This window comes from Hevea brasiliensis, chromosome 17 (assembly GCF_030052815.1).
Source record: "Hevea brasiliensis isolate MT/VB/25A 57/8 chromosome 17, ASM3005281v1, whole genome shotgun sequence".
Classification (NCBI taxonomy): domain Eukaryota; kingdom Viridiplantae; phylum Streptophyta; class Magnoliopsida; order Malpighiales; family Euphorbiaceae; genus Hevea; species Hevea brasiliensis.
In genome coordinates, this window is record NC_079509.1 from 47,004,003 (window position 1) to 47,076,091 (window position 72,089).

General features: G+C 32.1%; 3 protein-coding genes and 1 pseudogene across 3 annotated transcripts; 1 reads left to right on the forward strand and 3 right to left on the reverse strand.

Moving 5' to 3' along the window:
- Positions 1 to 8,842: 8,842 nt before the first annotated feature.
- LOC110634753 (EG45-like domain containing protein) lies at positions 8,843 to 10,202 on the reverse strand. The gene is made up of 3 exons (XM_021783896.2): positions 10,023 to 10,202; positions 9,657 to 9,933; positions 8,843 to 9,098 (listed from the first exon to the last, which is right to left on the reverse strand). The coding sequence occupies exons 1-3, from the start codon at positions 10,129 to 10,131 to the stop codon at positions 9,092 to 9,094; spliced, it is 393 nt and encodes a 130-aa protein (XP_021639588.2). The 5' UTR covers positions 10,132 to 10,202; the 3' UTR covers positions 8,843 to 9,091.
- A 23,071-nt stretch (positions 10,203 to 33,273) lies between these two features.
- On the reverse strand, positions 33,274 to 34,770 carry LOC110634854 (EG45-like domain containing protein; annotated as a pseudogene).
- Positions 34,771 to 61,958: 27,188 nt separating this feature from the next.
- Positions 61,959 to 63,668, reverse strand: LOC131175522 (EG45-like domain containing protein). Its single transcript, XM_058140035.1, has 3 exons — positions 63,521 to 63,668; positions 62,338 to 62,614; positions 61,959 to 62,008 (listed from the first exon to the last, which is right to left on the reverse strand). Exons 1-3 carry the CDS (start codon positions 63,636 to 63,638, stop codon positions 62,002 to 62,004), a joined length of 402 nt encoding a protein of 133 aa, XP_057996018.1. The 5' UTR covers positions 63,639 to 63,668; the 3' UTR covers positions 61,959 to 62,001.
- A 3,591-nt stretch (positions 63,669 to 67,259) lies between these two features.
- Positions 67,260 to 67,694, forward strand: LOC110647496 (uncharacterized). The gene has a single exon (XM_021801361.2). The coding sequence runs from the start codon at positions 67,260 to 67,262 to the stop codon at positions 67,692 to 67,694; it is 435 nt and encodes a 144-aa protein (XP_021657053.2).
- The last annotated feature ends 4,395 nt before the right edge of the window (positions 67,695 to 72,089 follow it).

Sequence of the window (72,089 nt, forward strand, 5' to 3'; positions counted from 1 at the left end):
CAAGAAGAGCCGCCACCACCTCCTCCAGTTGCTTCAAGTGCGGAAGGGAGTCCTTCTTAACCACTTGTGAGGACCCTTTCCCGTGGCGCCCAAATCTTGATCCACTCGCTGGAGAAGAATCGCATGGTTCGAGAGAACCCGGGTTTTACTAAGGTCTTGGGGTCCTCCATCTGCCTTCGGGAGGATCGAGATAGGCTAACCCTGAACAGCCTCGATGATATCCTGACGCAAACTATGAGCCTGAGCGTGGAGAGTCTGGTGAATCAACATATTATCCGGGAGAAGGCTCATCGCTTGAGGCAGGATGTCGAGAAGGTGGGTCAGGAAGCTGCTTCCCTCCGATCTCAACTTTCGTCCGCCCAAAACTACATATCTGAAATTGAGGGGCGGATGAAATTTTACGAGGATAAGCTGGCCGAGCAGGCTTATGTTCTTGAAGAGGTTTGGGCGCTCCGAGCTGCTGAAGTCGCTCGCCTCACTGAGGAGCTTAAAGCAAAAGAAGAAGAGGCAGTGACGAGGGAGGCTGGTGCTTATGTGAACACTCATGGGGATCTCTTGGCCGAGCTCAGGAAGCAATATCCCGAGGAGGACTTCTCTTGGATGGTGGATCTGGCTCCCCAGGACGAAGGTGAGGATAGTGAGGAGAAGGCTGAAGGTGAGAGAGGAAGCGAACAAAATGTAGAACATGCTGGGGGTGATCCTCCAGCCGAATGACTTATATAAATTTTAATTTGAAATGAAATGAAATCCCCTTTTTGTTCAATGAATGGATGGGATCGGAAAGTATCTGAATTGCATAAGCACTTGATTGTCTGAATATATCACAACAACTAAAAGTGATTATTAATCTAAGTGTAAGAGATCTGAAAACACTATAAGCATGAAATCGGCTGAGAACAAACGCTAAATGGGACTTGATTAAAATTGGAAATTTGATTTGAACACTTAAGATCGGAATCATCATTAAACCGGATCGGAACCTTAACTTTATCAGACGATTATCCCCAAACTTTTAAAAGGGAGATCAGCAATAAGACTAGTGGCACGAAGGCCTAATGTTGGTTCAATCTCGTTTGACAAGAGAGATCGGAAATAAAATTGACTGGTCAGGGGACTTGACAATTGGTTTGAGAGATCAGTGAGGCTTTAAATGATATGGGGACCTAGTATTGATTCGATTCCTTTTGAAGAGAGATCAGAAATGTGATTGGCTGGCAAAGGGAGACTCAGTGCAGGGGTTCGGCTTCAAAGTTTATTGATTTCGGGGGATCGGCCAAAATATGGTGTCGACATCCATTATCATCAATAAATATAATCATCAATTACAAGCTCAACCTATACCACCCATTAACCCAATTGCACCCAAGAAATCACTCACTACAAACTACTCATAGCAAATACATTTGTTAGTGCTCTCAGTCTCCTTTAGACATAACTTAATATATTTACTATTATAACTGCTACAGCACAAAGGGTGTATTCAACTACAATGGACAATAATCTCATTCTCTTGGATTATGTCATTTCTCCACCTTAGGCTGAAAACTCTTTCCTTCCATGAGACTGCAATGGTTAAGGGCCTATTCATTAACAGGCAAAGCCAAATCCTCAGTGATTGTCAAAGCTCCTCTCTACAATGGACGACAGCCCCACTCCATAGGCTGAATGCCTCTCTCCATGGGTTAAGCCAAATAACCTTTCTACCATTATCTTGTTTATAGTGTTAATTCCCTCAATCCTAGTCTAATTATGAGTCCTACTCAATTTAAGCATAATACTAAAATAAGAGTTCTACTCTATATAAAAAATATTCATCCATCTTATTGAGGAATATTTCTCCCACTCAAATTAGGAAAATTTGTCTCCAAATCTCTCAAGGATTTACCATAATAATCTATCTTTTTCTACATAATCTATGTAACGCCCTCACCATAGGTAGTCCGTACATTTTGCTATTCCAACAACTAATGTCTGTTTGGACAGTTAGAATGTCTGGAACTACACTTAAACTATAGTGAGGAGGTATAAATTGATGGAATAAATGTTAAGAAAATATAGGAAAAATTTAGAGAAAATAAAATAAAAATTTAGAGAATTTATTAATTGGTATAACATAATAAAAATAACCCAATATGCACTATGAAGGGCATTTTGGTCATTTCACCCCTAGAGGTAAATTTTAACCTAAATGTTAAATTTAAAATTTTAGAGAATCAAAATAATTAATATGAATTAAAAATTATGAATTGAATTAGAAAGAAAGAAAAGAAGAAGAAAATAAAAGAAAAGGAAAAAGAAAAATAAGCTTATGACATTTAAAAATTTAAAGTACAAAAATAAAAATATAAATAGACACTAGAGGACAAACTCCCACCCACTTCCATCTTCTTCCTTCACTTCTTCTCTCTCTTTCCCCTTAGAGCCGGCACACCTGCTCCCTCTTTCCTCCATTGTTGTCAAGTTTAAAGTTTGATTTCCCAAGCTTCTTCCACACAAAACCCATAGCTCACTTCATTGAAAATTTAGCCCACTCTATAAGGAAGCTATTGATAGTAGTAAGAAGCAAGAAAGTTGAAGTTTAGGAAGATCAAGTAAGGTTAGTGCACTAATCCATCTCTTTCTCTTCATTAAACATGAAAAGCATATTTAGCCAATTATAAATTTCATGAAATTAAAAAGAAAACTTGAGAGAAAGAGACACTTGAATTTTCAGCAGCCATGGAACCTTGAGATTTGTTGCTTTCAAGTGATGAAAAATGGTTCTATGAGATTGTTTGATAAGTTGATATGTTTGAGAGTTTGAATGTGTAGTGTTTGTGCAAATTTCAAACTTGAAACTAGGGTTTGTGTACATGATTGAGGACTTTATGTAAATGCTTGAAATTGACCTATTGAGTTGAGATTGTTGCTTATAGAAGTGTTATGCATCCAAATTGAAGTAAGGAAGTTGGACGAGATTGATTTTTGAGAGTGTCATTTTTCTGCAGGTTGGGACTTAATGAGTCCAGTGTGTTTGTGAAACCATAACTAAAAATGTGTGACTCCAATTGGTATGAGGCCAATTGAAGGTGAAATTACACTCAAAATAGCCCATTTTTCATGCAGACACCATGCTTAAATTTTGTCAAAAACTTGACCTAAACACTGCCCAAATTCGGATGGCCCTGCACAAAGCCCAGAAAATGACCAAATAAACAGTACATATTCATTTAGTCATAACTCTCTCTATACTGGTCCAAATGACTTGAATTTGATACCATTGGAAAGCTTAGATATAGGGCTACAATTTTCATGGAGACCACTGAACTCAGAAATGCCAAAAACCAAACCAAATTGCTGGCCCAAGTTGGGTCACAAAACTGCCTAGAATTAGGTTGCCCAGAAACTGCTAGACATAAACTCACGCGACTAGTTTGGCAAAATGGCCATAACTTGGTCTACAAGAACTCAAATGTAATGAAACTAGTGGCAAAATGTCCACAAGACACAGACCTACAAAATTGGTATTTTGACCAAAACCCAGAAATCAAGAGACTAGGTTAAATAGTTAGAACAAGTCATTGTATCAAAACCTACAATCTGACCAAACTTCACTTGATCCTAGAATAGTCTTTTAGTCATAACCCCAGAACAGGGCTACATCTTTGTTTTAGAAACCTTCCTCAAATTATGCCTGTAAGAACCTCAAAAAGTGACCTACAGTCACTGTCCTGAACTAAGCTCCTATTAGCACAGGGTATATGAGCCCATGTCAGTTAATTGGCCATAAATAACTCCACAAAAGTTGAAAAATTATAATTAAAAATTTTAAGTGACCACAAGACATAGGGCAACATTTTCTGTGAAGACCACCATGCCTATAAGTGACTACAACATGTTCCATTAATTAGGTAAATTATAAGTCCAAAAGCTGCCTAGTTGAGAAACTAGAATCTGGAAATGAGTCAGTTATGGTTATCCGACCATAACTTGAGTTCTAAAAATCAAATTGACATGACTCAAAAAGAAAAATAAAGATAAGACATAGGGGAACAACTTCCATGAAGGAAGTGTGGCCAAACAGTGGCTGCAAACTGATCAAGTGGATAGGTAAAAGTGAGACACAAAAACTGAAACTAAAGAAAGGTCCATGAGATAACTTATCTTATAGTAGGGAATTTAACCCTAACAAGCTATTAAACACTAAACCACATGAAAGAGGTATGTGGGACCTATTTTCCACTATAAAGTGATATGAACATTCAAATAAATATGTAATAGTGTGTAATTGCCCATAGTATACCTAGACTTATTTATTTAGTTTGGATCTATTAATATACCGATTAGGAACTACAGATAGCAGTATTGCCTACCAAGAAAATTATGAACTAATAATATATGTCTAGTATGATTGTTCTACAGGCTATATGCCTACTTACTGACCATTATGCCTACTTTATTTCTGGCTTTACAAGCCTGACAGCATGCCTCGTGCCTAACAGCGAGTCTCATGCCTGACAGATATATACAGGATAGACATATGGTTGTCTAACCCGTATACTCCCGTGTATCCAGCTTTTATAGTCTGTTATAGGTTTCTTGGGCACTGATAATAATTAATTAACATTGAATATACAATAAGTGAATAGAAAAGATCTCGATAACTTAAATTATTTCCAAAGTGAAATGAAAATGTAAAATACCTAGACATTATAAAATTTGCCATATATAGAATTATTATTTAAATTGTTTAGTTATTGTTATTATAAATTATGCACCACTAAGCGTTATGCTTAGCGTGTTGGTTTTCCATCGCGTAGGTACTGGAGATCAGCAGTCGCCACAACAGCAGCCACCATAGTAGTGTTCAGATAGAGCTCCGACCAGGTCTGCCACCTTCCAGAGTCACCTCACCAGTCTTTTGTATTTTTAACATTGCAAGAAATTAAAAAAATAGCTACGAAAATTATCGACCAAATATGCTTATATTTCGTTGGTAATCAGTAATTACCAATGAATTATCGATGAAATTTTTTTGTCCACAAATACTAGCGTAGGTAATTTTTACCGGCAAAAAAAATATTGCCGCTAGATTTACCAATGAACTCTTTCGTAGGTAAATTAGAATTTTTTTTGTAGGTAATTTCGTGGGAGATTTTACTTTTATAAATTATTGACTATTTACCTACAACATTTTTCGTTGATAATTACTGACGACAACAAATTTTTGTAGCTAATTTTTATTTCATATTTTTTATTTAATTTTCTATTTTTTAATTTAATTTTTAATTTAAATTAACTTTTAAATTTTTAAATTTAATTTTAATTTAATTTTAAATTTAATTTTATTTAAAATTTTCAATTTAATTTATTTCTAATTTTTAAAATTTTAATTATTTTTAAATTAAATATTAATAATTAATTATTTTAATTTAAATGCAAAATTAATTTTTAATTTTTTTAGACTTAATTGACTTCAAAAAAAATTACTGGTGGACGCCAAAGTAGGCCTCACATAGTAGCAATGCCACAATTGCCTATATTGGGGAGTGGTTTTCCTTTTATAGACAAACTCGCTCTCCTCTTATCTATTCACAAACAATATGAGAATTTCATTTTTTGTGATTTATTGACGAATTACTAACTAAATATGGTTCATTGGTAATTACTGAAGAAAATTTTTCCTAGCTATTTATTTTAAAATTTTTTTTTTATTTTCTCCTTAATATTACATACGAAAAGCAATTTCGTTTGTAATTACCGACGAAAACTTTTCGTAGGTAAAATTTTTTGAGCTTTTTAAAATTTTTCTTTTCTATTTTATTATAGACTAAATATGGTTCGTTGGTAATTACCAACGAAAAATTATCGTAACTATTTTTTTAAAATTTTATTTTTTTTATTTTTCCCTTAATATTACCTACGAAAATCGATTTTGTTGGTAATTACTGATGAAAACTTTTCGTAGGTAAAATTTTTTTAGCTTTTAAAAATTTTTCTTTTCTATTTCCATCTCAGTATTACTGACTAAATAAGGTTCGTTGGTAATTACTGACGAAAAATTTTCGTAGGTTTTTTTTTTAAATTTTATATTTCATTTTCTCCTTAATATTACATACAAAAATCGATTTCGTTGATAATTATCGACGAAAACTTTTCTTAGGTAAAATTTTTTGAGCTTTTTAAAATTTTTCTTTTCTATTTTCTTCTTAATATTACCTTCTAAATATAATTCGTTAGTAATTACCGACAAAAATTTTCATAGGTATTTATTTTAAAATTTTACTTTTTATTTTCTCCTTAATATTACCTACAAAAAGTGATTTTGTTGATAATTACCGATGAAAACTTTTCATAGGTAAAATTTTTTGAGCTTTTTAAAATTTTTCTTTTCTATTTTTTTCTTAGTATTACTGACTAAATACAACTTATTGGTAATTACCAATGAAAAATTTTCTTTGCTATTTTTTTAAATTATATCTTTTATTTTCTCCTTAATATTACCTACGAAAAGCGATTTCATTGGTAATTACCGACGAAAGCTTTTCGTAGGTAATATTTTTGAGCTTTTAAAATTTTTCTTTTCCATTTTTTTCTTAGTATTACCAACTAAATATGGTTTGTTGGTAATTACTGACAAAAAATTGTTGTAGGTATTTATTTTCAAATTTTATTTTTTATTTTCTCCGTAATATTACCTATAAAAAGCGATTTGTTGGTAATTACAGACAAAAACTTTTCGTAAGTAAAATTTTTAAGCTTTTTAGATTTTTTCTTTTCTATTTCTTCTTAGCATTACCGACTAAATACATTAGTTAGTTTTCTCAGTCTCTTCTAGATATAACCTAATATATTTACTATAACAACTACTACACCACAAAGGGTATTTTCAGCTATAATGGATAATAATCTCATTCTCTTGGATTATATCCTTTTCCCACCTTAGGCCAAAGTCTCTTTCCTTCCATGAGACTGCAATGGGTAGGAGCCCCTTCATTAATTGGTAGAGCTACATCCTCTACAATTAGCAAAGCTCTTCACTACAATGGATGACAGCCCCACTCTATAGGCTAAAAGCTACTCTCCATGGGCTAAGCCAAAAAACCATTCCATCATTATCCTATTTATAGTGTTAATTCTCTCAATTCTAATCTAATTAAGAGTCTCACTCAATTTAAAATAACACTAAAATAAAAGTTTTACTCTATATAGTAAATATTCCTCCATAATATTTCTCCCACTCAAATTAGGAAAAGGTTTATTTAAATCCCACTAAGATTTTGAGTCATAATTCTAACAATCTCCACCTTGACTCAAAATCCATCAATCATTGCATACCTCGAATTCTTAGGTATCATCAAATCATCAAATCTCTATGCTTGAGCTTAAACCCTTCAAATCTTCAACTCTTTAATCTTCATCTTGGGTGTAACTTGCTTCTTTCTTCAAAAAATCTTCACATTATCAACTTTATTGATTTTGCATTAAAAGCTCCACCTTAATTTCAACTCTCCAGCATCGCCATTGTTGCTTGTGCGACTTTCTACATGTCGCAGCAACTCCACCTTTAACCAAACCCACCAAGATGATCCCCATACTTTGATACTAGTTGTTATGAATCACATAAGTGTGTAAACTATAAAGAAATAAAGCAAACACGCAAAACAATAATATTTACATGGTTCACCCTTTTCACATAAGGCTACCTCCATGGCCATGCCATCTTCCATTATCGTCAATAAATATAATCATCAATTACAAGCTCAACCTATACCACCCATTAACCCAATTGCACCTAAGAAATCAATCACTATAAACTGCTCATAGCAAATACATTTGTTAGTGTTCTCAGTCTCCTTTAGGCATAACTTAATATATTTACTATTATAACTGTTACACCACAAAGGGTGTATTCAACTATAATGGACAATAATCTCATTCTCTTGGATTATGTCATTTCTTCACCTTAGGGCGAAAGCTCTTTCCTTCCATGAGACTGCATGGTTAAGAGCCCATTCAATAATAGGCAAAGGTAAATCCTCAGTAATTGGCAAAGCTCTTCTCTATAATGGACGACAGCCTAACTCCATAGGATGAAAACCACTCTCCATGGGTTAAGCCAAATAACCTTTCCACCATTCTCTTATTTATGGTGTTAATTCTCTCAATCCTAGTCTAGTTAAAAGTCCCACTTAATTTAAGAATAACACTAAAATAAAAGTTCTACTCTATATAGAAAATATTCCTCTATCCTATTGAGGAATATTTCTCCCACTCAAATTAGAAAAATGTCTCTCCAAATCTATCTAAGATTTACAATAATAATCTATCTTTTTCCACATAATCTACTATGGATCATTGTGCTTATTGGTAAAATAGTCATACATATTCTCTCATATAGTATGGAAAAAGGAAAAAAAAATGAAGATATTTTTAAAAAAATGCTTATTGATCACATTGCAAATTTTTTTGGATCGAATCTAGTTCATACTCACAAAAAATATATTTAATTAAAATTCAAGCCTCATCATAATAATAACATTAAAGACGTTCCAATTTTTTTTACTTTAAATTTTAAAAGGAGCATCTAATCATTGTGGAAAAGAAAATAATACTTACTACTCCATTTCTTTAAGCATTTTGGTGCATGCTTGTTTTGATAATGTTTAAACTTTAATGATGAAAAACCGATACGAAATCCTTATTATTCATTAATCTTACAAGTAGATCTGGCTAGTGATATAATCAATTTAAGTTCACTATTTTTTGTCCAGATTATAAAAATAATAATAGATGCTCCCCACCATCCCAACACATAGCTGTATAGCAAGAAAATTAAAACAATTATTAAAATAAATTCCAGTTTTATGAATTAAATTACTATTATATAGCAAGACCAACACATAATGGTAGTCGCAAGAGCTAGTCATTGCTTATCCATGAGTACTTGATTGAAAAACCAAAAGATATATGATAAGAGTCCCATTAATTTAATACTTTAAAATTATTATTCTCATATATATGATTTTCACACTAGACAAGCTTCATCATCATCTGTTTCTTATTCTATGCTACTTAAGCAGTTTGCCTTCGAAAAATTCTATTCCAAGCTTCAAGCCCTGCACATCAGGGGAAAAACAGGGTTAGCAAAATGTTTTGAAAAAGAAAGAATTCATAATTAAGCTACCTAAATCATTTTATTCTTAATTTTCATATATTATATTAAATTCATTTCTTAGGTTTATCTGACTCAGCATAATAAATAATAAATTTTTAGTGGAGGTGGCAAATTTTGATATCAACCCCCATGATTTAAAGTGATTGGTAATCCTTTTTAACTCATACAAAACTGTAAATAAATTGAATTAATCTGAATGACTTGTATGACTCAACTCAAAGTTGACATGTTTAGAATAATTCAACCAATTTGAATTTTAACTAAAAAAATATATTTTAATATGAAATGATTATAACTATAAATTGATTTAAAAAATCTTTTTATATAACAATTTGATGAATAATTAATTCGAATCAACTGGAACCAAATTTGCAGATTTGTTTCACTTTCATTCCATACCCAACCCGCTTATTTGTCTTTTTTTTTTTTGGAAAAAAAATATAGAGAAAACTATATAGCATAGTTAAAGAGTTAGAAGCAAAGAAGGAGTTGGGCTTACTGGTCATATTGAACTTTAACAATGCCGGCATCAACATCAGCAATTTGAGCGAAGGCATCTCTAGAGAGATTAATATCTCCAGTGCAGCCTCTTTGACAATAATCGACAATTTTAACTACAACGCTGGTACCTTGTTTGCAAGGGTGAGGTGCAAGGTTTGCCCCTCCTATGCATCTCACTCTATACATTTTTCCACATGCTGCTCCATTATTCCACAGTTTATCACTTACACCAGCAACCATTGCTCCATTATTTTGATTCCCATAGCACTTTGATGCTTCCACAAAAGCCAAACATCAACTTAATAATAATAATTTCTGTTGATAATATATGTAATATCAAAACGGATATGAGATGTATACTTACGCGTATAAGGAGGTTTGTACCAAACGGCAGTCCCTTGTGCGGCATGTGCAATGGAGACAAGGCATAAAACCATGCCTACCATTAGAAAAACTCTCATCTCAATGCCCATTTCTCTTGGTCAAGTTTGTTGCGCCAAATTAACCCCTAGTCTCTCCTCATTTATACATAATTTGTATATGGTAGGAAGACCCAAGCAATTGAGTTATCCAGTCTTCATGGCTGTCTTAGTAAAGAAGCAAACCCCTTTTCTTATTATGGACTAATAGCGTTGACTGACGAGTCTTCCAAGCCTTTTCCAAGCAGCTTCATGGAAACGGAAAATAAAAATATATTCCTGCTTAGAATGCGTAGTATGGAAAATGGAAAGTGGAAACAGAGTTCATATTGAACTGGCTCCATCAATGATTACATTTCTGTTGCTTTGTGATATAAAAATAAATGGTTTGCCTTTTGTTTGAATGAAAGAATTTGAAATTTGGGACTTGAATTTGATAAAAAGTATATGTTTTGTTCGATTAATTAGAATTTTCTTAGTGTGAATTGAAAATAATTTATAAAATAGTGTTATTTTAAATTCACTACAAAAAGTTTTAGTTAACAAGAAAAATGATGTTATTTAAAATTCATAATTTACTAATAATTTATACCATAATTAAATTCAAATCCCATATTTCAAATGTTGGCATGCAAACATAGTATTAGTGGATATGGGAATTCTAAGGGTGAACAATAGTTGGTTATAAATAATTAATCAAAATGAATCATTTAACTTTGGTTTTTTTATTGATTTTTTTTTTTTTGAGAATTTAGTTCAATTTCAATTAGTAAATATTAAAAAAAAATCGACTTTTTTTGATTTAGTTAATTTAATAAAATATTTAAATTAACAAAATCGAACTGATTTATCCTCTACATAATACATTATCATTTTAATCCTAGGTATGAAAGCAAACTTTTTTCCTTCTCACCTCATTTTCCCTTTCCCTTTTCCCTTTCTCTATCTCACAATGCAGCCCTCCATACTTCGCTTTTGATTTTCTTCTTATCCCTTCTTTGTTTCTTTATCTTGTTCACCCACTGCTCTCCTATTCCTCTAAGAATTATGGATCCAAGAGGATAAATATCAAACTGGCAGGTTACATGCTGAATTAGATTTAAAATTGGGCTCTTCATTAACTTGATTTACCAATATGCTTTTTAATTTTCTTGTAAACTACTGACGCGGGACTTATTCCAACAACCGTCGTTATTCCTCCTTGATTTGTATCCTTTTCTCTCATTTAAAGCTTTATACCATTCCAAATACACTTACACATGTATAATATATGTATATACACACAAATAAATTTAGTATAAAATATTTTTAATTTTCTTCTATTAATTTCATTTATATTGCATTTATTTTTTTTTATTTTTAAGTTAAAAATAGCATAAAATTTCTCTATTTATTTTTTTTATAAAATTTTAATTTGTTAATATTTATTTTTATTGATATGAATAAATTATTAGTGTGACATTTTAATCTAAATATTTTATTATAAAATATTATTATTTAAACTTTACATTATTTAGAAAATATTTATATAGTATAATTTAACTAAAATTATTTTATTTAATATTTATATATTCTATCAAACTAAGTTATAATCTAAATTGTTATAATTTTTAAAGAAATTATTAATTTATAATATAATTAATATTTATTTAATATTATACAAGTTAACTAAACCTTTAATCCTCTGCTTTGATCTGTTCTTTGATTAGGTTGAGTCTAATAAACCTTACTAGTATGAAAACAATTATTACTGACATATGGATTTCACTAGTTACAAATAAACTTTTTACATGGCTTTTAAGTAAATTTCAATTTTTAGATAAAAAAATACTTAATTAAAATGCAATTGCAAGTAAACATTTTAATTTTTTTTTTATGTAGACCTTATAAATATTTTGAAAAGGAGTAGCTAGGGTGAAATTTAGTCTATTATTGAAATGTGAATTAATCACTTAAATAATATCACTTTTATATATATATATATATATATATATATATATATATATATATAATATTAATCACCTAAATTTAGTCTACTATTATGTAATCCCATCATGCTTTTTTCAAATTTTGAATTGTAAGTTACTCTGATAGCATCTGAAATTCTCTGAGTTGGCACATATCAAAAACTATTGGTAAGATCCATATATTAAGTTTGAGGATACTTTTATGGTTTAAGCCAATTTGTCCCGACTCCCTTTCTATATATATTTTTTTTAATTTTTTATTTTGAAAAAAAAAATTAATTAGACATAATTTATCATATATCTAACAAATAAATAAATTAATTTCATTTATTTTATATATATATGAATCTCATTATATATATTATGTCTTAAATAACAATGGACTGATTTTAGATAAAAATTTCCATATATATAGAGTAGGACGATCCAAGCAATTTAATCAGGATTTAGTCTTTATGGCTGCCAATTTTTGTCAAAAAGCAACCCATTTTTCTCATCCTGGATTAATTATTTCCAAAGCACTAAAATTTCTAGCCCAATAGCGTTGACTGAAGAGTCTTCCAAGCAACTTCATGGAATGAAGAAATAAAGAATAGATACATGTTCAGAATGAGTGATGCGGAAAATGGAAGACAGAGTCTATCAATGATGACACCTTTGTTCCATGGAGTATAAAAATAGATCGTTTGGTGAGTGTGGGACCTTTACACGTAATTACATTTTAATTTAATATTTTAAATTTTTATAATTTACAATTAATTTCCCGAATAATTTTATTTAAAATTTATGTCAAATATTTTATTTACTATAAACTCCTGTAACATGTTATGCTAATACGTCGCGTGAGTCTTATTAGTAACAAATAAAAATATTATTGATATGATCATACATTTGTTTTAAATTAATGTTATTTTTTTCAGGTAAAATTACGCTTAATTTGAATAATTCAATCTAAACTATTATTGAAAGCATTAAATTAAAATAAAATTACAAGTAAACATTCGAATTATTGTATAAATTATTCTATTATTGAAATGTGAATTAATTACTTAATTACGTCGCGCGCGCACACACACACACATATATATATATATATATATGAATCCCATTATATATATTATGTTTAAATAATGATAGACTAATTTTAGATAAAAATTTCCATATATATAAAGTAGGACGATCCAAGCAACTAGGGCGGAGCAGAATTCGATTCAAATCGAAAAATCAAATCGAATTGAGTCAATTCGGTTCAATTGGTTCGGTTTCAAAATTAAATCGGTTCGGTTCAGTTTTACATTATAAAAATTTTGGTTATTTCGATTTGGTTCGGTTTGGTTTTGAAGAGAAAAAAATGGTTAAACCGAATCGAACCGAATAGTAATTTATATAGTCAAATCAAACTAAATCGAACCGAATCAATTTTTGAATTGATTTATTTTTATGGAAAATTTATGAATTATATTTAATTTTATATATATTAATTGTTTAATTTCATTGATTAATGGTTATTAAGTTCAAACCAAAGTTAAAATTAGACCAAATAATTTGAAAATCAAGTCTAAATTAAAAAATCAATAAAAAATTAAATCGATCGGTTTAAACAGAACCGAACCGAAATAGAGTGGTTCAGTTCGATTCGGTTTTTTACCCATTTCGGTTCGGTTCGGTTTCTAAAATTTAAGATTTGATTTTTATAATTTAATTCAATTTGGTTCATTTCAATTTGATTTGAACCGAATGCTCACCCCTACAAATAACTGAGTTAAGATTTAGTCTTTATGGCTGCTAATTTTTGTCAAAAAGCAACCCATTTTTCTCATCCTGGATTAATTATTTCCAACGCACTAAAATTTCAAGCCCAAGAACGTTGACCGAAGAGTCTTCCAAGCAACTTCATGGAATGAGCAAATTCATGGTGCGGAAAATGGAAGACAGAATTCACATTGAACTGCGTCTATCAATGATGACACCTTTGTTCCATGGAGCGTAAAAATAGATCGTTTGGTGCGTGTGGGACCTTTACAAGTTATTACATTTTAATTTAATATTTTAAATTTTTATAATTTATAATTAATTTCCCAAATAATTTTATTTAAAATTTAAAATTAATTTAAAAATATTGTTTCTAACATGTTATTTCACGTGGAATATTTTATTTATTATAAACTCACATAACATGTTATGCTAATATGTCGCGTAAGTCTTATTAGTAACAAATAAAAATATTATTGATATGATCATATATTTCTTTTAAATTAATTTTGTTTTTTTTAGGTAAAATTACGCTTAATTTGAATAATTCAATCTAAACTATTATTGAAAGAATCAAATTAAAATACAATTGCAAGCAAGCATTTGAATTTTCGTATAAATTATTTTATTATTGAAATGTGAATTAATTACTTAATTATGTCACACACACACATATACATATATATATATATATATATATATATATTTTTTGTGTATTGAAAACTTTTTATTGGTGGTATTATATAAATGATAATTTCATATTATAAGTGCTGGGAGTACATTTATGCAAAACAAATTATTTTCTTACTTGTGAAACGATGAGTTTAGTCTTTTACAAGGCAAAAGCCCCATTCACTTAATGGATATGAAAAATTAACATCATTATATTGTGTATTTTTCTATTAAATTTTAATCAAATTTCAATTTAAAATTTTATAATCTTAAAATAATTTAAATATTAATCAATTAAAACTTATCGATAATTTTTATAACACCTAATAAAATTTCTTCCATATAAGTGTTTAGCTTACTTCCAGGAAACGTTAGGTAATAATGGTTATTATTTGTCAAAGTCATCCACTCACGACTAAGGAGTGCGTTAGGTAATATGCCTACCCACTTAATTAAGACTATTAATTCATTATTCCTTTGGCGATTTAATTTGTCTAATATTTTTCGACAATAGGTCCAAAACCATTTCCACACCAAATCTTCAAGTTCAAGTCCTTGCAAAGTTCTTCTAATTTCTGGACTAATTACATTATTTTGACAAATTTGAAGAGAAATGCAATATCCATGGATATGTTTTCTTTCATCTTTATTTCCTCTTGAATAATTGGACAATAACTAACTGTTGTGAAATGTGAATTATGGCTTAATTTTAAATTTAAATGTTAAGGATGTAAATTCAAGTAAAGAGAATATGAGCCTATTATACAACAAAACTAGGAGGAAACATAGAGAGGACACGGCCACTTGGCCCTCAATATCTCTTCGACGACGATGGCTTGAAAATCTTCGACGAGAGATGTTGGTGGATAATCAAGGCCGAGAATTACTATGCAATCTGTTACGCAGTCTATCAAGCAATTTTTCTTTTTTTAACAAAAATGAAAGAAAAACACAGAATAGAATCTGATTGGGATAAGTATATAAAAACCATCAATCACATCCTATTGTATTTATCGATAAATCACAAATGGTGATGCTTGCGACAGACTAAGTTCCAATGCAAAAAAACAAATCTCTGTTTTAAAGAAAATATTAAAAATATATATTATTTACTTTCTGAACATTAATGAAATTAATTATTTAGTTTTTATATTTTAAAAAACATAATATTTAATACTTTTATTTTTCATTTGTTAAATTATTTTGTCCCTCAATCAATTTTTCTGTTAGTCAGTGTTAGTCAAATTACTATTTAGTCTCTATTTTAGTAAAACTAGTTAATTGGTGATATATTTTAAATAATATATAAACCAGTCCCTATAATTTGATTTCATTAACTTTTTAGTCTATCCTCTTGTACTCAAAACGCTCCGACTCTTTCTCCCTTATTTCTTTCTTATCCTCCCTTATTTCTCTCTATTTGAAGGAAACAAGGAAGGAAGAGCACAAGGGGGAGCTTGGCTATGAACATGGCTATAGTAGCGGTTATAGTGATAATGATTATATCTCTTTATATTTCCATTATCTAGGTGTAATAAAGTGAACAAACAACTATTTTATTCCATGATTTTAGCTATCTAAAGATAAAATTATATTTTCTTGTTTATGTATGTAAGGCAATGTCATGAATATTTGATTAAATGAAGCTCTAAGTATGTAAGGCAATGTCATGAATATTTGACTAAATGAAGCTCTAATTCTATCTTAATCTTCATTCCCTTCTCTAATTCTTCTCTATGAACGTTATTCTTGCAACAAGTGAGATCAAAGTCATTGATCCTCGATAATGGCAGAAGGAACATGGTATTAACATTGGAAGAAAGAGATAGCCAAAATTATTCATGACTTAAAACAGTGGTAGAAGTTAATGCTTTGTGAGTCTGAGATTTGCAGCAGCCAAACTGTTAGAAGAAAGAATACAAGTAATGAAGGAAAGGATTGTGTATTTGTCTGTATCCCATTTACAGAGATATTACATCTATTTATACATGAGAATATGAACTAATTTGGACAAGAATAATAATTGCTATAATTATGCTACACAAATCTCCTATAATCATGCTAATTGCTGTAATTATGTTATACAAATCTCCTATAATTATGCTGATTGCTGTAATTATGCTAACACCCCCCCTCAAACTCAAGGTGGTAGCACAGGTGCCAACTTGAGTTTGCTTAAGAGATCCTGAAAGCGAGCGGGAGGATGCGTTTTGGTGAATATATCAGCGGTTTGGCTGACAGAGGAGATAGGAATCAAACATATGGTGCCATGAGCAACATGATGACGTACAAAATGACAATCAATTTCGATGTGTTTGGTACGCTCATGAAATACATCATTATGAGAAATCTGTATGGCACTTCTATTATCGCAATGAAGTATTGTGGCAGAAGAATGAGTGACACCCAAATCAGTTAATAACCACCGTAACCAAAGTAATTCAGATGTAGCATCAGCAAGAGCACGATATTCAGATTCTGTGCTAGAACGTGCAACAACAGTTTGCTTTTTGCTACGCCAAGAGATAAGAGAATTACCCAAGAAGAAACAATAACCAGTTGTAGAGCGACGATCCGCCGATCACCCAATCGACATCGAGTAGCGGATAATACTAGGGAGGAGGTAGCGGAAAAGTGCAAACCATGAAAAAGAGTGACTTTGATATAACGAAGGATTAATCTGAGAGAAATGAGTTGAGCGAGGAGGACATAAACTGGTGACGGATGAACGAAGATATGAAATATCGGTCGAGTAATCGTGAGATAAACAAGACTCGACAAGTCATCGATATAAAGTAGGATCATCAAGAGGAGTGCCATCAAGAGGTGTAAGTTTGCAATTGAGCTCCAATGGGGTTGATACTGTTTTGCTATCAGTGATGCCTGCTCGAGAAAGTAAGTCGGATGCATACTTGGCTTGAGATAGATAATAGCCATCAGAATTTTGAGAAACTTCAAGGCCCAAAAAATAGCTGAGAGAACCCAGGTCTTTCATTTCAAAATGTTGATTGAGATAATGTTGTAACTCTAAAATACCAGATGAATCATCTCCTGTTATTATCATATCATCAACATAAAGCAGCAGAAGAACAATACCACTGTCAGTTCGACGAGTGAATAATGCAGAATCATGTGGACTAGAGAGAAAACCAAGTTGAGCAAGAGTAGAACTAAATTTGGCAAACCAGGCCCTGGGAGCTTGTTTTAATCCATATAAGGCTCGACGAAGTTTGCAAACCTTATGAGGAGAATGATAACCAGGAGGAGGATGCATATAAACCTCTTCTGTTAAATCACCATGAAGAAAAGCATTTTTAACATCCATCTGGAAAAGTTTCCATTTACGAACTGCAGCAATAGCTAAGAGACTGCGAATAGATGTTAATCGGGCCACTGGAGCAAAAGTTTCCTCATAGTCGATACCATACTCTTGAGTGTACCCTTTGGCTACTAAGCGAGCTTTGTAGCGTTCAATAGTTCCATCAGAACGGGTCTTGATTTTGTAAATCCATTTGCAACCAATAGGAGTCTTGTTTGGTGGAAGATCAACTAAATCCCAAGTATGAGTTTTCTCTAAAGCCTGAAGTTAAATCGGTCATAGCTTGCTGCCAAAGAGGGTCAGTACTTGCCTCACGATAAGAATGAGGCTCATGAAGGGTTACAATAGTAGAGTAACAATGAAAATCAGAAAGATAATGAGGAGTTTCTCTTACACGGGTAGAACGACGAAGAGTAGTGCTAGGAGGAGATGCAGGCGCAGTAATCTGGATCAACAAGCTGGTCCGATTCAACGAGGCGGTGTAGTTGGGCTAATATTGAGCACATCACAATCACCTGGATCAGGACTTGGAAACAGCTCTTTGGAGGAGTCAGTGAAAAATAGAGAGTCAGTATTGACAGAGTGATGAAATTTGGAAAGAGAAGAGAACATAGTATTTTCCCAAAAGGTAACATGACGAGAGATTCGTAACTTATTAGAAACAGGATCCCAACAACGATACCCTTTGTGTTCAATGCCATAACCAAGAAAACAACATAGACGAGCACGGGGTTCTAATTTGGTATGTTCATGAGGTTGTAAAAGAACAAAAGAAACACATCCAAAAGGTTTAAGGATGGAATAGTCAGGAGGTTGTCCAAACAACTTTTCAAAAGGAGATAAATTATGAAGAACCAAGGTAGGAAGACGATTAATAACATAAACATGAAAAGTCGCTTCTCCCCAAAATTTTTCGGACATGAGGCGAGAAAGAAGAAGAATGCGTCTGAGAATCAAGAATATGGCGATGCTTGCGTCGCTCGCCCAGTCTGTTGAGCGGTGTGAGTACAAGATCTTTGCACTCAGGTGGCTTGTTGACTATGAAACTGAAGTAAAGAAGAATCCGATATTCCATGGCATTGTCTGCATTGGAGAATTTTAATGTCACAAGAGAACTGAGTTTTAATCATTTTTGCAAATGTGATGTAAATTTGTGATAACTCAGATCGATGTTTCAAAAAATATATCCAAGTAAACCGAGAATAATCATCAATAAATATTACAAAATAACGAAAACCATTTATTGAAGAAATAGGAGAAGGACCCCAAATGTCAGAATGAATTAAACCAAAAGGAGTGTCTGAAGTAGTATTATTATGAGAAAAAGATAATGCAGGTTGTTTTGCAAGCTGACAATTTAAACAATTAAATGACTCAAACTTAGTAGATCCTAATAATCCACGAGAAATTAAAGGTTGAATTTTACTGGCAGAAGCATGACCAAGACGAAGATGCCATTGGTGAATGGAGGAATTAGGGATTGTAGCTGCAGACACAAATCTCTGAGGAAGATGTAAAGATGTAAGCTCAAATAATCGACCCACTCTGCGACCCTCCCCAAGAATCTGTCCCGTTTGTGGATCCTGTACCTGGACACCATGGTGAGAAAAAATAACATTTAGTCCTTTTTCACATAACTGACCAACAGAAATAAGATTGAGTGCCAAATTAGGGATATAATAGGTGTCAGGGAGATGAAGATTTGAGGTAGACACATGACCAGTATGTGTGATGTTCATTTTAGTACCATTTGCAGTATGGATTGGTGGTAAGGAAGATACAGGTTTTGCAGAAGACAAGAATTTAAGATTAGTGGTCATATGATTACAACATGCAGAGTCAAAAAGCCAATAAGAATTACCCGGAGTGGCAGACATGGCAGCAGGAGAATTAGAAGAGATAACCTGTTTGAATAGTGCCTCAAGATCACTCATGGTGATGGCAGTAGAGCCCTCGATGAGCGACAAAGATGTGAGAGGAAGATCCAGGCTTTGAGACATTCTTGAATTTAGAATGCCCTCCTTTTGATCTTGGAGGCGTGTGGGACAATGTTCAAGAATATGACCGTAACCATGACAATATCTGCATTTTATGGTAGGACAATATGCAAAAGCATGACCAATTTGATTACAATTCTTACGAGTTGATTGCCGATTTACGATGTGAGGATCGAGTAGTTGCAAGAGCACTTCAAATTGAGGAGTTTTATCCAAACCGAGACGAGTCTCTTCAAAATAATCTCTTGAATAGCTTTCCAATGATGGGAGTGGATTTCGATGTAGCAGGGACGCTCGAGCGGCCTCATATTACGATCGAAGAGCCATTAGAACTTGAATGAGATGAAGATGATCTTCACCGATTTTGGCACGAGATATTTGATTCCAAATAGGTTGGACACGGGCAAGAAAATCATTCCGCATTGACTGCTTCTTGTTTCAGATTATAAAGAGTAGTCCACAATCGATAATAGTGGGCAAGTCGGTGGTGCGATATCGATTAGCCAAAAATCCCAGATTTCTTTTGCAGAGTCATAATTAGCAAACTGGATGTGGATGGACGAGACAGAGGTATTGCGAAACCAGGTGATGATCTGATGATTTTTACTATCCCAATCCTCAAGACGGTCAGCAAATTTTGCATCAGTTTCATCGTTCTCTCTTGTCGGCGTAGTGATATCTCCGGTAACAATACGCCAAAGCTTGCGACCTATCAAAAAACTTTTCATTCCTTGAACCCAAAGATTATAGTTGGAACCAGTCAGAACTGTTGCAATAGGTTTTGAAATATCAGATTTCTCCATTGATAACAAGATGAGGAGAAAAAAAAAATGGTATAATAATAGGTATGAAAGAATGAACCAGAACAGGTTGTAGAGAGAGCAGAGAGACCCCAAAAAACTAGAAATAAAAGCTTTATGGCTCTGATACCATGTTAGAAGAAAGAATACAAGTAATGAAGGAAAGGATTGTGTATTTGTCTGTATCCCATTTACAGAGATATTACATCTATTTATACATGAGAATATGAACTAATTTGGACAAGAATAATAATTGCTATAATTATGCTACACAAATCTCCTATAATCATGCTAATTGCTGTAATTATGTTATACAAATCTCCTATAATTATGCTGATTGCTGTAATTATGCTAACACAAACCATGCTCGAAATTAAAATCTCTCTTAAGTGGATTGAGTTTACAAACTATGGAACAACCAGAAGAATTGTAAGCCAACAAATCATATAGGTGGAAAGATGACCTTAACCATGCAGCCATATCGTATGGCTCATCTACTGAGCTAGAATTTCCACATTTTAATAGAGAAGGGAATGATTTCATCAACAAATTAAGTATTTCTTTAAGGTTCGCAAAATCACACTTCAGAACCATGTTAAGGTGGTAGCTTTGCATCTAGAAAGGAAGGCCATCCAATGGCACCAGGAGTTTGTCAAGGCTAAATTAGCAAGTGTTTAATATCAGTGGGAGGAGTATGTTTTTGTGTTAGGAGCTCATTTTGGTAGCCATGCTTATGATGATCTTATAGGCAACCTCCATAATCTTAAACAAATAGGATACAAGCAAGACTATGAGGACACATTTGATGAAATATATCCAAAGGTAAAGGTACGTGAAGACTAAGCCTTGAATTTCTCTCTTTTTGGCCAAATCAATGAGTCTTTTTTTTTTTTTTTTTTTTTTTTGTATAAGCAAGTAATTTATTAATAGAGAAATGGAACATCAAGATATGAAGCATCAAGAAGAATGTAACACCAAGAATAAAACAACAAGCCTAATGAACACAAAAGGAGCTCCACAACATCTAATGAGCAAGACTAATGAAACTTCAAAGAAAAAAAAATCGAAGTAGGGGAATGCAGTAGTATTTGTCCACTCCCCATGTGAGGTGAATTCAATAGCTAACGCCTTTGCAAAGTAGGGTTGATAAATTTTTGGATTTTATTACATTTTTAAAAGTTTATTCTTATTAGAATGGAGTATAGAAGGTATGTATTGTTGGGCAAATTATCTTAATGATTTTGTCAGTTTGTGTCGGTTGTTGTTTCTTCATATTTGTATTATGAATTACTGTTTTTTTTTTTTTTTTGGGCAAGCTGATTAAAGAAGTGTCCAATTTTTCATTTTGTTTTGTATTTGCTCTTGGTTTTTTCACTTAGCATCGGTTGGATGTAGTGGGGCAGTCTGTCGACCAAGGTTAACTGGAATTGTGATTGCTAAGTTTTTCCTGGATTTTATTAATAAAAATTTTGCTTATAAAAAAATGGATAGAGAAGCAGTAGACCTGAAACCAATAACAGAAAGCCTTTAGAAAAGAAATAAACCCGACAGTAGACCATGATCAAGCAAAAAAATAGAACCAAGCCCTAAATGCCTCAAAAAAGACTTGAGAAATGATAGAAGAAGAACCATAGGCATTTGCATATGACAAAATGACAGGTTTTGCTCCTCGACTAAGATTACTACAAGGCAACACTCAAGACCCAAGGAAAGACAATCTGAAAGCAATTAAACATGAGAACTAAAAATGCCATATCTTTTTAAAACGATGAGAAAAATGAAAAGCCACAACTACAATAGCACAGTCTACAATCCTTATAAATGCATTGCCATAAAAGTGATCAACATAGAGGATAAGGTAACCTTCATGCCTTTATATGCACTATTTCTCCCAAAAAAGATCTAATACTAAGCACTTCGTAACCCAAAACTATCAATCCTCAATAGAGCTGCCACCTTGAATAAATAGCCATGGGTGCATTTGGCCTTAACTAGAGATGCTGCAACATATCCTTTGCTTGAAGTCTTCTCATCTCGACATCTAGGTGAAGCAGATGTAGGCCAAGAACACAGGACTAAACAAACTTGCGGCTTCAATAGCATTAGGAACTTCAAAACCATAAACAAAATATCTTGAAGATCCCACAATAAATTCTAACCACACCTGGGAATTCTAAAAAGGGACCACATAGAGAAGTAATTTACCAGCCCAAGAAGCACTCCACTATGAAAAACCAAACACCAAATACAACAAAAAGAAAGTATCAAAACAATTGAAAAACAGAACCAACACCTCCAAATTAAACAAAATCCATAATATATCCTGTTAAGCCCTAAACTCCATACAGATTACAGCATCAAAATAAATGAATACAATGCTTGAGATTGATCGAACCACATACCAATCACAAATCAATTGTCTCCCTTCAAAAAGCTTAACCTTTTCATGGACTTTTGAGGAGGCTAACAGAAGGCGATATCACAATATTTAATGAAAAAAATGATTAAGAATCATTTGTTCCTCACTATTAAAGGATAAGCCAAAATTTCTCCTTGCCTCCAAATTAATTGCCGCTTCACTATGAGGGCACAATTATTGTAACAGCCGAATTTGGACCACTACCGGTGTTAGAGCATTGGAACGCATAAGGCCGCAAGAACCCATAGTAAGCCTTATTTATATTAAAATCTTATTTAAAATCCATATAATTCATATAATATTTTATTTAATATAAAGAGTAATTACAATTTCCTTTATGTTACCAGTTATATAGTGACAAAGCACAACATCAAAATAACAAACTTTACATGTCATTGCAAAATAGAGTTCCATAAAATGCACATTTACTTGTAAGCAAAATTGAGATGGTAGCCTCTAGAACTTAGCTAACAAAAATTTGTTGACTATATCTTCTAAACTTGTTCTTGAAGTGCAAGACAGAGAAAGAGGGTGAGCTAAAGGCTCAGTGAGTTGAAGCCTACTTTAGGGAAATAAAAAATAATATAAAAATAATTATATGCATATCAAATTTAGTAATCATATGATGTTTATGTAGTACAAACAATTAATAAAAAGATAGTTCATGTCACCAATGGTTCCCTAGAAACATCATAATCATTATTACATTTCTAATATGCCCGACCCGTTAAAGGAGCTTCTCAAGATTTCCTCTTAACATTCACATAATGGATACTAGGGATACAGATTTCATATTTTACCTGGAGGCTATTTCTGTAACCCTAATATCCGGAAGTCAGAGACATAGAATTGCCTTACCTAACATCCCATAACATAATATAGTGAGCTCATATGCATGCATGCCTTTCCCTTTCCTTTTCCTTTTCCTTTTCCTTTTCCTTTTCCTTTTCCAGCACAACATAATTAATTATGCATAATATAGCTCCCCAAAATATGTATAATTAATCTAGTAACTTTGATTTTCGGATAGCCTATGAGTTTAATCATATTTAGTGGTTCAACCATGAAATTTGTTTAATTGGTTCAACCACTATAAGACTCACTCAATAAAAGGAAAGAATCTTGATTAAAGCTAAGTAATCTTGTTGGATTGCCAAATATAACAATGCTATAAATAGAAATATAATCCTATAATTATGCTAGCAATATCCATATAATTACATAGTTGACTTACCATAATCCACCATTATCTATATTCTAGATAAAAAGATCAGATCATCTATGGAGTTATGTACTTTCTCCCCAATTAATCTAATATACTACTCTCTCATACTAGCTCTAACTTGAGCATCGAAGGGTCCTCATTGGGTCCATACCTGGTGAACCTCTAACCTATTTATTTTCTATTTTGCAAGTCCATACCCACAAGGAATTTTCATGAACCGTAATAGTGGTGTCATCTGTGGGAAATGACACAAAAGTTTATATCTCTTCCCCTTTATTCTGCTAAAAAACATGGTCATACTCTATGCTTAAATGGGCGAGGGAACCAAAGAGTGGAAAGCTGGTTTGCAACAACCCAACTAGCAGATTTGTTATCTTGATTGAAAATTTACAAAAATGATTGTAAAGTAAGATGCTCTTGATAAAATATTTGCTCTTGCATTCAGTGGCACGTTGAATGAAAATTTTTCTTGAGTTTCAAATTTTTTAAAGTTTCATTCTACTGTATTTTTGTAAACTAAGAAATTAGTATCAGTCAAATAGACGAATTATGTTTGTTAAAAATCATGTTTCGCCAATGTTATACTGACTGAAAATTTTTTAACCTTATTTATGAGTTTGGCCACTACCTTTTCAAGAAAGAAAAGCATTGGATTTGGCCATTATTTTAAAGTTACCACCATTTGACTAGTGGGACAGGTGGCCTTAATTTGGATGAATGACACAAAAAACTATTTGTCTATTATTTAAAAAAAAAAACCTTAAACTATACTCTTGAATAAAATAAAGTAATAATTTTCTTGTGAACAAAGTTGCCTTGGTTCTATTCAGTTTTACAAGTATGTCATCTCTTCCTTATTGTTAAAAGAGGCTAGAATATTGGTCAAAATTATAACCTGGCCACCACCTAAAATAAGTGCTCCGCATCTTATATACTTTCCATTGAAAATTTATATTATAAAAAATAATCATAATTGTTAATTTATTTTAATAGTTATTGTTTACTCATGTATAATTGATTTGTTCATTGCACATGCAATTTCTTTATTTGAGTCATCCCATGAACTGAATAATATATATTGAGATAATGAAAAGATCCATTTTCATAAAATAAAAAAATACATTTTAAGTAATAGAATTTTTGGCCTACGAGAACCATATTTACATATGTTTTGAGTAGAACTTGGAATATTTACCAATATATATATATATATATATATACACACACACATATGATGCATGCTCAATATTCTTTTAATTAATGAATATCACCTTTTAATGCTTGATGGAAGTCGCATGCTTTTTGTGTATGTCATGATGAATATTTGTCTATATGATCATAACTTTCATGCTTCTAATTTATTGAGTTTAAAATAATTTTATTTTAGAACAGATTTATTTTAAAAAAAAGTTTATCAAGACCATAGTCTGCACTTAAAAAATTTTTTAAGGTGAAAAAATTTTTTAAGGTGATGACCAAAGCTTCGACAACAAACCTAAAGATTCATACTCGAGGGGAGGAGGGGGGGGGGGGGACTAATGATGTTGCTCCCCAAAATATGTATAATTAATTGAGTAACTCGAGTTTTTGGATAGCCCCTAAGCCTAATAATATTTAATAGTTCAACTATAAGATTCATTCAATTGGTTGAACCACTATAGGACCCACTCAATAAAAGGAAAGAATATTGATTAAAGATAAGTAATCGTAGTGGGATTGCCAAATATAACAATGCCTATAATTATACATTATAAATAGAAATATAATCCTATAATTATGCTAGCTAATAATGTCTATATAATTATATAGTTGATATACCATAATAAAAAATTGTCTATATTCTATAAAAAGAGATTAGATCATCTATGGAGGTACGTTCTTTCTCCCTAATTAATCAATACACTATTCTCTCATACTAGCTCTAACTTAAGCGTCAGATGGCCCTTACCAGGTCCATACTCGATGGACCTTTGACTCATTTATTTTCTATTTTGCAAGTCCATACCCATAAGGAATTTTCATGGACCACAACAATGCAGCATCTTCATGATATGCATTACTAATATATCTACCATTAATTATGCAATTATAATTAGGATATATTACATAACTAAAATGATGCATGGACATACATAAAATCTAATATAACAGCAAAATAAATCCATTAAAAATAGTTAAGTCAATTCTACTCATAGATTGGGTAACCCTTTGCGGTTATTGAATGTGCTAGGCTACTATCATGATTAGTTGGATTTACTTATACAATGTATTAACAATTTATTGGACACTAATCATTAATTAATCTGTATTTACAAAAATAATGTAACTTAATTATCTTAATTATCCAACTGGAGATTTGATAGAGTCTCTCCTATAACTAGGCCTATTCTCCCTGCAAAGTAACACAAACACAATGTTTTGGGCCCATTACAACATCAAAATGCCCATCAAAGGCCTACAATAGTCTTAAATCCAAGTCTAGTGGTCCAATTCTCTAGTCAAGGTTCTTAACTCCTTTGGTAGTCCAATCACTTAGGTTCTATGTTCTGAAAATTAGATAAGTATTCTCGGAGGTCCTTTACAGTGTCTTTAGGTTGTTAAAATTCATTATACTTAATTATTATGTGCCAGGAATATTCTATAACTTAATATAATAACCTAGCCTTTAGGTAAATTTACTAAAGTAGAGATCGAGCTTACCAACACTAATGCTACTACTTGCAATGTGTTCAGGATGTCTAAAAAGCCCATGATTGACTGTAAGAATGCCTAGGTTTTGAGTTGACATGTTGGGTGCTTGAATTGGGATGAAAAGCCAATCCCGAGTGCCAAAAGGCTATCATTGATATGATCTCACTTATAAAAAGCTCATAATATGTTAATAATTATTGTATAATTATATTTAATTTATAGGGAAAAAAAATCTCATTAAGCAATTTAGACTGTTCAATGATCGCCTTTCTCAAATAGGGTCTGATAGAAGCAAGGTGGATATCATCTCAAAGGGTTCGGCACACTGTATTTCATCAATGGCCTCAAATTGTTGATCTAACAGCCGAATCTTTTGCAATCCTTGCCAAAAGTTACTAGACCCATTTCTCTTTTCTTCTTCATTTCTTACTGTGTTCTTTCGAATCCCACTAAGCTATATTTTCTCTCATGGTTTCACAAGCCACATATAAATAATTTATATATGATATAAATTATTTTTTAATTAAACTCCTTTAAGTAATAAGCTTACATTTAACACTTTAAACATTGGCTAATTATTTTTCTTCTAATTACCCTCTTTCTTGAATTTAGTTTTAAGTTATGCTAAAGACTTTAAAATCTAGTAGCAAACTAAATTCATCAATTTAATTAATTAATTAATTAAACTAATTAATTAATTAATCAAATTAATATTGTCTTGATCTCTTAAGCTCTATATAGTGTGACTTCTTTGGTTCATTACTAATTGGCAATGAGATTATAATTTTAACTCTTTAATATCATTGAAACTCTTTCTATGCCTAGAGTGAACTTCTCTTTCTATTCTTAGTTCTCAGAAATCATGGTTAACACCTAGCATAGTGTACCATGACTATCTAACTAGTGATGAATTAAATTCATCCCTTAACTTAGAACCTTAATCATATATACCATGTACTAAATCTCTTCGTTACAAAGTCCCGATTCCAGCTAGGGTCATGCTTTACGTTAAACCCCATTGCTTTAAATCATATGTTCTTATCTTAATCCTAATTCTTGATTAATGAGACTTACCATCAGAAACTTTTTTTTTTTTTACTAAGTCAGATTGTCCTAGCCAAGAACTTTCTTTATCAAAAACAATTTATATAGCTAAGATTTTATCTCTATTTACCTAGAGTAACAAATCCCATCTTTACTAAACACCTATATAACTAGTCAGAGCCAACACATGCCAGTGTATTCGTACATTGTACAAGTACGTAAAGCTGTATCGAACTCAAACCACCTATACATGAGATGACCATGTCACCTTATGTCAAGGTATTATATGTACTATTATGATTTATATGATGATATATTGACAAGAGTAAACTGCATATATATATCATCTAAGTATCACTAGTTCGATTTACTTATCTTATAAGTGCCCACCATGTTTGTCCTAACAATATAATGTCAGATAACATAAGACTCAGCATTCCACTTTCATGAGTATCTCATACTAATTCGTGGAAATAAGTAGATGTGACAATTTAGCTAGATAGAACGTGCCCAACAAAGTATCCTCGACTATGAACCATTATTTATAGTACTTATACCAGATAATTCCATCACTTATATTCTTAACACTTAAGAATGAAACTTATAACAAGTTACTAAAGGACTTTATTAAATAAATATAGACAATTTCATTCAATTAAAAGGAAATTGCCATTAATAGGAATTAATATTTACAAAATACAATATTACAAGTACTACTCTAGGGCATGCTAATAACAAAAGGAATATAGGATGAATATAGTTTGGGACTTCTATTAATAGTGGATTTGATGAATATTCAATGAGGTCTACAAGGAGTTTTAGGCTTGGTGGAGGCTGAAGTTGTTAAATGGGTGACCTACATATAACAGGAGATAAAGGAGAAGTATTTGGGTTAGTGTTATAATGTATATGCGACGGAGTTATCATTTATGATTTTATTGGATGTGATGACCTTGCGGTAAGAGAAGGCGTAGTATGTATTTGAGATAAAGAAGAAGAAGAAGGTGGATTAACATTACTTGAAGCTACAACTGCTAGCAAGTGAGATGGATGTTGTTGAATCAAAACAACCCATAGCATGGAAGTGTCTTGTGGAGTCATGGTACCAATATTCAGAGCTTTAAAAGGAAAATTTTGATCACAAAACTTTGCATGTCTAGCTAAAAAAAAAATATATGCAACATGGTTAGGACTTTGACCCAAGTATACTCAAATTCTGGAATAATAATCAAATTTATGTTATTTATATGGCCAAAGCAGAGGGTATACAATACATCAAAATCTTTAAGTCCAAATAATTTGCTTACTTTTGAAATAATAGGAAAAATGGTGACTTATTATTGATTATAAAAGAAGGTAAACTGTTAATAAACATGCCACTCATCTCAAAAGCAAAGTTCCAATATTTGAGTGGCACCTGAGCATAAGCTAAAAGTGTTAATCCTGTATCAACTATGTGTCTTATTTTCCTTTCAACAATACCATTCTACTCATTGTATATGGGCAAACAATGCAATGGTGAATACCAACATTGCCCAGTCAGAATGAAAAGGTTTAATTGTAGCATTGAATTGTAGTTCAACCATAGCTTGAAAGCTTAGAAAATTGAATATACTTCACTCTTATTTTTCAATAAATAAACCCATGTGAATATAGAAAATCATCAACAAAAAGTAGCATATATCGATGTCCTAAGGCAGATAAAATAAGAGTTGGGCCCTAAACATCTGAATGTATTATTAGGGCTGTGCACAGTTCTTGGGGCCGAGAATAGAAACGAACCAAAGAATAGTACCAACCGATAGGAACCATACTAAACCGAAGTTACTTTGATACTTTGGTTCGGTTTCGGTTCTTCACTAAGAACTAAACTGGAACCGAATCGAGAACTAAATTTATAAATATGTTTTTCTATTTTTTTAGATGTATTATATACTTTCAATATAATTATCTATATATATTTATATATGTATATATAATTATAAACTAAATACAACCTAATATTATATTTCATTTTTCTATATTTTCTTAATAATTTTAGTTATAAATACATTAAATTACCTTATAATTTTTAATTATAAAAATAATATTATCTTATATATATATATGTATATTAATTTTTAATTATATTTGTATCTTATAATTAAATATTAAATGATTAATAAATAGTTAAAATATATATTATATGATATACTATTGTATTATATAATATATTTAATCTTAAATTATACATGCAGCTTATAGTTAAAGATTATATAATTTAAAAATAGCTAAAAAATATATTGTATGATATATTTTTATTAATAACCCAATTCAAAACTTGAATGCTAATTCAATTATGACTTTTTAAGGAAATAATTACATAAAATTGTTTTAAGAATCGAAAACTAAACTGGAACCATATCAAACCGAATCGGAACCGAAGAATTGAGAATCGTACCAAACTAGAACAGAAATAATGAAGAACCGAATCAGAAACGTATCGAAATTTCAATTCGGTTTCAGTTTCCAAGCAAACCATGAATCGAATCGGAGCCAAACACCCCCATGTATTGTTTCAAATGGGGCTAGACTCTTATGATCAACCGAAACAAATGGGATCCTACTTAACGTTCCTAAAGAACATGAAGAGACAAAGCAAACGTAAAACAAGGTAATTGAAAATAATTGATTACTTTATAGACAATAGGAATTTGAAGATGATCCAAACGAGCATGCTAGTCATCTACAGTGACATGTGCAACTGTTGAGGCTTGCTTTTGTGACGGATGAAAAGAGTAAATACCATTTTCACTTAGTCCCTACAAAAGTATTTTCTTGGTTTTGTTGATCCTTAACAATAAAATATGTTGGCTAAAATTCCAAAAAGTAACTAAAAGGAAGATTTGAATTTTAAAAATTAAAAAAGATAAATTGAATTTTAAATTAATTAATATCTAATAGCCAAATGGGTGTCATTTAACAAATCACTAAGCTCAGTGTCTTACATACTATAACACATGGTAATTTTTCAAGCCCATTACTAAGCAAATGTGATTGCGGAGAACAAAGACTAGATCTCTCGCTCTGCCGTTGCTACCATGCATAACATTTGTTCAATCTCTAGTTTACAAGATTATTTGTTGGCAAAAGGTGTTTTTTTTTTTACATCCCAGTCATTCCAATGGGTGGAGATAAAGTTCTTCTTACATTTGAAGCCAAGGAGCTCATGGAGGGATTTGTGTCTATCAGTCCTGGGTAACTCAATGGATTTACAACCTTAAACCTTGACAAGCTCTCTCTACTCCTTCGAATCGGTTAGCGTGGTTGAGACTTCACGGGATGCCTCTCAACGCCTGGTCCAACCACTTCTTCAAATGGGTGGCGAGCTTTTTTGGGAGATACCTCGATGGATGGATCGACGCATTCTATAGCAAGATTAGACTCTACAAGAGTTCTAATAATGTCTACTCATCAAGGTTCCATTAACAAATCCTTTGCAGTGGATTTAGAATGCACCCGTTTTCTCATTAATATAATAGAGGAGCCTTGTTCTGATTTTTTGAAGCCTCCCAATTGCAATAAGTTAGCAGCAAAATCATCCTCGGAAGAAAGAAAGGAAGATGAGGATGACATGGAATGTCTGATATAAATGATAATGGTTTGGAACAATTGCCAAAAGAAGTTTGGGAGATAGTGCTACCCTGTCTAATCAGCGTGATTTGGATTTCCTAGAACCATTTATTGATGTGAACTCCCCAATCCCATCTCTTGCTGAGCCTTTAACCCAGAAGCCCTCAGTTCACTCTTTGACAAGCTCAAATCACCTAGCTTTAGTCCCCTTTGAACCTGTTAATCTGGCCCAATCATACTCGACCCTCTGAACCAGACTTCCTCCTATCCCCGGACTCCCTCTCCTTCAATTCTTCGCATCTCAAGCAAAGAAACTTCTCCTTATATCCCACATAGGACATTAAAATGTCCAGTATATTGAAACGCAGACGAAGAAATAAGATTCTTGCTGGCCTTTTGGAGGTGTCCCCAAAGCTAAACAAAAAAGGAAAATCAAAGAAAGCGAAGGGAAAAAGAGTTCCTCATTCACCTGAAGTCGCTTCCTCAACATTGATATTATCGGATATAGAAGTAGCTCATCCTTCGGACAATGACATATCTAGAATGAAGTCTTTAATTCTTAAATCTTTTGGGAGTTATAACCCTTAATCTCCTCATCTGGACCCTTATAAAGAAGCCGTTGAAACTGTGAATTTAGGCAAAGAGCTGGGTTTAATATTTTTTGAACCTGACCAAGTTATGATTAATTATTTTGTGGAGCAAATTAATGCGGATATGGCTAAGTTGGTCGATCACAATTGCTGAATTTGATCCTGTTCTTTGGGCTTGAAGTGTTTCTACTGGCGCTTTAGGTGGAGGCATCCTTTGAGCTTTTGGTTATTCCTTTGTTCCCGCGATGTTTGTCTCAGATATTTATTTCCTACCACTGGAAGTATCTTTGTTTTTTGGCATCTTCCTTGGTTTTGGCTGGGTATCGGCTATGGCCTCTGTTTTTGTTTCTTGCTTTAGTCTTAATTTGGCATCTGTTCCCTCTCCTTTCAATAGTTCTTTGTCTCTTCATTTAATAAATTCATTGCTTATCAAACAAAAAAGAGCTCTTGTGGGAGCATGAAGAAGTTCAAGGATCGGTTGCAAGCGGTGCTTTGATATTGGTATCAGTTCTGAACATCAAGGGAAGAAAAAGTAACCGCTGTAGAGGCCAAAAATTTCATTTTCAATAGCCAAGAAAACGATGTGTATCTAGGTGTCTAAACAACCATTTCATTTTCTTAATTGGGCAGCTATGTATCCAGGTGTCTTTTGTTTTGCCCAGTTGTCTGTTTTGCTTAGTGTGTCTTTGATTTTATGGCCGCCTTGGCTGCACGTTGAGTTATACCAAGTTCCATTTTCTTTCTTAATAAAATTTTGCTACTTATCGAAAAAAAAAAAAAAAAGAAAGCTTGATTTTGTGAGCTGATTTTTAAGCTTTAGTTATTGATATGCATATGCATATTATATATTACATGAAGGCATATATGAAGACAACATCGTCCTTTATTCTCTTCATTTGTTAACTTATATGTATATTAACGCACTATCTCCAGCTTCCCTCACGCCCTGCAAATGAGGCAAACAGGTCATGATGAGCGATAATTATCTTCAGGAAATTCATAAACAAATTTATCAGGGTAATATATATAAACTAATTTTTTTTTCCCTTAATTGGAAATTCGTTCTTGGAATTTCGATCTAGTTAGGTGCTTGGTTAGATATAGGCACTTACGGCGTATATTGAATCCTTATTTTGCCAGAATTAGGATCTGCAATCAGGGAGAAAGCTTACCGAGAGAGTTCAATAGTTCGTTGGCAGGCTGGTGGTGGACAGTAATCAACTACTGTTACAACAACGCTGCCACCTTTGCATGGCTGTGGCAACCCTTTGTTTGCGGCTCCGGTGCATCTCACCCTGTACTTTTTTCCACATGCGGCCTTGTTCCATAAGGCATCGCTTGCTGCTCCTATCATCACTCCCTTTTTCATATCCATAACACGAAGAGGCTGTCATAACACCAACACTAACATTAAAGTTGAAAGAAATTAAGAGAATAATATATTGTAATAAATTGGAAATTTGTAAATATTTATATGAGTTATTAGTATCTAAATTAATCTGGGCTTAAAATTAGTTGTTGTTGAAAGTAAAACTGATATTTATAAAGATGATAAATTTTAATTTGACCTGAATCTATCTGAATAATCAAAGTGATTTAATCAATTTCAATCAGTAAAAGATTTAAAATAATTTAAACCTTAAATGATTTATAAATTAATTTAAATTTTAAAAATTAATTATTCGAAATAGAATAATATTGCTCTTAATGATTTGCAATCCGCAGACTAACTCATATTAATTCGGAAGTGACTAGATATATATAATTTGTATACTTCTTTCTGTAGAGTGATTTAAGGAAATAATTGATAACTTTATTTTAATAAAAATATATTAATAATTGATTAAATTATTTTTTCATTTCATCTAAAAAATTATATATATATATATATATATATATATATATATATATATATATATTTATTATATTATTTAATAAAAATAAAGGGTAAAATTGAAAAAAAATTAATATATACTTATTGATTTCCTAAATGTTACAGATAATTTTGAATAAAAGAAAAATCTAAATTTATGAACAGAAATAATAATTCACAATTTAAGATGAATTTCCAAATCACTCATAACTCGAAATAATTCACTGATATACTTTACCGCTCTAAACAGGTATGGAAACTAGCTTAATCGTAACCGGATCATAAGATTTAATTAGAATTGTCTTTAGTCAGTTGAATCAATTTTGATATGTTTGGCCTACTTTTCGACTAAAAAGAGGATTTTCAATTTTTAATAAAAAAATTTTGAAAGTTAAATTTGATCAAATCGGATAGACCTAATTGAATTGAATTGAAAATGAGTAAAAATTAAATAAGAATTGAACTTAAATTGTGAACAAAATCAAGGAGAATCCCTTCATATGGGTCCAAAATCTAAACCCCTAAGATTGAAACCGTCGATCCAATTTAATTTTAAACCAGCCCGGACTCATGCCTACATTTAGATACTTGATATATATATATATATATATATATACACTTGCGGACGTAAGGTGGAGTGTAGTTGGTGGCAGTCCCTTGAGCGGCATAAGCAACTGAGGCAAGGCACCCTGCCATGCTCACCATCATCACTATTTGAATAACCATTCCCATGATTTTCATTATGTTATAATGATTAAAATTGATGTCCCAAAATATGTCCAAGAGGATGGTGAATTGGACTTTAAAAACAATTTTCGGTTCTTGCTCAAAACCTTTGAAAATTGCAGCTAGGTTCAACTAAATTAACTAATGTGAAAAATGAACAATATAGCTCTATTGACAAGTTGACTCAAGGTTAAGCTATATGCAATCAGTATACTGATATAACAGACTATATTAGCATTCAGTAAATATATCAGTAATCTGAATACGTTTTTAACACAGTAACCAGAGCAGTATACCAGATATACTAACTGACAGCAGATTAAACAATAAGCAAATTAAATCATATATCAGCAGATTCAACAGTACAAGCAGATTTAGCAGTAAACTGATTTTATCTGATTGCAGCAAGATTACCAGCAAATGATATCAACTTTTATATCAGCAAAAAACATATCAATCATAAAGTTAAATTGCATAAATGTAAAGAGCAAGGGTTGAGAAAATGAACACTGAAATTTTTATAGTGGTTCGGCTTTAACTAGCCTACATCCACTCTCTCAAAGATCCCACTTTGAGTCTTCACTCCACTATTCTTCTCTTTTCAAGGCAAGAGACAAAGCCCTTTACAAATCTTCTCAACAAAGCTTTTACAAGTAGCTTCACACTTCTACCAAGTGTTATCCCAAACACTTTTCACAATCAAGCTTCAATAGGTGCTTGAATGATCTCTCACAAATGATAATAATGTGTTTAAAACTCACTCTAACTCAATACAACAGAATCTATAAAGAAGAGTTGAGTAAATAAGCCAATGATGAGCAATAAATCACTTTTAGCACTTTGAATGAAAGCTTTAAAGATTTTGAACAGTAGAGGGACTTTCATTAAGTGCAAAATGGCCAAAGGAATGTGTATTTATAGCTTTGGAACGTTTTTTACCGTTGCAGAACTCATTTGAATGTTCTGAATACAATTTCAAGAAAATAGCCATTATTTTGTCGTTTTCTGCGATGTTGTGCAGAGTTGAGACAGTTAGCATACTTGAGAAAATAGCAAACCAGTTAGCATACTAAAATAAGTAGCAAACCAGTTAGCATACCAGGAAAACTTTTCTGCATAACTTTCAAAACTATAAAACTTTACACCAAATCATAGTCAAATACTTTTAGGCCAATAATAATGATGTTTAAAAGAAAAATCATTTGAGGGATTGAAAATAAGGATCATTGACTTTTACTCCTCAATTCTTTTCACAACCAATTCTAGAAATTAAAACTAACTTCTATACTAGATGTACATTCAAATCTGATTTTCAATGTAGCCTTGGAAGGTAACCTTTTCTTCTTTTATCTCCTTTGATTCGTCCTGTGTTATCCTTAGAATGTCATCCTTTCTTCAAGAGCACGAATCCATTATAAAATCTTGTGTCCTTTTTCTTTGAGATACACAACACTTAAAACAATGTTAGTTTGATTCTAGTTGAGTTTTGGTATCATCAAAATCTATGCTCCTTTGAGCTTGTGGGGTCAACAATCTCCCCCTTTTTGATGATGACAAAACTCAATTGAATCACCATGTAAATGTTAATAAGTGTGAGTATGTGTATGAATGTGTATGTGAGAATAACTCCCCCTATGTATGTGCTTATATCAACAATTAATCACAAATAACTCCCCCTTAATAATTTCAATGAAATATTCATAAGCATTTTCTTAAGGAGTCGAGTGTGACTAAAAATACTAACTAAATATGCACAATATACACACTAATCACAAACTGTATATCATTCACAAACTGTATATCATTCACAAGTTATATCAACAATATGCACAAAGTATATCAAGTATCAAGATTACCATTCATTACTTTTCTCCCCCTTTTTGTCAGCATCAAAAGAATATGGGAGAAAGCATGCACATGTGAATAAATCAAAATACAGTGTAAGTGCAGTGAATAAACAGTCAAAACAGTAACTGATATAGCAGATTAATTTAAAGTTCAGAAAAACCAAAAGTAGCAGACTAAGTAGCAAACTAACAGACAGACTGTTAGACAAAATTTAATCAGAATTCAGTTTATCCTTTCAGCCTAGAGCTTCTTCTGATTGGTTTTGGAGCAGCCATTTTCAGCTTTTTGGGCTTGACAGGTTTGTCACTCAAGGTTTGAAGAATTGCAGCAGCTAATTCAGTTCCGGGTGTCAAAGGAACAATAGGCCCAGCTGCTAGCTCAAGAATGATGAGTACTGCACTCATTGTAGACTTTTTGCCAGTTTTAGCCTTTTTGCCAGAGGGTTTACCAGTTTCCTCTTTTTGTTTGCTTCTTTTTTCCTTTTGAGCTGTTTTTCCTTTTCCTTTTGCAGGAGCAGCAGGAGCAGGGGTCTCTGGTTCTGCCTCAGATTCTGAGTCACTCATATCCTTTCCACTACCTTCTTTGCTGCCTCCATTACCATTCTTATCATTAGAATCATCGTCATCTTTTTCAGCTTCAGCTTCTTCCTCTTCTTCCTTTTCTTCCTCTTTCTCTTCTTCATCTTCTGTTTCTTTCTCTTCCTCTTCTTCTGTTTCTTCTTCTTCCTCTTTTTCTTTCTCTGCTTGAGGAACAGAACCAGTAGCAGCCTTACTGGTTTCTCCAGCCTCAGTGGTTGAAATACCCAAATGAACTTTGATTTTAAACAATTCTTCCACAATCTTGTACATTAACATCAAAGTCCCATCAACTTTAGAATCAAGAGCATTCATTAGAACAGTTTGAAAACTTCTAAATTTCTGTAGCTCTCCAAGTTCCATTTCAACAAATTCCCTCAAGTTGTTTACTTCCTCCAAAATACCTTCAACATTAATAGTGCCGCTTGCACTATCTTTGGAACTAGCACCTTGCTCAAATCTAAGCTTTCTACCATCATCATCTTTTTGCAAACTAGTAATTGGGATCATATTGGTCCTAAGTTTCTCGGTTTCCAAAGGTATCCCAAAGTCTCTAAACAGACCATTAAGAAGATGGGCATAGGGTAGCTTGTAAGGTGGTTTCCATTTCATGATCTGCTTTAGCATAAAATAGGCAAGATTAAATTCAATTTGGTTCACTATATGCCAAATGATGCAGAGGTCAAGGGTACTCAAATAGTTGGGACTGCCAGTTCTAGGATTCAACACATAAATGATAAAACTATGAAGAATTTTGATGTGTTGATGAGCATGGGTAATGCTAGTTTTATCCTTCACTTCCCCTTTAAACACTTCACCCTCAAAATCCCTTTTGTTAAATCCACCAACAGCAAAAACATCTTTGTGGGAGCAGATTTTGTTCCCACTGTTTGGAATTCCTAGGGCTTTAGCTAATCTAGCTACTGTCACTTCATAAATTGTCCCTTTCATTTTCACCTTAAAAGACTCATCTTTGTCAGAATCATCAACCCTCAGATTTTTATAGAATTCTTGCACTAAATCCACATACACTCCTTCAGTGTCAGAACACAGTTTATCCCATTTTTGATACTCAAACAAGGATTGCAAAGGAACAGAAACTTCAATAAAAGCAGGCCAGTGAATATACCTTGGCTCATGAATAGCCCTCTCCATATGTACAACTGGAGCTTTTGAAGTCTTTTTCTTTTTCTTTCCCTTTTCTTGAACTGGCTCACTGGTTCTTTTCTTGGGTGTTTCTTTTGGTTTACCAATTACCAGAGGAGCATCTTTTTGCGGAAGAGGAGACGCTGGAACACTTGCGTCAGTGGAGTCCGATGATGAATATGTGGGGATTTTGGCTTTCCCTTTTCCTTTGTCTCGCGCCATAACCAATCTCAGAAGCAAATTAGGCCGTAAGGACAGTGAGGACTGAGATTATAAATTTAGCGATGTGAGCAGCCAATATATATATTTATATATATATAATCAATCGAAGCATATCTACATTCATTTATCACACCAGAGCGCAATGGCATAAAAAAAATTAGAATAGACAGAAGAAAAAAAATATTCGGGTTCTTTACGAATCCATGGCAGTCGATTTATTATTATATACCACATTTTACGAAATGTTAATGCCCAAAAATAATAGTGCGAAAAACAGAACAAGCGAAAGCAGGTCGAAAGAAAGAAAAAAATATCAGCATATTGTGAAAGCAAATAAAACAGGCATAGATAAAGTGTAAAACACGATTCCATTAAAGGTTTAGATTTTATACCTGAAATATACTGAAACAGAGAGTGCGAATCGACTTAGGCAAAAGAAAAATATCCAACAGCAAATGATTTCTTTCGGCAGATAAAGGAAACGAAAAATTTTGGGGATTTTCTTTCTGCAAACAATCGATTTAATCGATTCACTATCAACAGATTTCGGAAATATTTAAGAATGATGAGGAGAGACGATGGCTTGGAAGGGTGCGACCGAAATGGGTTTGCAGGTGGAAAGAGAAATGCAGCCGTTCGGGTTCTGAGATACCAAGCGACGGAAAGAGGAGTTTTGAATTTTAAAACTGAAAAGACACAACTGTAGGTTTTTGCAGAGAATAGGTAGCGTGTAGCAGAGGAGAGACGGCGAGAAGACTGATGGTTCAGAAAAAAAAATTGAATCCCTCGCAAATTAATGTGTTAAAAGACCATTTTGCCCTTAGATACATAAAGATGCAATACTCTAAGTAGAGGGGTATTTAAGTAATATGGGCTTTAAACATGCAGAATAGGCGTTCAAAAAATTTCAGAGTTTTAGAGCAATCAGACCTGATTCCCAGTTTGCCAACGAAAAAGTAGGAGCAGTAGTAAAGCATTTAGCAATCACGGAGATTAGCAAACAAATCAGTATGCCACTGCAATCAAATTCTGCAGATTACTGTTCATATATGATATGATCCAAAATTTTTCAAATTGTACCAGAAATATCAGAATGCATTTTCAACACTGCAAATCAACATATATCACTACATTTTCATATAGAAACATGAGAATGCATCAAGACTTAATCAAAAGCATCAATCATACCAAGTTCTCTTCTTATTTTGCAAAAAATTTCCTCACTAAGTGGCTTTGTAAAAATATCAGCAAGCTGTTTTTCAGAAGGGACAAATTCGATTTGAATATCACCATTTTGAACATGATCCCTAATAAAATGATGTCTAATTTCAATATGCTTGCTTCTAGAGTGTTGAACAGGATTTTTTGATAGGTTTATAGCACTAGTATTGTCACATCTTATGGGAATGTGATCAAATTTAATTTCAAAGTCTTCAAGCTGTTGTTTCATCCACAAAATCTGTGCAACACAACTTCCAGCTGCAATATATTCAGCTTTTGCAGTAGAAAGTGCAACAGAAGTTTGCTTTTTACTGTGCCATGAAACTAATGCATGACCTAGAAATTGACAAGTTCCAGAAGTGCTTTTTCTGTCCAATCTACTACCAGCAAAATCTGAATCACTATAACCAATAAGATCAAATGATTCACATTTTGGATACCACAAGCCAATGTTGTGAGTGCCAATGAGGTACTTAAAAATTCTCTTAACTGCTACAAGATGAGATTCTTTTGGACATGATTGAAATCTTGCACATAAACATACACTAAAATGAATATCTGGTCTAGATGCTGTCAAGTAAAGTAAAGAACCAATCATACCTCTATAAAATTTGTTATCTACCTCTTTACCTTTTTCATCTTTCTCCAATTTAATTTTTGAGCTCATGGGAGTTCCAATACTTTTCATATCCTCCATTTTGAACTTCTTTAACATATCCTTTATGTACTTGGACTGATTTATAAAAATTCCATCCTTCATTTGCTTAATTTGCAATCCAAGAAAGAAGGTAAGTTCACCCATCATACTCATTTCAAATTCACTTTTCATCATGTTGGAAAATTTCTTACAAAGAGAATGGTTAGTAGCACCAAAAATAATATCATCTACATAAATTTGCGCAATAAGCATGTCTTTTCCTATTTTCTTAATGAAAAGAGTAGTGTCCACTTTTCCTCTTTTAAAATCATTTTGAAGCAAGAATTTACTAAGTCTCTCATACCATGCTCTAGGAGCTTGCTTTAAACCATAGAGAGCTTTAGTAAGCTTGTAAACATGATTTGAAAAGTGAGGGTCTTCAAAACTAGGAGGTTGAGCTACATAAACTTCTTCATCAATATATCCATTTAAGAATGCACTTTTGACATCCATTTGATAAAGCATGAAATTTTTAAAATATGCAAATGCACACAACATTCTAATAGCTTCAATTCTAGCAACCGGGGCAAAGGTTTCATCAAAATCAATACCTTCCTCTTGGTTGTATCCTTGAGCTACTAGTCTAGCTTTATTTCTAACTACATGTCCTTTTTCATCCATCTTATTCCTAAATACCCATTTAGTTCCAATGACAGAGTGCTTTTTGGGTTTAGGAACAAGTGTCCAAACTTTGTTTCTTTCAAATTGACTTAATTCCTCTTACATAGCAAAAAGCCAATTTTCATCATTTTGAGCATCATCATATGTTTTGGGTTCAAATTGAGAAACAAAAGCAACATTACCAAAATATCTTCTAAGTTGAGCTCTTGTCATCATTCTTTGTGATGGACTATCAAGAATGTCATCTTTGGAATGATTTCTATGGTACCTCCATTCTTGTGGAATATCTTGATGTTGAGGTTCCTTAATTTGTAGTTCTTCCACATTTGGTTGGGAGTCTTCTTGAATTTCAACATTTGTGGAGCAAGGGAGTTCTTCTTCTTTGTCATTTTGATCATCCTCCACTTGTTCTTTTGATTCAAGCTCATCATTATTCGAATTCTTTGAATTTAGAATCTGCTCAATTTCATCATCACAAGAATCTTTCCTTTGCAAGGAAGTGTTAGCATCATCAAAAAGTATATGCATTGATTCTTCCATGGTCAATGTTTTTCTATTGAAAATCCTATATGCTTTGCTATTTGTTGAATAGCCTAGAAATATTCCTTCACAAGATTTAGCATCAAATTTCTTGAGATTGTTGTCTTTGTTATTCAAAATGTAACATTTGCAACCAAAGACATGAAAATATGCAATATTGGGTTTTCTTCCTTTCCAAAGTTCATAAGGAGTTTTCTTTAAAATAGCCCTAATGGAAACTCTGTTCAAAATGTAGCATCTTTGTATTTACACACGCTTGAAATATTTTTGTAAACTGTTTTCATTCAGCATTGTTCTTGCCATTTCTTGCAAAGATCTATTTTTCCTTTCAACAACTCCATTTTGTTGTGGAGTTCTAGGAGCTGAAAATGTATGATAAATACCATTTTGAGAGCAGAAATTTTCAAACAAATTATTTTCAAATTCTTTTCCATGATCACTCCTCAAGAATGTAATGCAATATCCTTTTTCATTTTGAGTTCTTTTGCAAAAAGCTTCAAATATATCAAAGGTTTCATCTTTATGAGCAAGAAAGAAAGTCCATGTGAATTTTGAAAAATCATCGACAATTACAAATGCATATGCCTTGCCTCCTAGACTTCTAGGTGTGATTGGACCAAAAAGATCAAGATGCAACAATTCCAATGGTCTAGACGTAGTTACAACATTTTTTGATTTAAAAGAAGATTTTGTATGCTTACCAAGTGCACAAGCTTTGCATTGAAATTCTTTTTCAATTCTTAGCTTTGGAAGTCCTCTAACAAGGTTCTTTCTAGAAAGTTTAGCAAGTGTACTCATGCTAGCATGTCCTAATTTTCTATGCCATAACCATGCACTATCATCTGAAGTCATAAAGCATGTTTCACAATTTTCTTCAAGACTTGTTAAATCAAGTAAGTAAATATTATCTATTCTAGCACCAGCAAACATAACATTATTTCCATGAATTTCACAATGTGTAGAAGTAAATATCACTTTAAAACCATTATCACACAATTGACTAACACTTAAAAGATTATACTTTAATCCTTGAACTAATGCAACATTCTCAATGCAAGGATTTTTGCCAATAGTTCCACATCCAACAATTTTAGCTTTGCTTTTATCACCAAATTTCACATACCCTTCTTCTTTCAAGGTAAGAGAGGAAAACTTGCCTTTATTTCCTGTCATGTGCCTAGAGCAGCCACTATCAATGTACCAATGTTCTGTTTCCAGCATACTCCTTAGGCAGACCTGAAATCAGTTAACTGTTCTTAGGTACCCAAGCAACTTTGGGTCCTTGAATGTTAGTAACATTAGGTAGGGTTCCTTTAGGCACCCATACTTTCTTTGCCTTAAAGGTTCCTTTCCTAATAGGACAAGCATTAATCATATGACCATTGTGATTGCAATAAAAGCATGTAATACTCGGTTGAGAAAAGGATGTAGCTTTAACAAAAAATTGTTTGTATTTTCCATACTTCATAAATCCATCATATCCAATTCCAGATTTTTCATTTTTAAATCTTTGATTCCCAAGAAGTATATCAAGTGTTTCTTTTCCTTTTGTAAATTTAGATAAATCTCTTGTCAAAGATTCAACTCTTTCCTCAAGAATTCTGTTTTTCTCAAGAAGTTGTTCACACACTTCTTTTGATCTTTGAAGCTCATTATTAACTTCCTTAAATAATTTCATTTGAGATTTATAAAATTCATTTTCCTTTGAAACCATACTCAATGAAATATTTTCTGATCTTAAGGCACAATTTTCATGAACTAAAATTTTGCATTTCTTTTTAAAAGTTCTATACTTATCATATGTCTTCACAAATGCAAGTTCTAATTCATCAACATTAGAAAGTTCAAGATTTACCTCATTTTCACTATCTTCGATGTGTGAGCTTTCACCTTTTTCTTCAATTGCCATCATACAAGTGTTTGCAGCTTCTTTATCACTTGTTTCATCATTTGATGAAGAGTCACTGTCACTCCATGTTGCTGCCATTGCCTTTTTGCTTTTGTCCTTTCTGAACTTGTTTTTCTTCTTCAATGTAGGACATTTTGGCTTAATGTGGCCTGGTTTGTTACACTCATAACAAACTATTTCACTTGAATGATTTGGAGTCTTTGGAGCATATTTCTTTGTGAACTTCTTGTATTTGCTTCCACCTTTTCTAAATGCTCTTTTGAATCTTTTGATTATCATAGCCATATCTTCATCATCATCACTTGAGGCACTTGAATCATCACTTGAACCAGCTTTAAGTCATCTACTTTTTCGGATATGAAAGCTATCCCTTTCTTTTTCTTTTGATCACCTTCATTCTCATCTTTCTTATAAATCATCTCATGTGCAATGAGAGAACCAATCAGCTCATCATAGGTGTATTTTCTGAAATCCTTGGTGTCTTGAATAACAGTAGTCTTTGCTTCCCACGTCTTTGGAAGAGACCTCAGAATTTTCTTTACAAGTTCTTGTTCTTCAAATCTCTTTCCAAGAGCTTTAAGTAGATTTACAAGGTCTGTAAATCTGGTACTCATCTCAGCGATAGTTTCACCAGGTTTCATCTCAAATAATTCATAATCACGGATGAGGAGGTTTGCCTTTGACTCTTTCACTACATCAGTTCCTTCATATGTGACTTCTAGTTTGTCCCATATCTCTTTTGCAGTTTGACATCCTGAAACACGATTATACTCATTAATATCAAGAGCACAATGAAGAATATTAATAGCCTTGGCATTTGTAGAAATTTTCTTCCAATCATTATCATCAAATTCAACTTCAGCTTTAGGAATTTGTACAGTTCCTTCACTGGTTTTATAAGGAATATAAGGACCATCTTTAACTATTCTCTAAGCATCAATGTCAACAGATTGTATAAAGTTTCTCATTCTAGTTTTCCAAAAGGAGTAATTTGTGCCATTAAAAAGTGGTGGTCTAGTGATGGAATAACCTTGACTAAGGGGCGGTATACGTGAGAATTTCTAGATGAATTAGCCATGTGTGTGGATCACTCTAAGGGGTTTAGTCCTCAAGCAAGAGAGACAGGCTCTGATACCAAATTGATGTCCCAAAATATGTCCAAGAGGGGGGTGAATTGGACTTTAAAAATAATTTTCGGTTCTTGCTCAAAATCTTTGAAAATTGCAGCTAGGTTCAACTAAATTAACTAATGTGAAAAATGAACAATATAGCTCTATTGACAAGTTGACTCAAGGTTAAGCTATATGCAATCAGTATACTGATATAACAGACTATATTAGCATTCAGTAAATATATCGATGTCTGAATACGTTTTTAACACAAAGAACGAGCAAAGATATCGGATATACTAGCGATGCCAGATTAAACAATAAGCAAATTAAATCATATATCAGCAGATTCAACAGTACAAGCAGATTTAGCAGTAAACTGATTTTATCTGATTGCAGCAAGATTACCAGCAAATGATATCAACTTTTATATCAGCAAAAAACATATCAATCATAAAGTTAAATTGCATAAATGTAAAGAGCAAGGGTTGAGAAAATGAACACTGAAATTTTTATAGTGGTTCGGCTTTAACTAGCCTACATCCACTCTCTCAAAGATCCCACTTTGAGTCTTCACTCCACTATTCTTCTCTTTTCAAGGAAAGAGACAAAGCCCTTTACAAATCTTCTCAACAAAGCTTTTACAAGTAGCTTCACACTTCTACCAAGTGTTATCCCAAACACTTTTCACAATCAAGCTTCAGTAGGTGCTTGAATGACCTCTCACAAATGATAATAATGTGTTTAAAACTCACTCTAACTCAATACAACAGAATCTATAAAGAAGAGTTGAGTAAATAAGCCAATGATGAGCAATAAATCACTTTGAGCACTTTGAATGAAAGCTTTAAAGATTTTGAACAGTAGAGGGACTTTCATTAAGTGCAAAATGGCCAAAAGAAGGTGTATTTATAGCTTTGGAACGTTTTTTACCATTGCAGAACTCATTTGAACGTTACAGATATGAATTTCAAGAAAATAGCCGTTATTTTGTCGTTTTCTGCGATGTTGTGCAGAGTTGAGACAGTTAGCATACTTGAGAAAATAGCAAACCAGTTAGCATACTAAAATAAGTAGCAAACCAGTTAGCATACCAGGAAAACTTTTCTGCATAACTTTCAAAACTATAAAACTTTACACCAAATCATAGTCAAATACTTTTAGGCCAATAATAATGATGTTTAAAAGAAAAATCATTTGAGGGATTGAAAATAAGGATCATTGACTTTTACTCCTCAATTCTTTTCACAACCAATTCTAGAAATTAAAACTAACTTCTATACTAGATGTACCTTCAAATCTGATTTTCAATGTAGCCTTGGAAGGTAACCTTTTCTTCTTTTATCTCATTTGATTCGTCCTGTGTTATCCTTAGAATGTCATCCTTTCTTCAAGAGCACGAATCCATTATAAAATCTTGTGTCCTTTTTCTTTGAGATACACAACACTTAAAACAATGTTAGTTTGATTCTAGTTGAGTTTTGGTATCATCAAAATCTATGCTCCTTTGAGCTTGTGGGGTCAACAAAAATCAATTACGGAAATAAATTTGACTTGACTTAATGCACATTTCCATTGTCAACTTTCAAAATTATTTACTATTATTATTATTATTATTATTATTATTATTATTATTATTATTATTATTATTATTATTATTATTGGTACATGAATTTAAGACATGTAATTGGTACATCAATTTAAGATGTAAAATTAGAATATATAGAAAAAAGAATAGACACATGATATTTGTGATTGGACTATAATTTTTACGTATACAGACAAGACACGACACTACAAGAATCATACAATTTAGTAACAGATTTTGTCTATTGATAAATACTAATGGATTGCCAACAGACTTTATAATTTGTTAGTAAATTAGCAACGAATTTTTAATTTTGCTGGTAAATTGTTGAACACAAAAAATAGAAGTACAATTTACCAATGGAATACAAAATTTGATGGTGAATTATCAACAGATTCTTAAATTCATTGATAAATTGCTTGATGCGAAAATATGGGTGTACAATTTACCAGCAAATTTAAAAAATTTGTTGCTAATTTGCTAATAAATTTCTAAATCTGTTCATAATTGTTCAATATTAAGAAATGAGTGTGCAATTTATCAACGAAATATAAAATCTGTTGGAAAATTAACAATGGCCTTTTAAATCCATTGGTAAATTATATGACATCAAAACACAAGTGTATAATTTACTAACGAATCATAAAAATCCATAGCTAATTTACCAACTGATTAAACTGTTGTTAATTTATAAATGGATTAAATTAATTGCTAAATTGTTTGACATGGAAATGTGGGTGTACAATAATATGCTGTAAATTGTTTGGTATAAAAAAAATGGTATACAATTTATCAACGATTTTTAAATTTGTTAGTAATTTATGAAAGGAAAAATCTCATCTTTCTTTTTTAAAAGCTTGAATTTTATTTGACAAAATCTATTGGTAATTTTGAGGGAAAAAGCATACATTTTTTAATTAGTATAGAATTTTAAAATCAATCCTTTACTAATCTGTTGAGAAATTGCGCTTCATAATTAACAGATTCATTCCACTCTTTCTTTCGTTTTATTCTTTTTTCTATTTTTTCCTGTTAATTTCACTCATCTTTCTATTTTTTTATTCCATTATAATTATCTTTTTCATTAATATATATATTTTTTATTTTTCATTTCGCTCTTTCTTTTCTTTTCTTTCATTTTATATATTTTCTTAATATTTTTTTCTCATTTTCATTTGTTTCCTCAAATTTCACTCTTTATTTTCTTATTTTCTTCATCTTCATTTTATTTTCCCATATTTTTTGTTTTATTTTCTTTTCATTTCCTTTTTCTTCTCAAATTTCACCCTTTATTTTCTTATTTTCTTTTCTCATATTTTTTTCTTTTCTTTTTTTCTTTTTTTTTCCCTCTAATTTCACTCTTTATTCTCTCATTTCCTCATTTTCTTTTTCTCTCACTTCCTTTCTTTCTTCTTCAACTCTTTTTCCCATCATATATAACTTTTTTAATTATAAAATAATTTATTATTAATAATTTTTTACACTAATATAGTTTATTTCTTAAAAAAATATTTCTCGCCATTTTAAAAAATTATATTATTTTTCTATATGTTTTTATAAAATTATTTTTAGTAAAGTTTTATAATATATATATATATATGATAAATTGTTATTATTTATAATTTCTATTAGTAAATTATTTTTAACAATATTAGCGTAGTATTTTTTTACTAGTAAATAATTTTTAATATTACTAATTCATTATTTTACTTAAAATTTTTTATATAATTTTTTTTTTTAAATTAGTAATGGATTTACCAATGAATTGTAAAATTTGATGCTTTAAAATAAAATTTATTATTTTAATTTTTTTAATTTATCAACATATTGAAATATCCCTTGTTAAATTCATTGTTAAACACCAGTAAATATTAGCATTATTACCGATCTCGTTTCATTAGTAATCCGTTTCTATTTAAAATTACTAATGAATTTTATCAGATTGCTAAACTATAAAATTCTTGTAATGTAACTGAAACATTCCATTATGATAAAAAGAATAAGTTATAATTTTTTTGAATTATCAATTAATTATAAATAAAAATAATTTCAATTAATAACATTATAAATCAATAATAAATATTATATATAAATTAATAATAAATATTATAAATAAATAATAAATATAAAATATAAATTAAATTACTAAATAATATAAATTGTAAAAAAATTATAAATAATTTAATACAATTCATGCATATATTAATTTTAAAAGAATTATATTAATTATAATGGATAATGACAATTTCCACCATAATTTTTCAAGATTTTTTTTTTAAAGTCTAACAATTTATTATAATAAATAAAATTTGCAATACTTGTACGTTTACGGGTCCAAGCAATTGAGTTATCTAGTCTTCACGGATGTCCATTTTAGTCAATAAGCAAACCTATTTTCTCGTCCAGGACTAATTCTTTCCAAAGTTCTAAAATTTCCAGCCTAATAGCGAAGACTGAAGAGTTTTCCAAGCCTTTTCGAAGCAGCTTCGTGGAACGAGGAAAAAGAAGGATGTACGTTCAGAATGCGTGGTGTGGAAGATGGAGTCTGAAAATACATAGTTTCGTGGATGTGGTTAAGCCTATAAATGGAGTATATTATAATTTTAAGATATAAATATATTAAATTTTTATATTTAATAGATAAATTTTATTAAATTTAAATATAATTACTATTAAACATTTGAAATTTTTTATAATTAGACCTTATAAATATTAGGAGTTTTTAAATGAGAATTAACTACATATATATCTTTTTATAAATAATTATCATTAAAATTTTTTATTAGTGGTATTACATAAATGATTAATTATTTCATATTTTATAAGTGATGGGAGTAGATTAATATAAAATTAAAAATTTTCTCACTTGGGTAAACATGTGTTTTAGTCTTGTAATATGAAGCCCCTTTCTTTTAATGGACGTTAAATATTAACATTATTATCTTATATTTTTCTATTAAAATTTAATCAAATTTCAAAAGAAAATTTTATAATTTTTAAATTAAATGCAATTTTATAATTTTAAAATAATTTTATAATTTCTACTAAACCTGATTGATATCGTTTTTATGCATTCGGGATGGGATGAGCGTTTTTGGCACTTCAGGAAACGTTGGCTAATATTTGATAATATTTGTCAAAGTCATCAGCTCATCAGATAGAGTACACATTTGCCTAACCACTCATCACATAGTGTCCCTTTGAAGTTTTTGTTTAATACTTTTGGACCAAATACAGTTGTGCTTTGACAATTTTGTGGCGATGGCTTATGGAAAATTGGATAATGTTTTAAAAAAGTTATCTAAGAAAAATTGAAAATTGAGTTTTGTATTCACAAGTACCGATTTTTAAAATAAAATATTAAAAAATTATTTTTTTTTAATTTTTAAAAATTAATTAGAATTTTAAAAATAATTTTAATTTATTTTACACTATTTTCCTTTATAACAATAATTTTGTTTTCTAATTGTTTTTCAAATGAAAAACAATGACCTTTTTATAACTAAAATTATACAACTCTTTTATAATTAAAATTGAAAAATTATTTAAAAAAATATTTATTTTCAATGGTAAAAAACTAATCATATTATTATTGTAGACCCTTATTTTGTGATGAGTATGTGCATTGAGGCCGTGGGAAACCCGATGATGAAAAATTATATGACTGTAAGATGTAATTGGAGGCATGGAGCTGAATTATTAATTCCGTGGCATGATCTTGAAAAAAATAAAAATAATAATAAAATTTTGGGGAAATTAATTTAATTAAATTTAAATAAAATTTTATTTTGTTTAAATTTAATATGGGTAGTTCTTAAATGGATCTAATTAAGTTTAATTGGGCTCTATGGGCCTAAGAAAGCCTAGTTAGGAATTTTAAATGGGACCCATTTAATTATTTTCTAAAAATTAAAATAACAAAATATCTCTCTTCTCCTTGACCCCACTCTCTTCCTCACTCCCTATTGGTGCCTTCCATTTTTTCCTGTCTTCCTATTGGTTGAAACACCTCACCCATATCCCAGTCTTATTCGAATTCTGCAATCGCAGTTGTTTAAGTCATCTAAACTTTATCACCCTAAGACTCCAAATCCTACCACACCTCTTCCTCATTCCCTATTGGTGCCTCCCATTTTTTTCTGTCTTCCTATTGGTTGAAACACCTCACCCATATCCCAGTCTTATTCAAATTCTGCAATTGTAGTTGTTTAAGTCATCCAAACTTTATCATCCTAAGACTCCAAATCCTATCACACCTCTCTCCCAAAACCCTATAAATACCCTACTAGAGAAGAGAAGAAGAGGAGGATGGGAGAAAAGAGGAAGAGAAAATTCAAAGCTATAGGAAATTTAGAGACATTCAAAACTCTTTGAGTTCTTCCTTATTTTTTCTTTTCTTCAAGAAGATTTTCATACAAGATTTCTGAAAGGTAAGTTTTTATTGTTTTCTTTTCAAGATCTATGCCATACAATATTTTAAATCTATGCTCCTTGTCTTCAATTTATTTTATATGTTCATATTGATCATGTAATCATGTTTAATTTGAGGGGATACACAACTCTGCACATGTTTAATTTCTGTCTCTCGTATTTTTATTATTTTTCTTTATTTTATAAATCTGTAAAAATTTTGTAAAAATTATATTCATATTCTACACGAAATTCCATTAATTTTAGGCTCAAGAATCACTAAAAAAGCTTTAATATTTTGTAAGTTATGGCTGTTTGAAGTTAGGGTTCCTGTAAAATCTGATTTGCAGGATATCCGACTTGTGGAGCCCATATCTCCCTTGTTCCTTAATATTTTTGTGCAAATCTAGTGTCTAAAATTAACTTCAGAATCTTATGAATCTTTTCCAATTGGTTTTGCATTCATATCTTTTGTGGTTAATGAGTTATGAATTTTACAAAAAAGTAGTACGATTCTGTCACTTAGAAGAGTTACGATTTATGTAGATCATTCGGCTAGGGTTTTGTTTGATTTATAAATTTTATGTTATTGTATGATATGTAAGCTGTCTTCTGTAATTTTTTTATGATTTTTAGGCATGTTTAACTATTTTTAAAAAATCGAATTTCTTGCTACTGTTAATCTGCCAGAATTTAAAAATTGTATATTTATGCATGTTCTTGTATTTTCTTGGGTTTTAATTGATATTTGATCTATTTTTCTGTGTTCTTTTAATTCAAGAAGTGTTATGAAGTGTTTGGATAATGTTAGAAGACTTAGACCATTAGGTAGTTGTAATTAATTAGGAATCTTAACCCTTTAGGAGACTAGAGTTAGAATCCAATGTAAATTGTTATTAATATTTTTTTTATTTCTTTTATTTTCTTTAGTTTCTTTATTTTTTTTTATTACAAACAAAATTGGTAAGTAGCCCTAAGGTAAGTACCAAAGAGGGCATTTGCGTGGAGCTTATATGGAGCTAAACGGGAGTAAGCCAGGGATATCATTGTCATACTAGAAGAGAAGACCCTTTTTTAAGGGTAGCTTGCCCCAATGGCAACTGCATTTATCAACAGGTAAGTAGCTCTAAACTTCTCGAATAACCATTGGCATGAAATTGTGGTAATAATAGAACTTTTATTTGGTAAATTAAAATTAATTTTGTTTTTAATTTAACTGACTTTTGCATGTAATTAATTTAAATAAATACTTTGTAAATTAAAATTAATCTTGTTTGTAAATTAAACTAACATTGGCATGTAAATAAATTTAATTTAATACTTGGTAATTGTAAAATAAATTTGCATGTTAGAAATCTTTTTTAGGTTGTGATTGTTTGGGACTTATGTGATATTAGAATAAATTACACATGTACATAATTAACTTAGTTTAATTATCCTTAGGGTAACTTGGTGAAAATTAATTAATTAGGTTAAATAGAAACGTAGGGTTATTTGAAATTGAATTTGTTTGTAAATTAAATTCTCAATAATAAATTAATTTTAGTCATTTGGTAAATATCATTTAAATAATTAGCAACCCCATAGATAGGAATTACTTGTGCATGAAAATTGTGTGTAAACAACAACCCTTTTTGTGAATTACTTGCGTGTGTAGGATTAGAATTGCATTTTTTAGGATAAAAGTTTAATAAAGGAATAATAAACAAGACTTCTAGAAACATTAGTAGAGGACTGGCACTCGAATTAACGAGGTTAGACCAGGCGTAAGGGGTGCCTAACACCTTCCCCTTACGTACCCACTATCCCGAACCTAGACATTGGGCTATGGTAATGACGGTTGTGGAAACTCTGCAAGGAGTAAGTTGCCATCCATGACCCTCGGAAGAAACACTGAATATGTCCCGGTTATTACCCGGGTGGCGACTCCTGTCTATCTATGCCTTCGTGGCATAAATCCTTAGTACCGTGGTAGTGTTATGGGAAGACGGTACTTACCAGTGGTTTGATTCTATTAGGATTGTATGAAGTGCATGTCTAGGAAATGCTGTCTAAGGAGGTGGTATTTAAGTGAGACCATTGTGACTCCACCATCTTTCCTGGGTATTACCTGGTGCATTTTATATAATTTTAATGGATGATATTTCGCCTCACGCCCCACCTCCCACAGTCTGGCGACTCCACTGGGGACTAAATGGATAGTTACTCCAACATGTTTCTATTAGTCTAATATTATTCCTCTGTTAAACTTTTTGCATTGCACTACACTATCACACGGATCACCCTTACCCTTTTAGCCCCGTTAGTACTAGCCAAGGAGACCATGGTTCTACTCGAGCTATGACGAATTGGTGAATGCTAGCACCCCATGCCTGTACCTTTGAGTATATAAAAGAGCCACAGCTCCGGCCGTTGTGCTTAATGGACAAGCTCTCGCATGGGTGACCCTTTTCCTACCCGATGAAGCCCATGAGCCATAGATTTTAACCCTAGGTACCCCGTAGATTTTTGTTGTGCTAGATTTATAACCTTACTGTTCAAACCATAAGTTCTAGTGGTAGTTGAGATGAACCTAGGCCTATGCATAGGCCCAATGTTTGTATAGGCCCAAGTCCATTTCAAAACCCATGTTAAGCAAGAGGATGCTTACTTATGGTTAAATTTTAAGATATAAATCCTTTGTTTGTGAGGGTTTGTTTGTGAGGAAGGATCGTCTGGACCACCTGTTGGTGTGTCAGTGTACCATAGCCTAGGATAGAATTTTTGTTACCCTACACGTGAGAGTTGAAGGTATAAGGGGCGAAGATTTAGTTACGGAGATTTTTTTTCGGTTTGATTCAGTCTTTGGTCCGATTTTAGTTCGTTTATATGGTGCAGTTTTGATTGATTTTGGTTCTAGTGGTATGGTTCGATTTTGGTTTTGTAAAAGTAAAGGCAAAAAAAAAAAAGAAAAAAAAAAGAAAAAAAATGGTCCATTCATGCATTGCATTCATGTACATAGCATGCTTAGGTTAACCCTTAAATCCTATTTTTTTGAGCAAACATAGCCTCAAAACACACCAAAGAGACTTCCAATCAAGTCACTTGGGTTAGGAAAGGGAAGAGACTAGTGCGGATTTCACCTGCACTACTTAGGATGGAAGAAATTATGGCCGTGCTTGATGAAATATTGAATGCCAAGATGTTTGAGCTAGAAGAGACAATTGTGGTCAACTTTAGAAAGAGGCCCCAAAGTAGGCCAATTAAGTGGCATTAAAGTTATTGAGGTTCAAATTGTGTCTCAAACCCCAAGAAGATTTTTTCAATTTAGCCAACCCTTATCCGAAGTTTTGGAGCGTCTCAAAGCTCAAGACCTCCTATAGCTCTTAGCACCCGGACCACTACCAAATCCACTCCCACCTAGCTATGATATCAACCAATGTTATCGGTCCTACCAAGCCCACAGTCATGACACCGATTGATGCTTTTAACTTAAGCATGATATCTAAGACCTAATTGATGCCAAAAGGATGATTGACCCAGAAAATCAACCCAAAAGCCCCATGCCTAGCCAAAATTTCTACCTACGCCAAGTCTCTACATGATCTCCATCACCCCAAATAACCCTAACAGAATTATTGACTTTATCCAACACATCCAAAAGCCCAATGAACTTATCCAACCCATCCAAAAGCCCAGTGAACCTATCCAACCAATCCAAAAGCCCAATGAACCTCAGTCTATAATGGTTGTTGACATTTGTGATAATTCTAGCTATGATGAGGGTCCTTTGGATGTCTGGACTGATTCTGATGAGGAGATAGTTGCATTACAACTAGATGGTTCAATTCTACTAGTGTCTGATTTTCAAGTTGTAGGGATCTATAAAAACTAGATGGATCTAAAAGTGGCTACTATGAAGAAAAGGCTGAGTTTTTTCTTAGCACAGGCTTAGAAGAAAGTATAGATGGTCTGGTGACTTTTCTTGAGATGATGGGGCAGATCACGAGTCATGGTTTAGGCTATGAGCTAACAGAGAGGAAGAAGAGCTAAAGCCTCCTAAGTTCTTGAAAGATGGGGCTATTACCTTGACATATGTGTAGGGGTTACCACATGTGAAATAGCTAAAGCGTAAAATCAGCACCATTGATCTGAGGACTGCATGAAAAGCCAAACACCTAAAGCTACACCCCTATGTTTGAGTCTATCTTTTGTAATGCTCACAGTAGTGATATTGATGTTTCCAATTCTGACGTACTTGATAAATATTTCGAGGCCAAGATCAATAACATTCCCAGTCCTTCTGCTTACTTGTTTGATGTTTATTCTAATGGGCATATGCATGGCATTCATAATCATTTAGAATCTATTTTTGTTAATGCATCAAAATCGATCTCTATTAATTTGGGTACACCAAATAATCCTAAAGACATTAAGTTAGCTGAAGATTTAATCTAAGAAGAAAGAGATAAATTTATAGCCTTGTTAACAAAGTACCAAGAAGCACATGCCTTGAGCTTAAAATCAGATGGCCGATTCCCAAGCCACGCTGGTGTCGCTATAGGAAAAGAGTGATCAAAAGTTGACTTAGCCAGTTATCCTAATGAGGAGTAAAATTTTATGCTATGAAGGATTAGTAGTAGCACATGTGGACCTAGAGGGAGAAGGAAAATGATATGAAGACATAAGGAGGTCTCTGGAAGTGAGAGAATACTCACAATAAGCCTACAAAAGAGATAGAGCAACAATTCATGGATTAGCCACTCAACTTACTTTAGCTGGGGGGCAATTCTACAAACTCTTATGTGTGATAGAAAAACAGGCTGAGCAAATAATGAAAGAAATACTTGCAGGAAATTTGTGGTCCACATATGAATGGAAATGTTCTAGTTGGGAAAAAAATGTTCGAAACATATAAGGATTGGCCTGAAAAACTCCCTTATGTTCTTTAAGATTATCGTAGTATTACAAGGACATCCACGAGGGCAACCCTATTCTCTTTAGTGTATGGGATTAAAGTAGTGCTATCCATTAAGCAAGAGGTCAAATCCTTAAGAGTGATGGTAGAAGCTAAGATCCTAGAAAATGAGTGGGCCTATAAGAGATATGAAGAACTAGCTTTGATTGATGAAAAGAGGATGCGAGCCTTGTATCATATGCAGGCTTATCAAAGGAAGATAACTAGAGCCTTTAATAAGAAGGTGAAGCCAAGAAAGATCAAAGAGGGAGATATGGTTATGAAACAAACTCGGCCCATCCCTTTTGATCCAAGAGGAAAGTTTAAGCCAAACTGGGATGGTCCACACATAGTCAAAAAAATCTTGCTACTGTAAGAATATCAGACCTGGATGGGAATGAATTTCAAGAACCAGTCAATTTAGACAGGCTTAAATGGTACTTTGTGTGAGACAGGCCCGCTAAGCTGAAAACCTGCAAAAGGCGGTCTAGGCAAAAGTAAGGGTCAAAGAAAAAAAGAACGAAAGAAAAAAAAAGAAAAAGAAAAAAGAAAAGAAAAGAAAAAAATGCTAGATTGAAAACCTACAAAAGGCAGTCTAGGCAAAAGGAGAGATGAGAGAAGATCTGGATGGAAAACCTGAAAAGGCCATTCGGCAGGTTATAAAGCTTATTTCTAACTTTGAAAGGTTAGAAATTTAGCAAAACTAAATGTAAGAGGGAGTAATGGTGTACCTGAATAAATAAAAAAGTTTTTATTGCATTAACCAGGAATAGATTTTATTTAATTATGATTGTGAATGTTTGTGTCTTGAGGGATACATCAAAAGAGTAAGTAATTGAACTGCATTGTTTTGATTTAACCTATTGTCTTGTGAGCATGATAGAATAGGTGCTTGATATGAATATCCTGGTGATTGTCTAATTTCAAAGAAAAAAAAAAGAGAAAAAGAAAAGAAAAAAGTGAGCTCGCTAAGTGGAAAACCCGAAAGGGCCGCTTAGGCAAAAGTTAGAGCAAACCCGCTGAGATGAAAACCGAAAAAGGCATTTCAGGCAAAAGTTAGGGCACAGAGAATGGAGTTCATGGAAGAGAAATGAGTCAAGGAAGAAACCATAGGGGAAGAGAAGAAAAAGAAAAATCAGAGGGAAATTGTATTGTGACCTTAAGGAAGTCTTTTTAGTGAATGGTTTTTCTCAAAAATTTTGAGGCTAAAAGAAAGTTTTTGCAAAAGAGATCCCTCAGAGGACTATGTTTTTTATAGAATCTCCAATAAAATTTGCATTCTCATGATAGGAAATAGCATACAGGAAGCACAAAAATCAGAGAGAATTTTGAGACCAAGTTATCCTAATTTTTTTCAAATCACGAATTAGATATTTTTTGGTAAATCCTTAGACGTTGTTTAGAGCGCACGACATAGTTGTGTAAGGCGTAGAAGAACACGCATCAACATGTCACCTGTAGGTGTGTAAGGCGTAGAAGAACATGCATCACCACAGTTTCAAGTGTCGAACTACGAGGGGGTCTGATTCTTCCTCAGGATAGCGAGGGGGATACGTAGGTAGTTTAGGACTGCGATCCTAAATACGAACCCACAACATTTCATGACAGATGTTTTTTGGTAAGTCCTTAGACGTTGTTTAGGGCACATGGCATAGTTGTGTAAGGCGTAGAAGAACACGCATCAACATGTCACCTGTAGGTGTGTAAGGCGTAGAAGAACATGCATCACCACAGTTTCAAGTGTCGAACTACGAGTGGGTCTGATTCTTCCTCAGGATAGCGAGGGAGATACGTAGGTAGTTTAGGACTACGGTCCTAAATACGAATCCACAACATTTCAAAACACAGAGTTTCCATTATCATGAGACCGTAGCTAGTCTCATGATGCAAGGTGTATCGACAGAGTAAGATGCATTCGATTTTCACATTATAAAGTTATCACTGTTATGAGACCGTAGCTAGTCTCATAACACAGAGTGTATCGACAGAGCAAGATGCACTCAATTTTTACATGACACAGTTATCACTGTTATGAGACCGTAGCTAGTCTCATGACGCAGAGTGTATCGACAGAGCAAGATACACTCGTTTTTCACATGACACAATTATTACTATTATGAGACCGTAGCTAGTCTCATAACATAGAGTATGTCGACCGAGCAAGATATACTTGATCCTCATAGCCAATGTTTCATAGTTATTAGAAATTTGAGTTTCACTTTGACGAAACTTGAGCAATGCTTTCGCATTGATTTCAACTTTCGCCAAAGTGGGGGGCAAACTGTAGACCCTTATTTTGTGATGAGTATGTGCATTGAGGCCGTGGGAAACCCGATGATGAAAAATTATATGACTGTAAGATGTAATTGGAGGCATGGAGCTGAATTATTAATTCCGTGGCATGATCTTGAAAAAAATAAAAATAATAATAAAATTTTGGGGAAATTAATTTAATTAAATTTAAATAAAATTTTATTTTGTTTAAATTTAATATGGGTAGTTCTTAAATGGATCTAATTAAGTTTAATTGGGCTCTATGGGCCTAAGAAAGCCTAGTTAGGAATTTTAAATGGGACCCATTTAATTATTTTCTAAAAATTAAAATAACAAAATATCTCTCTTCTCCTTGACCCCACTCTCTTCCTCACTCCCTATTGGTGCCTTCCATTTTTTCCTGTCTTCCTATTGGTTGAAACACCTCACCCATATCCCAGTCTTATTAGAATTCTGCAATGTGATTGTTTAAGTCATCTAAACTTTATCACCCTAAGACTCCAAATCCTACCACCCCTCTTCCTCATTCCCTATTGGTGCCTCCCATTTTTTTCTGTCTTCCTATTGGTTGAAACACCTCACCCATATCCCAGTCTTATTCAAATTCTGCAATTGTAGTTGTTTAAGTCATCCAAACTTTATCATCCTAAGACTCCAAATCCTATCACACCTCTCTCCCAAAACCCTATAAATACCCTACTAGAGAAGAGAAGAAGAGGAGGATGGGAGAAAAGAGGAAGAGAAAATTCAAAGCTATAGGAAATTTAGAGACATTCAAAACTCTTTGAGTTCTTCCTTATTTTTTCTTTTCTTCAAGAAGATTTTCATACAAGATTTCTGAAAGGTCAGTTTTTATTGTTTTCTTTTCAAGATCTATGCCATACAATATTTTAAATCTATGCTCCTTGTCTTCAATTTATTTTATATGTTCATATTGATCATGTAATCATGTTTAATTTGAGGGGATACACAACTCTGCACATGTTTAATTTCTGTCTCTCGTATTTTTATTATTTTTCTTTATTTTATAAATCTGTAAAAATTTTGTAAAAATTATATTCATATTCTACACGAAATTCCATTAATTTTAGGCTCAAGAATCACTAAAAAAGCTTTAATATTTTGTAAGTTATGGCTGTTTGAAGTTAGGGTTCCTGTAAAATCTGATTTGCAGGATATCCGACTTGTGGAGCCCATATCTCCCTTGTTCCTTAATATTTTTGTGCAAATCTAGTGTCTAAAATTAACTTCAGAATCTTATGAATCTTTTCCAATTGGTTTTGCATTCATATCTTTTGTGGTTAATGAGTTATGAATTTTACAAAAAAGTAGTACGATTCTGTCACTTAGAAGAGTTACGATTTATGTAGATCATTCGGCTAGGGTTTTGTTTGATTTATAAATTTTATGTTATTGTATGATATGTAAGCTGTCTTCTGTAATTTTTTTATGATTTTTAGGCATGTTTAACTATTTTTAAAAAATCGAATTTCTTGCTACTGTTAATCTGCCAGAATTTAAAAATTGTATATTTATGCATGTTCTTGTATTTTCTTGGGTTTTAATTGATATTTGATCTATTTTTCTGTGTTCTTTTAATTCAAGAAGTGTTATGAAGTGTTTGGATAATGTTAGAAGACTTAGACCATTAGGTAGTTGTAATTAATTAGGAATCTTAACCCTTTAGGAGACTAGAGTTAGAATCCAATGTAAATTGTTATTAATATTTTTTTTATTTCTTTTATTTTCTTTAGTTTCTTTATTTTTTTTTATTACAAACAAAATTGGTAAGTAGCCCTAAGGTAAGTACCAAAGAGGGCATTTGCGTGGAGCTTATATGGAGCTAAACGGGAGTAAGCCAGGGATATCATTGTCATACTAGAAGAGAAGACCCTTTTTTAAGGGTAGCTTGCCCCAATGGCAACTGCATTTATCAACAGGTAAGTAGCTCTAAACTTCTCGAATAACCATTGGCATGAAATTGTGGTAATAATAGAACTTTTATTTGGTAAATTAAAATTAATTTTGTTTTTAATTTAACTGACTTTTGCATGTAATTAATTTAAATAAATACTTTGTAAATTAAAATTAATCTTGTTTGTAAATTAAACTAACATTGGCATGTAAATAAATTTAATTTAATACTTGGTAATTGTAAAATAAATTTGCATGTTAGAAATCTTTTTTAGGTTGTGATTGTTTGGGACTTATGTGATATTAGAATAAATTACACATGTACATAATTAACTTAGTTTAATTATCCTTAGGGTAACTTGGTGAAAATTAATTAATTAGGTTAAATAGAAACGTAGGGTTATTTGAAATTGAATTTGTTTGTAAATTAAATTCTCAATAATAAATTAATTTTAGTCATTTGGTAAATATCATTTAAATAATTAGCAACCCCATAGATAGGAATTACTTGTGCATGAAAATTGTGTGTAAACAACAACCCTTTTTGTGAATTACTTGCGTGTGTAGGATTAGAATTGCATTTTTTAGGATAAAAGTTTAATAAAGGAATAATAAACAAGACTTCTAGAAACATTAGTAGAGGACTGGCACTCGAATTAACGAGGTTAGACCAGGCGTAAGGGGTGCCTAACACCTTCCCCTTACGTACCCACTATCCCGAACCTAGACATTGGGCTATGGTAATGACGGTTGTGGAAACTCTGCAAGGAGTAAGTTGCCATCCATGACCCTCGGAAGAAACACTGAATATGTCCCGGTTATTACCCGGGTGGCGACTCCTGTCTATCTATGCCTTCGTGGCATAAATCCTTAGTACCGTGGTAGTGTTATGGGAAGACGGTACTTACCAGTGGTTTGATTCTATTAGGATTGTATGAAGTGCATGTCTAGGAAATGCTGTCTAAGGAGGTGGTATTTAAGTGAGACCATTGTGACTCCACCATCTTTCCTGGGTATTACCTGGTGCATTTTATATAATTCTAATGGATGATATTTCGCCTCACGCCCCACCTCCCACAATTATAAAATAAATTAATAACACATATTTAAAAATTTTAAAAATAAAATAAATTTTAAATACATTTCATAATATATAGTTTTTTAATTATGGAAGATATGAATAACTTTTTTTTATTTTTGAATTAAATAAATTTTCTATAATATGCAAGAAAACACGTTTTTCATTTTTTTTAAATTTTTTTAGAAATAAAAAATAAAAATTTTCTTATAAATTATTTATTTTCCATGTTTTTCCTTAATTTTAGAAAGATGAGACCTTTTTATTCAGATAGAGGGTGCATGTGTACTAGATATGCTCAATAATCCCTCTTCAACAAGTAAACGAGCCCTCCATGGATTTGTTTTCCTTCATCTTTATTTCCTTTATGTCCTTGAACAACTTGGAAAATAATTACGTTTGGGAGGTAGTAGATTAATTTGATGAACTGAATAATAAAGATTTTTGAAGATTGTTAAAACCTTCAAATATCTTTCTTTAAAAGATCATAGGTTCTCCTAAACACACACACACACACACACATATATATATATATATATATATATATATATATATATATATATATATATATATATGATTTTAGAACCTACAAAATCTTGCATTACTTTGTAAAACCTTCCTCAAACATGGAGTAACTGTTGTGCTCAAATAGAGAAATTTTGAAATAACTAAATTAGGGTTTAATTTTAAAGTTAAATGAGATTTTAATGCATAATTTTTTTTTTGAAATGTTATTTTATAACCCAATGTTAAATATAATTGAACTCATATTCTCCATACATATTGCAAATTCATTATTTTTGAATATAACCAATATGTATAATTGATAATTGAATTCATATAGGATTTGCAATCTAATATTTATTTGAGCTTATATATAATGATTTATTTTTAATCAAAATATAAAAATAAATTTAATACCGTTCATGAAAATTGTAGTTGTTAGTAAGAGCAATATACACAAATATTGAAAGTAGTATGCACCATTGTGCTATTTATTTTGTTTATTAAAATATGCATATTCATACATTACATGAAGGCATAAATGGATACAACATCATCCTTTATTCTCTTTTTTTTTTTTTAACCTATATATATATATATATATATATATATATATATATATTAACGTTCCACCTCCAACTTCCCTCATGCCCTGCAAATGAGGCAAACAAGAATGAACATAAAAAAAAAAAAAAAGTAATAATAAAAAAAATTAAATTTGATTTTGAGATTTGAAGATAAATTAATTAGCAAGTAGTTTAGTTTAATTTCCCTTTTTATATGATAAATTTTTGCATATTCATTAGTATTCTAATTTTAAAATTATATAATTATATAGAATTATTAACTTAAGCATATCTTAAAAATTTTTAAAAAGATTATGAGACACTATAATTTTGTATTTACGTCTCTCTCTTTCTCTCTCTATCTCTCTCTCTCTCTCTCAATTCTGATCTGGTCATTGGTTAGACAGCTACTTACGGGGTATATTGAATCCTGATTTTGCCAGCATTAGGATCAGCAATCTGGGAGAAAGCTTCCTGGGAGAGATCAATAGTTCCTTGGCAACCTGGTGGACAGTAATCAACTATCGTTACGACAACGCTGTCACCCTTGCATGGCTGGGGTATCCCTTGGTTAGTGGCTCCGGTGCACCTGACCCTGTACCTTTTTCCACACGCAGCCTTGTTGTTCCATAGGGCGTCGCTTGCTGCTGCTATCATCACTCCCTTGTTCTCGTATCCATAGCACGCAGAGGCTGTCATAATAGGAGCACTAACATCATTAAATTGAAAGAAATAAAGAGAATAAACCTAATATATTTGAAATTTGTAAAGGAATTAATATTCTTGAGTTACTAAGATCTAAACTCCCTTTTCTTTTTTTCAGTTTGAGATAACACTGATATTTGAAGACGTGATAAATTTAACTTGAATCTATCTGTTTAATCAAAGTGTTTTATAATTAATTCTAATTATATAGTACAAAATTTATGATAAATTAAATTTTGTCTCAAAACCTTACTACGATCATGCTTATCTGTAGATTATTGATATATCAAATATTTAAGGTGTAATTAAAAAAAAATTCTTACTCTTTTGCATTTTAGCAATGTAATCTAAATGCTCATTTAAGTTTTTGAAAAATTAGCTAAATTTTTAGAAGTTGTTAAAATTTTATCTAATTTTCATTAATCTAATTTTCAACTCCATTTTTCATCTTATTTATAATTACAACAAAAAAAATTCAACTTTATCACATTCACCAACTCTTCGTAATTTTATTTTGATGGCCATTTAACCTCAAATAGTGATAAGATTTAGTGATAGTAAGGAGAGAATGCGTGATAAAAAAAATATTTAATTTGACCAAATGCTATAAATTTTGATACAGCAAATTATCTAAATGAAATTTGAAAATAATTGATTATAGTGGTAAGATTGGATCAGCAAGAAATTAAAGTGAAAGAATATTTTTAAAAAATTGGATAAAATTATAATAATTTTTAACAATTTTGAAAATTTTAATTATATAAAAATTTTACAAAATTTGAAAATCTTGCCAATTATGCTAAGATTTAAATATTTGGATTCATTTGTAAAAACACGAAAAGATTGGACCTATTTTTATGATTAGGCCAATATCTATACGTATATGTACTTACGGACGTAAGGCGGAGTGTAGTAAGTGGCTGTCCCTTCAGCAGCATAAGCAACTGTGGCAAGGCATCCTGCTATGCTCACCATCATCACTATTTGAATAAGCATTCCCATGAATTTCATTTTGTTTTATTTCTCTAAAATGGTATTATATATTCGCTTAGGAAAGTATGACTCAAGGCTGAACGATATCGTTGGTTTTATAGTCATGTATCAGCCACTCAAATATAGCCATTTAAGTATGTAGAAAATCTAAAAATGAAGCCTTAGACCTCATCTCACAATCAATAGTCATTTATGAATTTTCAATATTCATTTATGATTTTTAGTCTAATTTGCTTGAGGATCATTTATTTAACCATCAATTGCCGAACCCTAAATTTGACTTGGTACATTCTTAATGGAAATTTCCATTGTCAACTTTCAAAATTTATTATTATTATTATTATTATTATTATTATTATTATTATTATTATTATTATTATTATTATTATTTAAGAGACAATTATAATATAGAGAAAAAAAAGCATAATATTTATATTTTTTTTAATCTCACATTTTATCATAATAATTTAAATTTATAATATTTATATATTTATCGGTCCAGTCTCTTTATTACCATTATAGATCTCACAAAATAGTGATCATAATTTAAAATAATAAAAATATATTTAAATACAAACCACATCATCAACATTGTTAATAATAATAAAATAACAACTCTTCATTTTCTTTTGTTAAAGGATGTGAGAAGACCAACCGACTTACATTCGATGGACTATATCTTTAAATATTGAGAGTGAGAATTATAGAAAATTAAGGTGAATCGCTTAAAATTAATTACTTGCATTAAAAAAAAATTGTGTAAAATTTTGAGAGAAGAACATATTTTACTATATAATTATTCAAAATTAAAATAGAATAAATAATAATAAAATCCCTAAGATTTGACATAACTAAAAATTTAGTTCCTATATTTTCAAAATTAAGCAAGTTAGTCCTCACTTTTTATTCCATTAATAGATTGGTCCTTCTATCTAATTTTCGTCTAATTTACAATTAATTAAAGCAAAAATTACCAAGATATCATTAACTATAATTTTAATATGAAACAATTAAGTTCCAAAGGTTTTGTTCTATTAACAAAGTGGCCTCTTCACTTAAATTTTATATTGAAATAGTAGTTAATATATTTTATATTTAAATAATGATATATTATATTGAAAATATATTATATAACATATATAATAAACATAATTTTTTTATTAAGATATCTGTAACGATCCAATCATGGGGTCACTACCAATACTAGGGAACAAGTCAGCTTAATGTTGTGGATAACCATTCTAAAACTATTAAACTTATTATCTTTTTCGTTATATATGAACTCAAAGCCTTTATAATAGTACTAATTTTAGCATTCAATTCACGTCAAAACATTTCATTAAAACATAGTGATACACTTATATTATATAAGTATTTTAAAGTACTTTTTGTTGCATTTATTGGTATTTTGCTAGTTAATTGCATGATTTTTAGTTAGTTTCATTATATTTTAGGATTTTAGTTAATCTGGCCTAATTTTTTGATTTTTGTATTTTATCAAGTAATTTAATTCAATCCTAAGGCCTACAGCATAATTGGACAAGTTGAGAAGTGAAAAAGCACAAGTCAAGTACAAGGAATATTACACAGGTTATGCACTAGGAAGACCGGACCTGTGTAACTAGCTACCAGGAAAGTGCCAGGAGAAGACAACTACATGGGCCATGTAAAGGACCCCGTGTAATGGTCCATAGCCCAGGTAACATTCTGTCCCACTATTTGATGAAGAGTTTCAAGCCTCCAAAAAGTTACACAGCCTATCCCGTGTAATGGTACACATGCTGTGTACTTTACCCCAGCTTAGATATAAATTTGACTCCAACTCTATTTCGCATAATTTGGAAAGACTTCTAAGGCCTTCAGGACTCAAAATTAAGGGGTTTTATGCCAAATATAAATGCAATAAGTTAGGAACAAGCTAGGGATTGCTCCTTTTACATTCAAACTTAGATTTTCAATAATTTGGAGAGGTTTGCACTAAGGTTCTTAAGAGAGATTCATAGTTGAAGTTCTAAAAATTCAAAGCTATAGAGTCTTCTATCTGGTTTCCTTTGTTCTATTTCTTCATATGTTTTGTTATTGTTATTTTATTTTTAGTTTGGTTGTTAAACTCACCATGAGTGAGTAGTCTTCTTAATGCTAGAATTAGGGGTGTAGCACTTTCAATTCTATCATGGATTTACATTGATTTTATTTAATAAATTTGGAGTTTTGTTCTTTGATTCAATTTCTTATGACCTTAATGCATGCTTTGTGTAGCCCTCTACTTAGTTATTATTTTAGATATTAATTAAAGGACTGAAAAGTGAAGATTAATATTAGAAAATCAGGATATTGAACTTAGGATTTTTGACCTAGAGATAGGCTGAGATCTTATATGGAGTTTATAATTAATCAAAGAGCTTAAAAGGTTTTAATTAAGATTGATCACCATGAAAGTATGGTTCAGGTTAATTAAGATACACATTGAGTGCCTTGAGATCAGAGGACTTAAGATATTTTAGGGTTAATTTCCTTCAAAGTAATAACTTTCCAATTTATTGAATAAATTACATTAAATCTGTAATAGGTTGAAGTGTGAGCTCTTAATTTTGGAATTGTTTTCATTAATTAATTATCTTAGTTAAATTGTTTAGCTTTAGTTGGCTTTATTAGTTTTAGTTAATGTAGTTTAACTCTCATCATCATAATTAGTAGTCTAAATAGTTGTAATTGCTATTTAGTTTAATACTCACCCAGTTACTTGTGAGAACAATACTTATTTATCACTGTATTACTTGTTAATGATCCGTGCACCCGGGATTTTGCACAACAAGTTTTTGGCATCGCTGGGGAACTTTTGTTGATATTAGCTTATAGGCAATATAGCTAATTTAGACATTTTATTTTATTTTATTTTTATTAATTATTTTATTCTTTTTTTATTTCTTTTTTAGGCGTTCTGTTTAGTTTATGACCTGAACTAAACTAGAAGAAATACTTGAATTGGATCCTAAAATAGACAAAACTCTAAGATCCATTAAGAGGGGAAAGAAGTAACAGGAAGCTAAAACTTTAACCATAGCAGACAACAGCCCAAAACCCTCAATGGACTACGAAGCCCTAACTATTCAAGGATTCCAACTGAATATTATGAAACCAGCAATAGATGTAAAAAATTTTGAGCTTAAACTAGCATAGCTCTAGATAATTCAATAGATACAATTTAGAGGGTCATCGATGGAAGATCCACACTATCACCTCTAATGTTTTCTTGCTCTATATGACACATTCAAGATGAATGGTTTCTAAGGATGCTATTAGACTTGGAGCATTCTCATTCTCTCTTAGAGATAAAGCAAGAAAGTGGTTACTATCTTAACCTACAGGATCATTTACCAACTGGGCAGATCTTTCACAAACCTTCATAAAAGCTCTATCTCAAATGCCATCATATGCTAAGTTCTTAATATAGATACTTTCAAATAAGAGAAAGCTTAATGACTATGAGACGGTGGCTCTTACAAAGGAATGTAGTGCAATCTTACATAACAAACTACCTCTAAAGCTAAAAGACCTTAGAAGCTTTTCCATACCTTGTCTCATTAGCAATATCAATATTGAGAGGTCCTTTGTGACTTGGGAGTAAGTGTTAGTCTGATGCCCCTATCTATCTGTCAGAAGCTAAATGTTGGAGAGCTTAAACCAACAACTATTTCTTTGCAACTAGCAAATAGATCTATGAAGTATCCAATAGGAATTCTGGAGAACATCCCTATAAAGGTTGGTAAATTCTTTATACCAGTAGACTTTATTGTTCTGAAAATGAAGGAGGATATTCAAATTCCTATAATCTTGGGAAGACCTTTCTTAGTAACTACCAGAGTAACTATATATGTTAAAAATGGGTGGTTGACTTTCAAAGTGGGAGAAGAGGAAGTAGAGTTAAACTTGTTTCATGCCATGAAACCAAAGCCAGACATGGATAAGTGCTTAAGAGTTGACATAATTGATATGCTAGTTGAAGAGGAGTTCAACAAGAGATATCCAAAGGATCCTCACTTGTGTTGTGCACATCGATACTACAAAAAATGAAAACAAGGAAATTACAATAATAGCACAATTACTAAAGCTAGCCCACCATTACCATTGGCTTAAGCACTTTAAGTAGAGGAGTTGATGCAAGCCCCAACCATGTCAACAACTAATGATGAAGAGGCAATGCAACAAGTAGAACTCACCCCTTCTTTCCACTCTCAGGTATGCATTTCTTAGTCAAACTCTACTTTTCCTATAATAATTAGTGATAGTCTAATTGAGCTAGAAGAGGAAAAATTATTGAGGGAATTGAGAACCCATAGGAAGATCAATGAGCATAAAATAGAAGACCTAAAGGAAATTAGCCTTTTCATATGTATGCATAGGATACCTATGGTAGAAAACAGCAAAGCCACAATAAAGCATCAAAAGAGACTTAAACCTAACATGAAAGAAGTAGTTAAGAAGGAAATCTTAAAGCTACTAGACTGAGGTGTAATCTACCCTACTTGTAATAGAAAATGGGTTAGTCCAGTATATGTGGTACCTAAAGAGGGTGGGATGATTGTAATAAAAAATGAAAATAATAGCTAATCCTAACTAGGATAGTCATCGGTTGACGAATGTGTATTGACTATAGAAAACTAAATAGTGTCACCCAGAAAGACCATTTCCCTCTTCCATTTATTGATCAAATGCTTGAGAAACCAACCAAGTATTCAAATTTCTGTTATTTAGATGGGCACTTAGAATTTTTCCAAATCCCAATTGACCCAAAGGATCAAGAAAATACTACTTTCACTTGTCCCTATGGCATTTTTGCATATAGGATCATGCCTTTTGGTCTATGTAATGCCCCTGCTACTTTTCAATGATGCATAATGACAATTTTCTCTGACTTTATAGAAAATATAATGGACGTATTTATGGATAATTTCTTTGTCTATGGCACTACTTTTGATGACTGTTTGACTAATCTTTTTAAACTATTACAAAGATGTGAGGAATCAATCCTGGTACTTAATTGGAAGAAATGCTACTTCATGGTTTGAGAAGGCATAGTTCTTAGTCATTTAGTTCTTAGTCATTTAGTTTTAGAAAGAGACATAGAGATGGACAAGGTAAAGATCGAAGTCATAGAAAAGATGCTACTACCAACATCAATCAAAGGAGTGTAAAGCTTTTTTGGTTATGCGGGATTTTATCAGAGATTCATAAAAGATTTTTCTAAAATAACTAGGCCATTAACAAACTTGTTAAATGATTAGACACTGTGCATGGGTTCAAAGTTGTAATATGTATTGTCTAATTTTAATATATGTATGTACGTTACCTTAATTGTAAGCACACTCATTAATTATGTATGAATGTCTGTAAGAGTTACACTTTAGCATTTATGATTGAAATGAAAAGGTTCAAACTATGAACCATTTTTCAAAAGAAAATGATTTATGCTTCTATGTAAATGCGAAAGTGTGATTATCTATGAGTTGCTTAGGTTGTGGTTCATATGGAATGAATATATGTTTAACAAGTTTTAGGCTTGCCACAGGTTCCAGTAGCCTTAAGCTGACCCATTCTCTAGTGCCGGTAATGGCCCCTAATTACGTTATTATAAAGTTGGTATCAAAGATCTAAGTTAGATGAGTGGACCTAGATGCTAGTAAAAGTTATAGTAAAGAAGGAAAGAAGTTTGTCGACCAGTACAGTTAAGAAATACATGTCCATTAGGGTTGCATCCCTATATGTTATATGATGTGCTTATATTTTGTGTCATGTTTTATAATATTTTTTTTTTTTTTGTTCATGTGAATCCACATGAACTTTATGTATGCTCAACACTTCTTATTTTCTTTTAGAAAATACGAGGTTCAAGATGGTCTGCAAGGTTGATTGGTGCTCTACCCAAAAATGAAGGTATCGGAGCATTACTCGCTAACCCATAGTTAGGATAAGAGTAAGTAAAAGTAGTAGGGAAGAATCCTCAAGAGGCCCCAAAAGGACTTTTGAAATTAGTAGGGAGACCTTCAGTGCACCCAGATATCTATGGATGCAAGAAGGGGTTCTCATGGCTTTTAATAAGAACATGAAGACCCTATTTTTTCTAGTTTGGGAAGAGAAAGAGAAGACAGATATGAAGACTGGGGGATGAGTCAAAGTTTGTATCCCTACCTCCACAAGGCTAGGAACATGGGTTTGGGTTTAACTATCCATAAAAGGGAAGCTTTGGAAACCGTAGTTTATGGGTTATCCTTAATATCCTTCCTTCATGCCCTACCCACCTTACTTCTAATCGTTTAACCATTATGCCATGTATCCTCCTCAACAGTACCTACTAAACCTTCTAACCACCATGGAACTCAAAACCTCATACAGAGAGCTACAGGAGAGCAAACATACCACTGGTAGCCTCAATAGTTTAGACTCAAGGAATTGGTTCAGATAGCAAATGTAACACAAAGATGACAGACTACCTAAAACTAGATGCACCTAATTATAAGAAAAGGAGATTATCCTTTTGAGTATGTTAAAGCAATCAAAACCATAGTTGATGAGTTAGAAGCTAGTGACAGTAGGGCCATTCAGATGGCTTGATTTATACTAAAGTGTAAGAAGGCTAAGGAGTGGTACAAGACCTACATGGCTAATAAGGTTAACAATATGACTTGGATTCAGTTTGTGGTAGAGTTTACCAACAGAACTTTTCTAGAAAGCTCTAGAGACTTAAATGTGGTAGAGTTTAAGCAATTAAGGCAGATAATTAATCATGAGTGTGGATGAATATACAGATAAGTTTGTGGAACTTTCTACAATATGTAGGGCAAGAGTACGATACTGATAAGAAAAAGGCAAAAAGGTACACCTAAAGGCTGCACTCTTACTACTCTTCATTGATATTGGCTGTAGAAACCCATAACTTCCACTCTATAATAGATGTTATAAAGAGGATGGAAACAGGGGCTATCATTAAAGGAGTTTGGACTTGAAAAGTACAAAGACTGAGTAGTCCGTAGTTCCTAAGGCTAAAGAAGTAAAGAGGTATTTTAGTCACCTAACTAAGACCACTTCTTCATCCAAAACTAAGAAAGAAAAAGGGGGAAAGATTGGTAAAAATGTAGAAGAAGAATAAGTTTTAGAGAAAGATTAAATCTAATCTTAAGATAGTGGGTGGGTCTAACTCGGGTTCATATACTTCAAATTGTATAAGGTGTGGGAAACCTCACCTAGGACCGTACAGGTATGGAACCTCAAAGTGTTACAGTTGTAATCAAGAGGGGCATATGGCAAGGGTGGCCTCATAGCAGCAAGTAGGATCGGGTAGTGTAGCTCAATCGACAATAAGATATGCTCCTGCGATTCCTTCTTGGGGAAGAGGATAAAGGAGAGGAAGAGGAGCTTCTTCCTCCATAGCTGGTTCACAAGGGAGGGGTTCTACAGCACTGGCTTGAGTCTTTACCATGATACATCTAAAAGCAAATACCTTTAACACAGTGGTGTAAAGTACACTTCACATAGGAAACTTTAATGTGTATGCTTTAATTCATCTTAGTGCTTCTCACTCTTTTCTGACTCCTGATGCAATCCTAAGGTTAGGATTAATGGTTTCTAGTTTAAGTTGTCCTTTGCTTGTTAGTGGACCCAAGTGTGATCCTTCAGTGATAGAGATAATTTATTACTCCTGTCCAGTAATGTTTAAGGACAGATGTTTTCTAGCTAATCTAGTAGTTCTAGAATTAACTAATTTTAATGTCATTCTAAGGATGGATTGACTCTTAGCCAATTATGCTACCTTAGACTACATGAATGAGATAGTGAAGTTTAGGGGATAGGATGGGTTAGAAGTGGTGTTTTAGGGAGACTAGTGCCACTTATGAAAGGAATGTTCTCAGGCATGCAAGCCAAGAAGATGCTTAGGAAAGAATGTAGAGGTTTTATAGCCCATGTCAAAGAAGTTATGGTGAATCAAAGTAGACCAGGGTCAATTCCAGTGGTGAGAGAGTTTCCAAATGTTTTTCTAGAGGAACTACCTAGATTGCCACCTAAAAAGGAGATAAATTTTCAAATTAATCTAATACCAGGTACTAGACCTATATTTATTCCTCCTTACAGGATGGGCCCATGTAGGTGTAGAGCTAAATGAATGAAAGGAGCAATTGTAGGATCTGGGAAACAAGGGATTCATTAGACCAAGTACATCTCTTTGGGGTGTTTTGGTGTTGTTTGTAAAGAAGAAGGCTGGTTCCCTAAGGCTGTACATAGACTACAGGTAGTTAAATAAAGTAACCATAAAGAGTAAGTACCCTTTACCCTGTATTGATAATTTGTTTGATTTTCTAGCTAGAGCTAGTTGTTTCTAAAAAATAAACTTAAGGTTTGGATATCACTAGTTGAGGATCAAGGAGACAGACATTCTAAAAACCGCCTTCTCGGCCAAGTATGAGCATTATGAGT

Excerpts from the sequence above, each read along its gene's own strand:
- LOC110634753 (XM_021783896.2), bottom strand. The coding sequence starts at position 10,131 with ATGGGCATTGAGATGAGAGTTTTTCTAATGGTAGGCATGGTTTTATGC. Across the intron at positions 9,934-10,022 it reads GTACAAACCTCCTTATACGC|CATCAAAGTGCTATGGGAAT; the intron begins GTAAGTATACAT and ends CTTTTGTGGAAG.
- LOC131175522 (XM_058140035.1), bottom strand. The coding sequence starts at position 63,638 with ATGAAATTCATGGGAATGCTTATTCAAATAGTGATGATGGTGAGCATA. Across the intron at positions 62,615-63,520 it reads CTACACTCCGCCTTACGTCC|CCTCTGCGTGCTATGGATAC; the intron begins GTAAGTACATAT and ends CTATTATGACAG.
- LOC110647496 (XM_021801361.2), top strand. The coding sequence starts at position 67,260 with ATGCCCCTATCTATCTGTCAGAAGCTAAATGTTGGAGAGCTTAAACCA.